Source organism: Mesoplodon densirostris, chromosome 2, assembly GCF_025265405.1.
Source record: "Mesoplodon densirostris isolate mMesDen1 chromosome 2, mMesDen1 primary haplotype, whole genome shotgun sequence".
Lineage (NCBI taxonomy): Eukaryota > Metazoa > Chordata > Mammalia > Artiodactyla > Ziphiidae > Mesoplodon > Mesoplodon densirostris.
Genome location: NC_082662.1, coordinates 26,812,177 through 26,871,878, shown reverse-complemented (window position 1 = coordinate 26,871,878; position 59,702 = coordinate 26,812,177). Strand labels below are relative to the sequence as shown.

General features: G+C 40.4%; 1 protein-coding gene across 3 annotated transcripts; it reads right to left on the bottom strand.

The window, feature by feature from the left end:
• Positions 1–7,097: 7,097 nt before the first annotated feature.
• ZBTB8A (zinc finger and BTB domain containing 8A) lies at positions 7,098–58,804 on the bottom strand. Of its 3 annotated transcripts, XM_060089403.1 has the most exons (6): positions 58,761–58,794; positions 58,401–58,501; positions 47,228–47,322; positions 15,847–16,667; positions 13,477–13,646; positions 7,098–8,594 (listed from the first exon to the last, which is right to left on the bottom strand). In XM_060089403.1, exons 4-6 carry the CDS (start codon positions 16,664–16,666, stop codon positions 8,262–8,264), a joined length of 1,323 nt encoding a protein of 440 aa, XP_059945386.1. In that variant the 5' UTR covers position 16,667; positions 47,228–47,322; positions 58,401–58,501; positions 58,761–58,794; the 3' UTR covers positions 7,098–8,261. The 3 variants fall into 3 exon arrangements, with proteins under 3 accessions (XP_059945386.1, XP_059945387.1, XP_059945385.1); XM_060089404.1 differs by lacking the exon at positions 58,401–58,501 and having other exon boundaries at positions 58,761–58,804; XM_060089402.1 differs by lacking the exon at positions 58,761–58,794 and having other exon boundaries at positions 58,401–58,666.
• Between the last annotated feature and the right edge of the window lie 898 nt (positions 58,805–59,702).

The window sequence follows — 59,702 nt, the reverse complement described above, 5'->3', positions numbered from 1 at the left end:
TTCAGGGGGTGTGTCACAATGAGAAGAAAGATGAATCAATTATAGGGTAACTTTGTTTCTGCCTTTATGTTCCCATGGCCTCTCCAAGTCTTCTCTCAGTACCATTGCAGCCCACCCACCACCACCCACCATCAAAGTTCACACCATACAACTCACCAGTTCCTGCCTTTGAATTCTTGTGCAGATTCTTTTTCTCTTTTTTTTTTACAATTGCATAAAGTTCCTTAAGTCAGCTAATGTGTGTAGTCAACTCCGCTGCGAAGTTGGAAGCACCTTAAGGAGCAAGGGAACTGGCTTCTGGTTATTATTTGTACCTTGTACCTTCCATCTTTTTTTTTTTTTTTTTTTTTTTTTTTTTGCTGTACGCGGGCCTCTCACTGTTGTGGCCTATCCCGTTGCGGAGCACAGGCTCTGGACGCGCAGGCTCAGCGGCCATGGCTCACAGGCCCAGCCGCTCTGCGGCATGTGGGATCTTCCCGGACCGGGGCACAAACCTGTGTCCCTTGCAGCAGCAGGCGGATTCTCAACCACTGCGCCACCAGGGACGCCCCCTTCCATCTTTTAATGGTCTGTTTCAGTGATGCTTCCAGTTCTTCCTGATTCCAAAGCCCCCTGGTGACATGCTCCTTAGGGAGAGATCTTTAATGTCGTGTTTTCATATCCAAATTCTGAGTTCCTTGTTTCTATCAACAGTGCCCTTATCCTTCCACAGCCCACACTGGAGTTTTCTTGAACTCCTCTTACACTTCCATCCCCTGTGCTCAACTATTTACTAGTTTTCCTTAGTTATACTGATCATTTCTCTTTTCCTTTCATTGTGTCTCCTAATTGGATGTTCTTTCCATTATTCAAGGTGTAGCTCAAAATCATCTTTTTTTTTTCTCCTTTTAAATATAGCATTGCTATTTTACATGTTGGCATTAAGGACCATTTTTGTTATCTGTATTTATTTATTTATTTATTTATTTCCCGTACGCGGGCCTCTCACTGTTGTGGCCTCTCCCGTTGCGGAGCACAGGCCCCGGATGCGCAGGCTCAGCGGCCATGGCTCACGGGCCCAGCCGCTCCGCGGCATATGGGATCCTCCCAGACCGGGGCACGAACCCGTATCCCCTGCATCGGCAGGCGGACTCTCAACCACTGCGCCACCAGGGAGGCCCATCTGTATTTATTTTTGAGTAAAAACGAAATTAATAAATGTGATACTCTTCCCCACCCCAATTTTTTGTCTGAATTCCATTTAGGAATCTGGGTGCTTGGTAGATATTGAGACATTGGTTGGGTGAATAAATGGATGTACTTCTGGCTGTTGGTACTTCTACCATACATCATCATTGGCCGTATTATGTATGTCTCTCCAGCTGGAATGTAAAATTCCCCCAGGACTTTATTTCATTTCTCTCCTTTGCATGTGACAAGGGTTCCCGAAGTCACTACAAATGCCTCATCTTCCAATATGTGGATGTTTATATGTACGTCTGTTACCTAAAGGTAGGAGTCAAGGCCTCTCCTTCCAGTTTCCTTCTTGAAACTTCCTAAATTTTCTGAACTTGGCCAAGTCTTTTCACCACTCTAAGCCTCAGTTTCTTCATCTGCCATAATACAGTAGTACCTACCTCATCTGGCTGTCGGGCTAAAACCTTTGTTGCTCAGTTTTTCTCTAGAAGAGTTACGACTCCCTGAAAAAGGAAGGAGGGGAGGGAGGCAAGACAGGTAAACTAAAAAACATCAGTGAAGTGCCCACAGAATCTGGAGAGCTAGGCTCTCATCCGGTACATCTCTTCCAGCAGCAGCGAGGCCAAGGGCGCGGTCCCCACTCTGTGTGATTGGGGCGGGGAGGAATGGGGGGTACGCCCAAGGCAGTGACCCTCTGTGACGCACGGACTGCACTATGGGAACCGAGAGTAGAGGTAAAGCACCTGGCGGTAGGGCGGCGGTTTCGGGCACCACTAGCAAACCCACTGCGTGGGCTGGACTCAATGACTTTGGGGTCAGTTCTCAAGCCTCAGTTTCCTCCTGTTTTAAGTGGGGAGGCATGTGTGCCTACCTCAGCGGCCTTGGATCGAGTAGGGAGCCGGCAAATAGGGGCTCTTTATCGGGTGCACATTGCACACAACACAGCGTTTTCTATTCATCTTGCCCCCCCCCCAGAATTTAGCTTTAGGGGTGTCTGGTATGTCGGGGCCCTCTACGGTGAACTGTGGGGTTCTCTACGGGGCTCTCGCTGCTGGACTCTGATAACTTTCCAGGAAAAGTAGTTGTGCGGGGAAACAGGACTGAAAAGGAAAAGAAAGGTTCCTACTCCTTAATCCCACTCACTGGTGCAGTCCTCCCTGAGAGTAAGATGAAGCCACGTGGTCATCGGCTTGAGCGCGAATAGATGTCGCTGCTGCTTAGGGGAAAACACAGGGCTTTCATTTTTTAACACGGCCCCCAAATACTGGAGCGTCTGGTGCAGGTGCCGTTTTCCACTGCTGTATTCCTTGTGGATTTTTTTCCTCCAGGGGAAAAAAAGTTTAAAATCAACTCAAATATGCAACAAAAGACACATTATCTTGTATTTCAGCGTTTAACCCTTTTTTTTTTTTTTTTTGCGTTACGCGGGCCTCTCACTGTTATGGCCTCTCCCGTTGCGGAGCACAGGCTCAGCGGCCATGGCTCACGGGCCCAGCCGCTCCGCGGCATGTGGGAGCCTCCCGGACCGGGGCATGAACCCGCGCGTCCCCTGCATTGGCAGGCGGACTCTCAACCACTGCGCCACTAGGGAAGCCCCTAACCTTTTTGAATTATGCAAGAAAGTGCCACTTCCTTATTGGATAATTTTTTCTTTTGGTAGGAGATTAAGCAATGGTGTCTGCATATACAACACTACTGAACAGATACACTTGTCATGTTTGAATTGCATACATAACCTGTTATGGGAATGAGGATGGTGCTTTATGCCAAAGTCGTTTCAAGTTATTTTCCAAAAAAAAAATTTTAATGGCAATACTTGAAGTAAAGCAAAGACATTTATTTTTCTTTCCAAATTAATCTGAAGGCTTCTTTAAATAAGACATCTTTCTTGGTTTCTCTGCTATGGCATTTAACTTGAATAAAAACTGATTTAATTCAGTTCATTGATGGAATACTAATGTGTAGCAATTAAGTTTCACAGTGCTTGGAGAGTGTTCTGGTTTCTTTTTCAAAAGCAAAGAAAACATTAAAGCTTGCAAAATTTCAGGATATAGTATTTCAGTCACATATTCCTAATATAGTTCTTTTATTACTCTGTGTGATTATTCCCAGACTGCAACCCATGATCAAATAAAAATGCAAATACATCTCAAAGTAAAAATGGGCTATTTTAATTTAGTGTCCATACTATTTGACCCTAATAAAAAGCTTAGATGAGGGGGCATACACAATATCTTAAAATTTCACAAAAATTAATATTTTCTTGGACTGGGCAACCATATTTTAATTTTTTTTCCTTAATGACAGGGTTGCAAACCAGTGGACTGGAAGGTGAAACAGTTCCACTACCCAACTTTAGCATCTATCTATCTGGGGAGAACAAAGGGAAACCTTGACTAGGGGACCTATTTTGCACATAAAAAACACTGGAAAGATTTAAAAAAAATGTATCCAGGCCCCATCTGCCAGAGATTCTGCTTTACTTAGGCATCTGTATTTTTAAAATTTCCACAAGTGGTTCTCAAGTGCAGCCTAGGTTGAGAACTACTATCTAGGTAAAAATGTTCCATTTTTTCCCTTATAGGCTGAATAAAATAATTTACTCAATAAAAGAATTAAGTAGTTGTAAATAATATCAACAAGGAATTAAAAGATTTTCCCAATGGGAAAATCAAGAAACTATATAATGGATCTGTGTATCTAGAAATCCAAAAGAGTGAAGTAAAGTATAATCAGTTCTTAGATATACTTTACAAGTTGTCTTTAATAATGTTTGCAAATGATCTAATCAAGCCCAAAGGTAAAGAGATGACTGGCATTACCCTGGTCACTGGTTTCCTATCTAAAGATGATGAAGTACCAGTGGCTTTTGCTGGTGTGAAGAAAATAAAAAGAGGCAGGGAAAAGTGTTTATCATGCTTTTAAGAAAACACATTTCAAAATATTTTGCATTTAAAAGTTAAGAGTCCCGGACTTCCCTGGTGGTCCAGTGGTTAAGAATCTGCCTTCCAATGCAGGGTACACGGGGTTGATGCCTGGTTGGGGAACTAAGATCCCACAGGCCATGGGGCAACTAAGCAACTACTGAGCTGGCATGCCACAACTAGAGAGCCCACGCACTGCAACTAGAGAGAAGCCCACACGCCACAACGAAGACCCAGTGCAGCCAAAAAAAAAAAAAGAGTCCCCTGACTTCTCCTGTGTGTGGCTTATTAACATATTTTACTTTTCACTGGCATTAACACAGGTACTTTAGGGAGAAGGCTGATAAGTTAGAAAATGAAGTTCATAGATTCTCTGTGGATTTCATTTTTCTGTTCTATTCATGGCTCAATTGGTATGAATAGTTGAGAAACTCTTGTATCAAAATAAAATATTAATTATACTTCACAATATATAAAATTGGCTAAATAATGCCACTTGTGTGACAACTTGAATTTTTATCATTGAAACTCTTGTAACCAAAGTCACATCCTTTACATAATATTTATTCTGTATAGGATTTATCCACATACAATGACGTCAGCTTTAAAACAATTGACTGTTATTTGTATAAACTCATCTTATAAAATAGAGTAATACACAACACACCTCAGTGATTTAAGCTGATATTCTAGGATTCAGAAAATCTGATCATTCTAATTCCTATTTTTTGCCACTGTTTCACTGGGTTGTCTTAGGCAGGTTGCTTTACTGTTCTGTGCCTCAATTTCTTTACCTTTCATGTGATAAATGTCCTATTTCATAGATATGTAAAGAATAACAAAAATTATTAAATACTTTGCAAATATAAAATGCTATATAAATGATAAATAGTAATACTGATCCACTCTAATACAAAATAACTTAGAACTTTCCATTTATAATCTAAAGTTTGGTCCTCCAGTACCTACTGTTATCACCCTTCCCAGTTAAACACATCTTATGCTGTACTGTTTTTAGTGATTTTTCCATAGTATTAATTTTAGGACTCCAAACATATATAACCAATATGAATGGAAATTTCAATATATCTTAGCATGACTCAGCAAAATAACTTTAACGAATTGAGTTCTGAGCTCATAAGTAACTGAAACACTAAACTTTTCATCCATTAAGCAGTAACTTGGCCACATAAAAGCAGTAACTGTGTTTGGTTTCATCACTCAGACACACAATATTGAAAAATTTGTTCTTAAAAAGGTCTTAAGATATATGATAACTATAGAAGGAACCTTGAAAAGATGTGATTTGCTGCTCTATGGTTACCAGCTTATAAGTGCAAGGAGTAACAGGAGTAATGAAGTGAGACTGTAATGCTCAAAGGGAATTCAAAAAGTGATCCAGCCCAAGGTTTTCAGTGCTGGACTCCTGAGCTCTGCAGAGTGTCTGGGGAAAGGTTTGCAGGGAGCTTAAACCAGAGCAGCTCTGTCCTTTAGAGTTTCCTTAAATGTTGAACTTCTCTATGAAACAATTCATTTGAAGAAGGGGTTTCTTGGGTAAAAAAAACTCTTTAAACCACTGGCCTAGTCAATTTTGCTTTCTCCAGACAGTAGGCACGACTCAGTGGTGCTTTATTTTGCAAAACTTCATCCTATCAACCGGATCTTGAGGACCATAGACTTAGAAGGGTGTTCAGAAGCTGATAAAACAGCATTCTTGTAAGAGCAAACTTTGGTCTAACCAACTTCCATTATTTTCCTAACATTAAAAAAAAAATCTTGGCATAAATAAAGCTTATATTAACAGATTATACCCCTATGTAATATTTTCCCACATTTAAGAGCCAAAGAATTCAGTTTTCTTAGAAACCATTAATAGACAATTTCACTCTAGAAAAGAATTGGTCTCTAAAGTCTTAGATAAATATGATATGATACTGGAGTTATTATTTACAACTTACAAACATGTCACGTATGTTCTTTTATGATACTAAAATGATAGAACAGATGCACTGTCTAGTTTGGTGAATTTGATAGCTGTTTTGTGGGGATTGCCTGATGCTTGTTATAAACAATTATGAGAAAGCATTATTTCTGATAAGGCTGTACAAGTGCTGGTGGCACTGTGTTCAGTGGACCTTGCTGACAATCATGCTGATGTTTGCATGCAGAATATAGTAGCATCAAAGAACATTTAGATCATAGACTAAAGTGCGTTAGAGTATACACATGCAAGCACAACTTCATTTCTATAAATAAACCTCAAGTCAGTCATTTTTCCTATTGGTTCTAATGATTAAAAATCAGATTACAATTTTGAAAGATGTTATCATCCTCTGGTGAGACTAAAGAATGACAAGTGTTCCCTCCCTCATTTGGAACAACGTAATTGTTAAGACTCCTGACCCAGGAATGGTCATGTTGGGAGACAATGAACTCAGTGCACACTATCTGGTCTTGAAGCAATTGGAAATTTACCATCAGGGGAATCTTGAAAAAAATCTCAGAATTAGGTACCATAAAACAAAGTGGTTATTCATCTATTTATAAAAAAAACTTAAAGAAATTAACCATTTTGGCCCACAAATTGGTATTAAGGGCAATCATTAATTAAAGAATAAGAGAAAATAACATAAAAAGTATCTTGAGGTATGTCATGGCAGTTAAAAATACAGTATAATACATGGAGCCTCTATCAAAATTAAAACAAGCTTAATTGGGATAACTTGCCAAGACCTTTATGAACAGTTCTTTACTTCTAGTATTTAGATTTTATCTTTACAACTAAAATAATGCATCTCCAATTTGACTGTAATTTTGGAATGTTTCATAATTTATATAGGGGAGGAGTTAAAACTTAATTTTGTATTCTAGTAGAAAAGTTTGTTTTGAAGAATTATATATAAATTATATAAACTGCTTAAAGAACTTAGGAGAATAATGTGTTCAAATAGTTTTAGATATAAAATTTATATATAAATAACATAAAAACATGTCAATAGGTACTATAGGGACATTACTTAGCACTACTTGAATAACTAGTTCAAGATATTATAAGTTGTTGAAGATGATTAAATTCCTCTTCTTTCATACTTTCTAATTCTCATAGGCTTCTTTTTATAATTGCAGATTGGTGAGGTTTGACTTCACTTCTTTACCATTTCAGGGGACTATCCAGGGAGAGACGGTTGAAAGAGGACTGTTTAAAATCAAAACCTGTCCAGTCACCAGTCCCACCACTTAAACCTTCTGACCTTAATTTCCTCATTTGTAAATCAGAGATAATACCATTTACCTTGCTGATTAGGTGGGGAGATGTGTGAAAGAGCACTTTATAAGTAATATAGTAGTATATAAATGGAGGAAATTAATCTTAAGAACTGGTAAGAACCTCCAGTTTTCTTTTCTTCTCTAGAGAGGAAGAGAGCTATATAGACAGATCCTCAAAAAACTACCTTGACAGTATTAGTTTCCTGCTTTAAGAAAATGATGTCTGTATATAATCTCTGGTCACCTTCTATTTTAGACTTTGTTCTTTTTAAACACTGACTACATAAGAGTAATTTTTAACTTAATGACAAAAGTTTCAAATATGAACGATTTCAAACAGTTTAGGTTTGTTTTCTGCCATAATTCTAAAACATTTAGGATACTGGAATAATGATAGGTTATTTTTGGTCTGAAGGTAATAGACTAATTAGTTTAGTCAGGTAGGGTGCCAGACCCTTAAATGTGCTCTTACCTGGTTCCCTGTGAAAATTAAATAGTGGTAGTTTATATGTTTTTGAAACACCTTGAAATTATCATATATACAGTTTGGTTGTGGTGAATTTATTTAAAATATTTTCTTTGAAAAAAGTTCACTAAGTAGATCTTCCAATATTAAAAAAAAAAGGTATCTCTGTAATAAAAGTAAGAGGATTAATTGTTCATCCATCATGCCAACTCAAGCTAGGTCTTTCTTCCCAGTGCAGCAACAGATTTTAGGGCAACAAAGTTCAGAATGGATACAATGGCCTGTTCAGAAAGCATGCAAATGATATCAGGTCATTACTTTCAAGTCAGTCTGATAATTTGTTAACCAGACTCTGACCATGGAAAGAGAGAGTTATGGGAAGTCAGTGTAAGTTGCAGACATGCCAGATCTGTTGGTTCACCTCCCAGCTACCTGATGTTGGGCTTTATCTCCTTTTCTTCTTCTTCTTCACTATCATCAACCTGTTGTATGACCAGATCAGCAGACCCATCCTCTACAATCTCCACATATGATCTATTCTCATCTTCGCCCAAGTGCCATCTGGAATCCTTATCTCCATCTGATGGGGACATAAGATGCTGTTCAGCTTCCAAATCAATGGGGAGGCTGTCTATGCCAACTTCAGCAAGGCACTCATTACAGAGTCTGTAGCGCCTCGTTCCTTCCTGTACCACTTGACCTGTTAGATCAGTCACATGGCGTTTGCATTTTCTGCAGATGAGTTTGCATGCCTGGTGAATCTGTAGAGATTTAAATAGTGATAAAAAAAGATTTTTCAAAAGCAGAACCGTTTGATATTCTAAGTACCAATTCATAAATTTAAAATGTTCAAAGCCAAGCATTAGTATTAAATTAACATCTAGTTATTAGAAAAAAATCACAGGTTTTGGTGATAAATTAATGTCACAGAAATATTAAATACCAGCTTTCTCTAAATAATGTCTTTTATGTTTTTATGATTAATATTACATACTTAATAATTTCACATATCCCTTAATCCAATATTTTTATGTCTGAGGTAACAAGGGACACATTCCCAGAATAATACAAAATAATTGCAAACACTTAATATCTGCCATATACTATTCTAAGGACTTTACATATCTTAATTCAGGGGAAAAAACTCATTTCATTTGAATACTAATATTTTGTTATTTCACTAGAGAAGGAAAAAATATTGTCCCAAATTTAAATTTATCAAAAAATATTTTTCAATATAAGGATTATTGCCACTTTTATTAATGAAAGATCTAATAGAAAGAAGACTGGACTAGGAATTGGAAAGCTTGGGTTCTAGTCCTGCTTTTGTCATTTACTAACCATGTTATCTTGAAGCAAGTAACTTAAAACATTATAAACCTGCTTCCAGGGTGACTGTCAAAATATTTAACAACTGATAAGGTATGGGCACCACCCAAACAGAATAGAAGCCTGACTATCAGAATGGACACTGGTTATAAACAACCACTATGGTGGTTCTGCTACATATCAGTCTATTACTATTCCTAACTGTTCCGTTATTACTAATAGGGATACAACTCAGGTTGTGTGGACCAAATGAGTTAATAATATGTGTGAAATGCTTTGGGAAGAAGTTGTAATTGATGAATAATTGTATATTATAGTTAGTAACTTTGTTCAATTAGCTGTCAGAGCAATAGATTATAGATTCTAATCTAAAAATTATTACATATAATTAACTATATATGCTGAATTAATGTTTATGGCATATTCATTTAGATAATGTCAGAATGGTATGAAAGTGGGCCACCAAACACAAATAGTCAAAAAACCCAAGAGAACTAAAGCAGTCTGGTAAAATATCTAAGAAAATGTATGGTACTACCACTCAGTACAGTTATTATCTTCTGCTTAACCACTGACATATTAATCAGTAAATGTTGAAAGTACATAATTTGAGTGTACCTTTATTTCTCCTGAGATAGAATCAGTATTATGGTTATCATATGTGGCATTGTTTTTATTACAAAGTTCTGACACAGATTCATGTTCATCCCCCTCCAAATCCAATACAATTATGAAGACAAAGAAATTAAGTGAAACACTGTAATGTTAAAACTGAAAATATCATCATGAACTCATTATTTTAAAAATATATACCTTCTAGCTCAGAAACAATCTAAAAAGGATGCCCTAATAACAATGAGCACCCTGGGTGTCCAAATTTTGGTTTCTAATTTCATTCCCCACTAAGAGGTACCAAAGCTCCTTTGAGAAATGGCTGATTCCAGTTTTGTGGCAGCGGAAGTACAAGATGAGCCTAGGGCTCTTTTGGAGCCAGAGAAAAAGGACACTGAAAATTTAATGGAGTTGTGACAGAAGGACACAAGAGCCAGCTTCAAGGGTCCCCACTGCACAAATTTGAAATTTTGAGTATCAAAAAAATAATAATTATTATGGATCCAAACACAATGAACCAATGAAAATTCATGAGAACATATGCTATTTAAAAAAACAAAGCCAGAAAAACCTCATATACCATTTGAGGCTACTATTAAATCACTCTTTACTTTGAAAATTGGTAGTTAAAGGGAAATAATTAAACATTTATCTTGCTTCTCCTGCAGGAACCCTATTTCAAAGTAACCAAATAGCCCCAGGTGATGAAGGAAAGCTTTATAGAATTCCAGCTAATAATATAGAAGGAAGGATAATATTAGTAAATCATTCCACAACTCCAAGTAAAATTAATAATTTGGACAGAGATTACCAATTGGTATTAATACTATTAAATGAATAGTTCATGGGGAAATGGATAGTCATAGAATACCAAAATAGTTACATAGAGATTCCTTTCTAATTACAATGCAATGGTGGGATCATAGTATCATCACCCTAATCCAGTGATCAATTGTAACAACATGAATGATGGGTCCACCAGATATGATGTGTCTCCTAATGTGACACAATATGAAACATACAATTTTGTCTTTTTTTTTTTTTTTTTTTGGTACGTGGGCCTCTCACTGCTGTGGCCTCTCCCGTTGCGGAGCACAGGCTCAGCGGCCATGGCTCACGGGCCCAGCCGCTCCGTGGCATGTGGGATCCTCCCGGACCGGGGCACGAACCCGCGTCCCCTGCACCGGCAGGCGGACTCCCAACCACTGCGCCACCAGGGAAACCCACAATTTTGTCTTTGTTGAAAGTATTTAACTTGAATCCATTAAGCCTTTAGATAAAACTTCTAGTTTTCAGAAAATGCAGGGGGGGATAGAAGAACAAGCTAAAAATGACACCATGTAGAAGCAAGCAGAGAAATCCAGAGGTAGGATATTTTGTAAAATAATTGGCTCAATATCTTCAGTAAGTCAATGTTATTTTTTAAAAGGTTGGGGGGTGGCAGGGGCGGGTAGGGAACTATGCTAGCTCAAAAACATATTTAAGGGATCTAACAATGAGATGAGTTCTGGATTGGCTTCTGGCTTGGATACACCAGCTATAAGTGGTATTTTAGGAAACTATAGGTAAATTTAAACTGTGTAACACATAAAATTTTATTGAGATGGAAAGGTAGAGATTATTCACTAAAGAAAGCAGGTTACAGGGACTTCCCTGGGGCGCAGTGGTTAAGAATCTGCCTGCTAATGCAGGGGACAGGGGTTCGAGCCCTGGTCCGGGAAGATCCCACATACCGCGGAGCAACTGAGCCCGTGTGCCACAGCTACTGATCCTGCACTCTAGAGCCCACGAGCCACAACTACTGAGCCCGTCTGCCACAACTACTGAAGCCCGCATGCCTAGAGCCCGTGCTCTGCAACAAGAGAAGCCACCGCAATGAGAAGCCTGCATACCGCAAGGAAGAGTAGCCCCTGCTTGCCGCAACAAGAGAAAGCCCACGTGCACCAACGAAGACCCAATGCAGCCAAAAATAAATGAATAAAATAAATAAATCTAAAAAAAAAAAAGCAGGTTACAAAATAGCATATACAGTATGATATCATTTTGGTTAAAAAAACAAATGCACATGATAAAGTGTTAAGAATGGTAATATCTGGGTGGTAAAAATATGGTATTTTTATTTTCTTATTATGTCTATTTTCTTAGTTTTTATAATGCATACTTATTGCTTTTGTAATAATAAAAGGTTATTTTAATTTTTAAAAATCTAGCTTCAGAGATTAATGAAGGCAGAGAGTTTGTTTTGCTCACTGCCGTATACCTAGCTCTTCGGAAAGGGTCTGGCACATAGTAGGTGCTCAATATATATCTGTTGGATGAATACCTAGAAAGCAATGCATCAAGTGACCAATACCCTTCCAAATTAAAAGGAGCTTGTATAAATGGAATAAAAGTATGGGTAATAGAACATCAATTTTGGAAAAAATTTTTGCTGCAAGACGAACAGCAGAATAATTCCAATGTCACTACCATATTTATTTTTATTTTTTTAAATTTATTTATTTATTTTTGGCTGTGTTGGCTTCTCGTTGCTGTGTGTGGGCTTTCTCTAGTTGTGGTGAGCAGGGGCTACTCTTCGTTGCGGTGCACAGGCTTTTCATTGTGGTGGCTTCTCTTGTTGCAGAGCACAGGCTCTAGGCCTGCGGGCTTCCGTAGTTGTGGCTTGTGGGCTCCAGAGCGCAGGCTCAGTGGTTGTGGCTTAGTTGCTCCGCGGCATGGCATGTGGGATCTTCCCAGACCAGGGCTCGAACCCGTGTCCCCTGCACTGGCAGGCGGATTCTTAACCACTGCGCCACCAGGAAAGTCCCGTCACTACCTTATTAAACCACCAGAGCACTGAACAGAAAATTCCCTGAGATTTTTCTGACTGCTGACAGTCCAGTCCCTGACGGAGAGTCGCTCTATTGCCCACCTCACTCCATTCCTTCAGGAGACCAGAGAAACTGGAGAGACACTAGAAAGAGGCTGTAGTGGAGAGAGGTCAGACAGCAGAAACTAGACTGACAACCTACCAGATAAGGATTCAAGAATCACTAGCAGATGCTGAACATCTGAAGTGGTGATTCTGACATAGACATTTAAAAAGTTTTAAACATTTTAAAAGTTTACATTGTCTTTGGCTCGAAAAAACCGGGATATAAAAATAATAGATTTTAAGTGAATTGAAATGGATATTCAAAAGAATATCTCTTACTTCAAGGTTTCAGAGGAGAAAAAAAACCCTATTTTAAAAAATATAGGGCTTCCCTGGTGGCGCAGTGGTTAAGAATCTGTCTGCCAATGCAAGGGACAAGGGTTCGAGCCCTGGCCTGGGAAGATCCCACATGCTGTGGAGCAACTAAGCCCGTGCATCACAACTACTAAGCCTGCGCTCTAGAGCCCGTGCTCCACAACAAGAGAAGCCATGACGATGAGAAGCGCGCAGTGCAAAGAAGAGTAGCCCCCACTTGCCACAACTAGAGGAAGCCCATGTGCAGCAACGAAAGACCCAACACAGCCAAAAATAAAAAAACAAATAAATAAATAAATTTTAAAAATATATAAAATTATGCATTATGTGCAAAGTAAAAACATTAAATTGGAAAAATTGTTTAATATTGCAGAGTTGTGTGAAAAGATTTTCCTCAGTGAACTAGATTATCCTAAAGCAGATAAATGCATGTATTTCCTAAAAAGTAAAATGATGAAAAATCATATACTTACTGTTCGAAAATGGCTACTTAGATGGTCTAGCCGGCTAAATCTTTTCCCACAAGCTTGACAGGGATAGGGCCTTTCTCCTGTGTGACAACGAAGGTGGCGCTTGAGGTCTGCCTTCCGCTTCACCACATGTGTGCAGTACGGGCACTTGAACCTCATCCTGGGCAGGTCATCTGTCAAGAGACAGTTTGATTAAGTCACTGGAAAGTTCATTATCACCATTCTGATAATATCAAGAATCCAAAAGGGTATGGAGAGTCCAATCTCGGAAAGGTAGGCAACAAGAAGGAAGAAATTTTATAAAGACTAGATTGTCAGTGTAATCCTAAGTATAGAACCCTACCTTCAGGATTTGATATATTTACAAAGTCTGGGTAGATTTAGACTGTCCCACTCATGTTTTTATTTAATGGCATAGAGCCACTAGATTTAAGTAAAGCAGTAGTACTAGATTTTAAAACTACAGACACAATCCAGGGTCTTTACGCTTTTAAGTAACTTGTTTCTTGTTTTATTTACATGGGTTTATCCCCCCGCTCTTACTTTACTTTAAAAAAAATTTTTTTAATCGTTCCACCTGGGCTGGATTCTGACTCGCAGGCATTCAGTCATAATTCCACAGATGGTAGCATCGCCCCACTGGCTCTGCAGCCAAGCACACACACTAGATGTCTGAACCCCCTTGCTCTTACTTTTCATACAGCTGTACTGCTTTTCTTTTAAAGGTAAAAAGTGTCAAGGATCTTTAATCGTTTGTTTTAAAACTCACACATATTCAAAATGTTAGTTGTGGTTGGAGGCATATCTTCTCAATTTAACAGCAGTTAAGTTCAGCTGTTCATTATTGAAGTTAGATTTAGATAACCTAGAGTTACAAAAGTGCAAAGCCCAAGAAAGGATAACTTTGTTGCTGTTTTAAAATGCAACAGAGATTTCCCATTTTTGCTCTGTTATTTCTGTCTGCCTTGGTCAATGGTAGAGCGCCTCAGCATTTTCAGAAAGCTTTATAATATGATACAGTTTCATGTATTTTCATGTTAGTATCCTACAGGAAAATGTGCTAGTAAAAATCAATCAGGTTGCCTATTATTTTTAAATATGTTATCTATAACCAAATTATTTTCTAAAATTTACATGACAACCAGGGAAATGTGAATATTGGTTGGCTTTTAGTGATATTAAGGACTTGTTAATTTTGTTTAGGTATGATAATAATGGTATTGTAGTTTTTTTTCTAAGACTATATTTTAGGGACACATTCTGAAATATTTACACATGAAAACATATGATGTTTGAGATTTGCTTAAAAATGGGAGTGGTCAGGGGCACAGGTACAGATGAAACAAGACTGGTCATGAGTGGGACTGGGTAACGGGTGCATGGCGTTTAATTAGACTACTCTACTTTTATATATACTTGGAATTTTTCTAATTAAAAAATTAAATATATCACCTAAATCTTTTTTTTCTTTTTTTTAACATCCTTATTGGAGTATAATTGTCATCTAAATCTTATACTCTGCAAGAGTTTAATTTTATCATAATTTTCCTTTAAATTCACATGTAAACTATTAAGCAAATTTGCTAACTGATTAATTGGTGGGGGGAACTGGATGATATACATTTCTAATCCCTGTTCTCTACTTTGAAACTATCAGCCTCCAATAATATCTCTGCATTTTACTACTATCATAAAAATGAGATGCCTCATGGTGGTGCAGAGATACAGTATCAATATTATATGTTGTATTAAGTTTTTAAAAATTATGTATTTATATCTTAATAAAATCAGATTTAGTTTAATTTCTTTTCGATACTGGGTCTGTGAACCTTTACCAATATGTATGGTTGCTCTATTTAACTTTTCTGTATAAAAATACTGCTCCTGAGTGAATACTCAGAAAAAAAAGTAAACTATTTAAAGTGAAAATATGATGTATAACTGAATATGATGTATAACTGTACAGCAAAGTGTGCTGTACACCTGAAACTAACACAACATTGTTAATCAACTATACTCCAATATAAAATTTAAAAAAATAAAGTGAAAATATGTGTCTTAAGGATTGAACCATTTTACAAAAGAGCTTTAAACATTTAACAGTAATCTAATTGCCCACAGATAAGCAGCTTTCGAAATTCATGGGTTTCTGACCCTCAGAACTCTATTGTTTTGACTTCATTAAATTTATCCAGTATTATAATTTTTAAAATTTGTGTTTTATGCATAGATTTCATTAGAGAAGTATGACTTTAAAAAAATCACTTGTTTCAACTGCCCATAACACCTAAAAGTAAGGGCATGTTGAGATAGGATTGATTTATATCAGAGTCTTGGAACCTGATTGAGGGGACTGATTCTCTTTCTGGGTACCTGGAAAACTTCTTGATGTGACATCAGATCCTTGACCATACTGATAGCCAACAGGAGGAGAGTCCATTTCCGCATCCATTTGTGCCTGTTCTTCAGATTGCGAAATGTGGCTGGAAGAATCAGATGTTCGTGCTTCTCGTTTGCTTGACTTATAATGAGCCATTTCAGAAGGCTGTGACAACCTCAAATGTTTGGATTTTTTAATGGAATCTTTCCTTTGTTCATGTTTGGCCAGAGGCTGTTGAGTATTCCTTTGGGAGGCTGGATGGTAATTATACTTACTCCAAGATTTCCCACTTATACCTGTTCCTTGATCTGGGCTTAGGTGAGAATGTGGAGAACTGCTTTCATCTTGCCAGCCGCCACTATAAAAAGAGGAGCGTTCTATACCATCAGAACTGGCATTTTTATCCGAAAGGCTGAAATAGCGATCCTTTTCTTTTTCACTAATGTCTAATGAAGATTTAATAAAGGTCTTACATACACTAATGACATCAGTCATTTGAAGGAAGCTAGCAGCGGACATCACTTCTATGACATTCTGACCTGTGAGAGAGAGCTTGCCGGAATAGACAAAGTCCAGGATAACTGTAAAAGTATCAGGGGAGAAAGCCTGAAATGTCGCTGTGGTTGGCTGACTTGTCTCCTTGGAGTTCTGGGAAAGAAGCATTTTAAAGTAGCCGCTACTAGCAAATAATACATTTCGATGGGCTTTAAAGACCTTTCCTTCAACCAGAATACTGCAGTCACAAAATACATCCTGCCTGCGCTGCTCATTCAGTTGTTGCAGGAGGTGAGACTGATGAGAGGAGATCTCCATTCTAAAGAGGAAAAGAAACAGTGATTACCAAAATCGGAGTAACACTGCTTCTCTGAGTCAAGTAAAATGACAGTCAGAAACCTCTGTCCTTTTTCCATTAAAAACACTTTCTCCTTAGAGAATATCGTCTCCAAGACACAGAAGATAATGGGTTTCAGGATATCATGTAAGACTCTACTCTTAGTTAGTTATTAGATTTTTAGACAATTATTTGTTCAGTCACCAAACCTGATTGAGCATCTTCTATAAATCAGGCCTTCTGCTATATATGGTGAACTAAACAGGCTTGATTCTTGCCTCCATGTAGTTTTTAATCTAGATGGGTACCAGCTTGAAACAAATACTCAAATGAAGTTATAAATGACAAGTTAAGTGCTAAGACAGAAGGAGCGTGCTCTTAGTATAATAAGGTGAACTAGTTTAGATTGGGATGGAGAGGGTTAGGGAATACCTCTCCAAGAAGTCACATTTAAGCTGAGACCTCAAAGGTGACTAGGAATTAGCCAGGTGAAGAATGAAGGGAGAAGATTTCTGATTCCAGCAAAATGGTGGTCTAGAAAGTGCTGAAACTTTGCTGTCACAAATCTCTAGAGATGCTGGCTAAAATATAGCCAAGGCTTTAAACTGTATGGCTGAGCTGCTGGGGCAGCAACGTGGGCTCCAGTTTTTATCAGTAACAGAAATTGGAACTCTCTAAGGATTCAACCGTAATGAAAAAGGACTAGTAAACTTTGCCCCGAAGTCCAGGGAAAAGGCAAAGAAAGTTTGTCTTTGCAGGGCCTTAGTTGGGAAGAAAAAAATCCCTAGGTGAGACATCAAACGCAAGGTTGTGCTTTGTGAGGTTCTGGAGTCCAAATTTATTTTACCTGCTTGGTGTGGGAAACCTCAACTGAAAAATTAACATGAGAATTAGTCCTGGGCTGGTGGTGTCTGTGGGGACACCTTGCAGAAGCAAATGCCAAACTGCTCAGGAGGGAAGCTCTCAGAGCTTCCAGGTGGGAAATAAGCTCTGCTTAAACTGAACTCAGTCATTCCCATCTCTGTACAGAGTGGATCATTTCCTATATTGTACCACCATGATGTCTAATATGGCCTATCTTAAAAACTCCCCTTGATTTCACATCTATTTCTGGCTACTACTCCATTTCTCTGCTCCCTTTACACAGAGTTCATTGAAAGAGATTTTTGTCTTGGTTTTTTCATTTGCTATCTTCACTTCTCCCATTCTAAATCAGGTTTCCATCCCCATCCATCAAAACCCATTTTTTGAAGATCATTAGTTGCATGTTGACAACCTGCATGTTGTCAAATCCAATGGTCACTTCTTTGTCCTCATTTTACAGACACAGTGGATCACTCTTTTCATCCTGAAACACTTGTTGCACTTACTTGGCTGCCAGGACACCACTCCTAAATGGTTCTTCTATTGCTCACTCCTCAGTCTCCCCTCCTGGCTCTTCCTTGTCTAATCTCTAAGTTTTTTGGGATTCAGGACATGCTACCCCCCAAGATGGCACCTTGGCATATTGAATATTGTGAACTGAAGGAGTCTGAGTAAACAGCAGAAGCAGGAAGGTCACTCTGACACCCCCTCCCTTTTCTGCTGCAACAGATCACAAAACCCTCAGGTGAGAGGTGTCCACCCTACACCCAGAGGAAAGGAGCCTCCTTATCTCAGAAGACAAAGGGACGCTGAGAAGACTCTGAACAAACAGGCTTTGCTGGGTGTGCCCCAGTTTTCTAACCTTACCTCTTACTCCTTTTTCTACCACATTCTTCCATGACTCTCCACTCTTCACCAAGCCTAGCATAAAAATACTCAGGTCTGTCTCTTCCGGCCTTCATTTCCTTATGAAGCCTTCTGTGTCATGTAAAATTTATATTGAGAAAATATGTATGCATTTCTCCTGCTATTCTGTTAGTTTGATTTTCAGACACAGGCCGGAACAAGGTCAAGGAAAATTTTTTCTCCCCTACAGCTGGAATGTCCCAGGCCTCAGGGCTCAGACCTCTCCTCTACTTACATCATTCCCTAGGTGAGCCCATCCAGTCTCATAGCTTTAAATACCATTTTACATATCTAGCCCCTGACCTCTTCCCTGAGCCTCAGACTCAAATTGTCTGTTTATCTGCATCTCCACTTAGATGTTTAATAGGCAGCCTGAGCTCAACAGAGCCCAAGCCACTCTTCATTCATCCTCATCTTAAACCTGCCTTTCCTACAGTCCCATCCGTCTCAGGAAATGGTAACTCCATTCCACTTATTTAGACCAAAAACATGAAGAGTCATCTTTGACTGTGTGTTGTCAGCTTTACCTTCAAAACAAATCCAAAATCCTACCACTTCTGTGCTACTGCTGTTACAACTTCACTCCATCACCTATTATCAACAGCCTCCTAATTAGTCTCCTTGCAACTTCAGTCTAGTCTGAATACAGCAGCCATGGTGATGCTTCTGAAACACGAGTGAAATCGTGTTACCCCTCTGCACAAAACCCTCCAAAGAAAGGTTCCCCACCCAACCCCAAAGTTCTTCTCATGACCTACACCATCTGCATCCTGCCCCTCCTGGTACCTCTCTGCCCGCATCTCTTCTGCTCTACCCCTCACACACTGCATTCCAGCTCCAAAGACCTCTGCCTGTGCCCAAACATTCAAGGCATGTTCCTGTCATGCAGCCTTGTACTTGCTATGCCTTCTGCTTGGAAATGCTTCCTCCAGATACACACATAGCTCACATTCTCACATTTTCTAGGTCTCTGCTCAAATGTCACCTTATCCTTTACCATTTCCTTTACCATTAGCCAGGTGAAGACTGAAGGGAGAAGATTCTTCTCCCTTTACCATTCTTTTAAAAATAATTAATTAATTAATTAATTAAAATAAATTAAATAAAGGCTTTCCTTTACCATTCTTTTTAAATTAATTAATTAGTTAATTTTTGGCTGCGTTGGGTCTTCGTTGCAGTGCGTGGGCTTTCTCTAGTTGAGGCAAGCGGGGGCTACTCTTCGTTGCAGTGTGCAGGCTTATTGCAGTGGCTTCTCTTGTTGTGGAGCACGGGCTCTAGAGCGCAGGCTCAGTAGTTGTGGTGCACGCGCTTAGTTGCTCTGTGGCATGTGGGATCTTCCCAGACCAGGGCTCAAACCCGTGTCCCCTGCATTGGCAGGTGGATTCTTAACCACTGCGCCACCAGGGAAGCCTCCTTTACCGTAAGCACCTCCTCCCACTCTCCATCCCCTTACTCATTTACTCTTTGTTTTCTCCTACTAGAATTTAAGGTCCAAGAGAGCAGAGTTTGCCTGTTTTGTTTACTTATATATTCCCAGCTCCTTGAACAGCACTTGAGCAAACAATAGCTGCTCAATCAATGCTGTTGAATGAATGAGTCAAAAATATTAAAAGACACAAGGAAATTGTTCTTTATAAAGAAGAATCAGCAGGCATAACAAGCAGGGAATTAGAACCCCAAGAATTTGAGAAAAATAGTACAAAAATCTAATAGGCTATTAAATAAGTATGTTTAAAATGATCAAAGATAAAAGGTGATGCAGACTAGCACATAGTTATGAGCACAGACACTAGAACCAGGTAGCTTGATTGGAATTCTTGCTCTATCACTTAACTAGCTGTGTGAACCTGGGCAATGTATTTAACCTTTGTATTGCTGTTTCCTTATCTGTAAAGTGGAACCAAAAATAGCACTTATTTCATAGGATTATTGTGAGGATTGAATGAGTTGATGTACATATACCACTCAAAACAGTGTTTGGCATGTAGTAGGTACCTCACAAATTTTAGCTATTCTCCTTTTATTATTATTATCCATAAGAAAAGGGAAAAAAAAGAAGAGGTAGGTTTGAAGAGGAATCAAATGAATTTAATATATGAAAAATATAAGTAATGAAATTAAAACACCTCATGCTGCAAGATGAGTGCCCCATCTGCAGTCTCATGTCCATATTCCTGGCAGGAAGAAGACAAAAAGACAAAAGGCAATTACCAGCCCAGTCTATCTTCTTCTTCATTTTTTTTTTTTTTTTTTTTTTTTGCCGTACGCGGGCCTCTCACTGTTGTGGCCTCTCCCGTTGCGGAGCACAGGCTCCGGACGCTCAGGCTCAGCAGCCATGGCTCACGGGCCCAGCCGCTCCGTGGCATGTGGGATCTTCCCAGACCGGGGCACGAACCCACATCCCCTGCATCGGCAGGCGGACTCTCAACCACTGTGCCACCAGGGAAGCCCTATCTTCTTTTTTATCAGGAAAAAAAAAAAAAGTTCTTCCAGCTGCCACATCCAGGGGACTGACACTTGCAACTCAATGGCCAGAATCATGTCACCTACTTTTTAGGTGTGCACTCCCACTAATGGTATATATCAATTTCTACTTCTCAATTTTTGCCAACACTTAATATTATCAGATTTTAAATTTTGCCAATCTTATGGATATGCAATGGTATGCTATTGCTTTTATTTGTATGGACTGAAGAACTTTTAATGTTTGTTGACCATGATTAAGTGAATTTCCTTGCTCATTACAATGTTGTCAAGTAACACTGAATAACAGCTAACCACAAAAACAATGTTATACAATAGCATTTATTTAGCTTAGTGCCTTTGGGTTGGATGGGGCAGCTTGTCTAAAGTGGCTGTGTTATTACATGGTCTTACATCTTCCTCCTGGGACTAGTAGGCCAGCCCGGACAATTTCCTCTCATGACAATGGCTGAAGTATAAAAGCCCAAGTGGAAATACATGAGGTTTCTTAAGGCTTAGGTTTGTAACAGCCACACTGTCACATATTCTAATAGACCAAAGCAAATCACATGGCCCAAAGGGGAGAAATATCCTCTGGTCTGTTAGTGAGAAGAACTACAAAGTCATACAACAAAGAGTGTGAATGTTGGTAGGCGGTGATGAACTGGGGCCAATAATGCTATCTACACAATATCCTTTCTATTTGTAAAACTGAATTATCTTTTTCTTATTGATTTACAGGTATCCTTTATATATCCAACATACTAATCCTTTATTAGTTATATGCCTTGCAGATATCTTCTCTCATCTGTGGTTTGTCTTTTTAACTCCATTAAAGGTAGCTTTCATTAAAAAGCAGCTTTCAGTTTTAATAGTCAATTTATCAATCAAAGTGTTTTCTCTATCTTGTTTAAGAAATCACTATTTCGGGCTTCCCTGGTGGCGCAGTGGTTGAGAGTCCGCCTGCCGATACAGGGGACACGGGTTCGTGCCCCGGTCTGGAAAGATCCCACATGCCGCGGAGCGGCTGGGCCCGTGAGCCATGGCTTCTGAGCCTGCGTATCCGGAGCCTGTGCTCCGCAACGGGAGAGGCCACGACAGTGAGAAGCCCGCGTACCGCAAAATTAAAAAAAAAAAAAAAAAAAAAAAAAGAAATCACTATTTCAAGGACATAAAGATATTTTTTAAAGTTCTGTTTTTCACTTTTAGGGCTTTAATCTACGATTGATTTTGATACGGTATTCTAATTTTTTTTTCATATAGATAATCAATCTTTCTGGCACTGCTTATTGAAAGCAAGTCCTTTCCCCACTAATCTGTAATGCTACCTCTGTTATTCATCTAGTTTCCATAAATTCATGGATCTATTTCTGAACTGTCTGTTCAGTTTAATTTGACTATCTCTCTGTACCAATACGTCACAGCTTTTTTGGTTTTTGTTTTTTTTTTGCGGTACGCGGGCCTCTCTCACTGTTGTGGCCTCTCCCGTTGCGGAGCACAGGCTCCAGACACGCAAGCTCAGCGGCCATGGCTCACGGGCCCAGCCGCTCCGCGGCATGTGGGATCTTCCCGGACCGGCGCACGAACCCGTGTCCCCTGCATTGGCAGGCGGACTCTCAACCACTGCGCCACCAGGGAAGCCCCACGTCACAGCTTTAATTACTAAATCTCTAAAATGAATCCCCCCACCTAGGTCTTCTTCAAATAACATTAAAAAAAACCAAAACTCTGGGGACTTCCCTGGTGGTCCAGTGGATAAGACTCCATGCTCCCAATTCAGGGGGCCCAGCTTCGATCTCTGGTCAGGGAACTAGATGCTGCATGCATGCCACAACTAAGAGTTCACATGCTGCAACTGAAGATCCCGCACACTGCAATGAAGAAAAGATCCTGTGTGCTTCAGCTAAGACCCGGTGCAGGCAAAATAAATAAATAAATATTTTAAAAAATTCTGATTGTCTCTTTGTTCTTCTATATAAAAATTAGGATAAGCTTATCAAGTTTCACTTAAAAAATATCCTATAGGGATTTTTTTTCTGGAATTGAATTTATAGATTATGGGAGAACTCACATCTTTATAATATTGAGTCTTATCATCCATGAATATGGTATAATTCGCCACTCAGTTAGGTGTTCTTTCATATTCTTCAGTTATGTTTCCTTATTTTCTTTAAGATCTTGCATGTTTTTTGTTAGATTTATTTCTGTTTCTTATAGGTTTTATTGCTATACTGAATGGGATAGCAGGCTTTGTCAGCTGAATGGAAATGCTGCTAAAATTTTACCATTAAGAATGATATTTAGGGACTTCCCTGGTGGCACAGTTGTTAAGAATCCACCTGCCAATGGAGGGGACACGGGTTCAATCCCTGGTCCAGGAAGATCCCACATGCTGCAGAGCGACTAAGCCCATGCGCCACAACTAATGAGCCTGTGTGCCACAACTACTGAAGCCCACATGCCTAGAGCCTGTGCTCCACAACAAGAGATGCTACCACAGTGAGAAGCCTGTGCACCACAACGAAGAGTAGCCCCCACTCACCGCAACTAGAGAAAGCCCGTGCGTAGCAACGAAGACCCAATGTGGCCAAAAATAAATAAATTAAAAAAATTAATTAATTTTTTAAACGATTTATTTATTTATTATTTATTTATTTTTGGCTTCGTCGGGTCTTCATTGCGGCACTTGGGACCTTCGTTGAGGCATGCGGGCTCTTCGTCGTGATGCGTGGGCTTCTCTCTAGTTGCCGCATACGGGCTTCTCCCTAGTTGTTGTGTGCGGGTTTTCTCTCTCTAGTTGTGTTGCGCGGGCTCCAGGGCACGTGGGCTCTGTAGTTTGCGGCACGCAGGTTCTCTCGTTGAGGCACGTGAGCTCAGTAGTTGTGACATGCAGGCTTAGTTGCCTTGTGGCATGTGGGATCTTAGTTCCCTGACCAGGGATGGAACCCCCGTCCCCTGCATTGTAAGGCAGATTCTTTGCCACTGGACCACCAGGGAAGTCCTGAAGCCGTAGCTATTTAAAAGCTGTTACTCTAATTGTTTCAGTGGACGCTTTTGTTTACCAGTCTGTCATGTAATTTCCCTTCTGTTTATTCATTTTTCTATTCCTACTACTCCCCCTACTCACTCAGTTCCTTTTTCTGGTAATAACTCTTCAACTTTTCTTAAGAGGATCACCGCTTCACTTCTTTGGTTCTTATGGTTTGGGAGATATTGACTCAACACATCACTCCAGAGGTCAACTTGTGACCTAGACCTGGCAAATCAGAGCACTGCATTCCCATGGCCAGTTACTGGTCTGGGGATGGACATGTCAAACAAGGCCAGAAAAAGAGGTTCAATCAAAGCAAATCTTAGCATTTTTTATTGGAGCAACCAGAAAAGAAGACCATTCTTATGAGGATGTGAGCCTGGAGCTATAGTAGATTTTCTGCCACCATGAGGAGAGAGCCTACATGAGAAAGGACCAACACTGAGGAAAGCAGAGCAAAGAAACAGAAAGGCCAGATCCTATCAACATCATTTTTCCCTAGACCAGAGGTGTTTGGGCTGTGCAGCATGGCATGTGGGATCTTAGTTCCCCAACCAGGAAGAACCTGCATCCCCTGCATTGGAAGTGTGGAGTCTTAACCACTGGACCGCCAGGGAAGTCCCGGTCATTCATTTCTATAAAGGGTCAGATAGGAAATATTTTAGGGTTTGTGGGTGTGAGAATGTGATGTATAATAAATATATATTTTGGAGTTTGTCCATGGTTCCTGGCTCACAGCTCCCCAAAACCCTTGGAATTTCCTAAGCAGTAAGAGCAATAGGAACATCTTTTGTTATAATATTTGGTCTCTTGTCCTCAGTTCCTGAAATCGCAGAGCCATAAAGGTGAAATGGACATCTTGTTATTATGAAAAGCCCCTTTCAACTATAACTGAGTTTATGTTAATAAGGTGACTTTCAGAAGTCCCCTAAAGATTGGAGGAGGTTGCCAGGGAAACCAATCAGTGGATTAGATTAAGTAGATCAGAGGGTTGGAACTTACAGTCTCACCTCATGACCTCTGGAGAGAGAGGCTGGAGGTTGAATCAATCACCAATGGCCAATGATTTAATCAATTGTGCCTATGTAATGAAGCCTCCATAAAAACCCAAAAAGACAGGGTTCTGAGCTTCCAGGTTGGTGAAAGAGAACTCATCCACTTGCCAGCCCTAAACTCCACAGGGACAGAAGCTCCTGGATTCAGCATCTTGCCCTATCCAGCTGTTGATTCATATCCTTTAATACACTTTGTAATGAACCAGTAGTCTAGTAAGTAAACTGGTTTCCTGCGTCCTGTAAGCCACTCCAGCAAATTAATCAAGGAGGGGGTCCTGGGAACCTTTATAACCAGTTGGTCAGACGCACAGGTGACAACCTGACTTGTGACTGGCATCTGAAATGGAGGCAGTCTTGTGGGATTGAGCTCTTAACCTATGCAATCTGATGCTATCTCCAGGTAGATAGTACCAGAATTGAGTTGAGTTAGTGTTGGGAGAATTGCTTGGTTTGGGGGAAAAACCCACACATCATAGTGGGCCATAGATCTCTCTCACAACTACTCAACTTCACCACTATATTGCTCAAGTCAGAGCACAAAAGCATCTAGACAATATGAGAAGGAATGGGCATGGTTGTGTTCCAATAAACCTTTATTTACAAAAACAGACACAGGCTCCTTTTGCTAACCCCAGCCCTAGACCCAGTCATGGCTTAGGCTATATCTATCCTTGGACTTTTCAGTTACTTGAGCCAATAAATGTCCTTTTCCTTAAGCCAATTGGAGTTGGCTTTCCTTTTAACTTGTAACCAAAGAATCCCAATTTATGTTATATCTGAAGATTCTGAATTCTTTGGTAACTTTCATCTAACTATTAGTGCAACTTTTGTATAAAATCCATTCTTAATCCAGAAAGGAATCAAAGTTGGCTTCACAGAGGAAAGATTAATTGATGTCCAAGTCATTGCCAGTTCTTTTTCAGACATAAAAGTGTTACATAAACACAAACTCTATTCTTAAAAGATTTAATAAAAAGTTAATTCCTTGGGGGGGGGGGAACAGATTTTCTTTTTCAGTTTAAGTTTCCATAAGAATTTGCTTTCCAGGCAATTTGTAGACATTTGAAGTGAGCATCAGTATTGTTAAGAGTTGCAAACTGCAGTCACTTTGTACAAATTTAAACAGGCTCCTTACTGAGAGTTGATAGGGAGTGGGGGGATGTTAACAGTGAAAATAAAGTGGAAAATTATCTTCTCCTGACTGCAGAGACTTGAGCACTGCCTTTGACAAGCAGAAGAAACAACAGAGGACCTCTGAAAAGGCTGAGAGCTGTGGGGAATGACTTCAGCAACGGACTGTGTCAAAGGGCAGTCACACAACTCTTCCCTAATGTGAAATACCCCAAGTTGGCAGCTGAATTCCTAGTGCTATATACTCTTGAAAATATAATTTCAAGATAGGATTGAGAGTGAGTTCCAGGGGCTTAATGAAAAGACTCCAATAAATAAAAGGGAAAAGGCAATTCACACACACACACACACACACACACACACACACACACACACACATCTAGGTAACACACATATGGCAGGGAGGAGAAAGAGAACAGTCAAGGATGACTCCAAGCTTTACGGCCTGAGTACTGGCAAAGGGACTTGCCATTTGTTGAAATGGGAAAGACTGGGAGAGAAACAGGTTGTAGGGGCTGGTATCTGGAGCTCAATTTTGGACATATTAAGTTTAACATGTCCTGTTATTTATCCAATAAGAAATAAAGAGTGGGCAGCTGGATATATGAGTAGTGTTAAGGAAATAGGTCCAGGCTGGGGATATAAAATTGGGAATCGTCAGCATATAGACGGTATTTACAGTCATGAGATTAGATGTGATTACGAAAGGAGGAGGCTACATAGAACAGAGACGAGTCTGTGGCACTCCAACATTTAGAGAACAGAGAGATGAAGAGGACCAAGAAAAGATACCTGAGAGGAAAGCCAGAAAGATAGGAAGAAACATCCTGGAGGTGAAGAAAGTGTTCCAGGGAAGAAGGGGTGATCAACTCTGTTAGTTTTGGTAAGATGAGAACTAAGAGTTGACCACTGGGATTTATCAGTGGTGTGTGTGTGTGTGTGTGTGTGTGTGTGTGTGTGTGTGTGTGTGTGTGTGTGTGTGTGTGTGTGTTAGGGTGGGTTTAAGGGAGAATGGAATGAGAGAAACAAGCACACACAACTCTTTTCAAAGAGTTTTGCTGTAAAGGGAAAGAGAATAAGGGAGGAAAGTGGGCTCAAGCCTGAAGAAGGATCTGAATATTTTAGAAAGAAAAAAAAATAACTGAAGAAATAAACTTCCAGATGAAGCAGGAAGGGATTGAGAACACATTAAAATGGTTACTATTAGAAAGGATTAGTGAGGGGTGGGAGAAGAGGGTACCCTCTTTGCAACAGGAAGAGAGAGTGAAAAAATGTACAGATATCTAAAGAGAAGGAGGTGACATGGGAGCTCATTACAGATGGCTTTGATCTCTAAAATATCACTATTTGTGAAAATGAGGAGGATGGGGGAAATGTGGTAGAATTACAGTAGTTAAATGTAAAAATGTAGAGCTGATTTTTAATCTACTCTGATTTATACTTTTCACTCAAATCACAAGATTAAAGTAGCACAACATAAGCTGAGCTTAAACCATAGTAGATACTCAATAAATATTCAGTGGATTTGTACTGGTGAAACTGTTTCATTGCTAGACTACAGCAATTGACAGGCAGGAGAAGTTGCCATTTTTCCTTAATCTACCCATCTATGGCTGAATACGTTTGTTTTTTGCTCTTGTCAGGAAGCAGGGCTTTCATAACTAAGGCAACAGATTTTGGTTTCCGTACTGATCATTTTTACCTATTGCTTACCTATTTAAGCCAAACAACTGTCCTTTTGTATTCTGCTCTGTTCTGATGGGTAGTGTCTGGGGCTGAGAGTCTGCAACTTCATGACCCAGGATCTTTCATCAGTTAACTTTCTGTAGGATATGCTAAATGGGTCATAATGGATATCAGAAGACCAGGGGAAGAGAGAAATTTCCAGCTTCTAGCTCTCACAGTGGCTGGTGTTTGTTGTAATAGTAGCAAGATGGGAGGATTCTGGACAGCAGCTCAGGCAGATGCAGAAGTTTTTTGGTGGTTCCAATTCTGATCGAGGTGGCAACTCTTCAGCAGATCTAACACTGTGTCTCCAAAGGTCCAGCAAGCAGTATATGCTTGTGGGCTCAGCTTTAAGGGCTGGTGAACTCTAAGCCCTTATGATTAGCAGCTCGTCACCTCTGAGTATCATTTCCTTCTTTCTTTTTGTTCCTCTAGACCCCATCCTCATTTGTGCTCTTCTAGGCCTTCCCACACCCTTGTACTGGGTTGGCCAAAAAGTTCATTTGGGTTTTTCCGTAACATGTTATGGAAAATAATTTCGTGTATTATATTATCTCTGTCTGGAATATCTAGAATGACTCCCATTTTCTGGATAGGACTATATAACCTTGGCGACAGAAAAGGTTCCAGGAAATAGACCCTCTAAGCTTGAACAGAGTGATGGCCTTACTGCCAATGGAAAATGGAGATGAAGTAGCATTATGATTACCTACCTACCTTATCACCTGTGTTTGCTTAGGATGAAGTCCTATTGAAGGCAACGCTTTGCGAGATGAAGTGTAACTGCTGCCTTTCCTCAGCTCATACATATGGTTCCAAAGTGAGTTCCCTACAACAAGTTGACTGAGGAAGAAAAAGTTAAGGCCGATTTACAGATGGTTTTGCACAATATGCCGGCATCAGCTGGAAGTGGACAGCTGAAACATCACAAATCCCATCAGGACTGTCCCTGAAAGTTTTTGGGAAGGAAAATCTCCCCAGTGAGCGTCTGGTTGCCCACTCTGCATAGAGAAAGAGATAGACACAGGTATAGATTTTACCCTGATTCATAGACAATAGCTAACAAGTTGGCCAAAGAGTTAAGGCTTTAGAAAGAACCAGACAGAAGAACTGGTGACCAAAAGGCATGTGGGGGGGAAGAGGCAGGTGGAAATACCTCTTGGAATGGCCACAGGGTAAGAGACGTTAGTGCCTCACGTGAATGCTTAATAAAGGGTACCCACTGCAGAAGAGGCTCTCAGAAATCAGGTAGACTAGATGACCTGTTGTGTGGATGTCAGGCAGCCTCTTTCCCTAGCCACCATGAAGCTTGCTGTATACTCCATCACCCAGAAGCAGCTTACCTGATAAAATGGTGGAATAACCAACTGAATATTCCATTATGGCCCCGTAAGAGAGATGATACCCTGAGAGATCAGGGTGCTATCCAAATGGATGTGGTATATAATTTTAGCCACTGACCAATATAGATGCTATTATTTCCATAACTAGAATACTCACTTCTAGAAATCAAGGGATGAAAGTGGCAGTGCCTCCTTTCACTTTTACCTCTAATAGCCCACTTACAGAATTCTTGCTTTCTGTCCCTGCAGAGGTCTTATCTCTCAAAATAGGAATGTTGCCACCAGGGAAACATTGCATGCTTCCACTAAATTTGATCATGACTGACCTAAAAGAAGAATGAACGTCACCCATTTTGGGGAAACGATGATGGTGTCCTTGTTTGTATGAAGGATAGTTGCATACTGGAAAGCAGACTCGTGTACTTGTTTAGAATTTTAAATATGGGAAGGGTGGTATATGTGGATGCCATGTAGCCAGAGAGGGTGGACTATATTGGTCATTTACCTGTTGTCTCTCAGTTCAACACCTGCCATGCTCTACTCTACTCTCTACTGATATAATTGGAATTCTGCAAATGACATTTCCCAGGCTTCCATCCTTGCAGCTGGCTTCCTGTTAGAGCCTATCAGTAGGAGTCGCCAACAGGAGATCAGTAAAAGGAAAAATGTTTCCTGCTTTGGGCGGTGAAAATGCAGCAATTTCTGGTGGCTGCTGGCTGTTGGCATAGCAGCAGCAGGAGCAGGTGATTCTGGACTCCAGTAGACTTTCCAGACTTTGGACTTTCCCTCTCTGATAGAAGTGGTACCTCTCTGGCAGATCCAGAACGACTGTGACAGCAACTCCAACTGCACAGCAGCCAGCACAGACTTGAGAGCTCCAGCTCAGGGGCACAGCAGCTTCTGATCTATGATTGGAATTCTTTTTTGTTGTTGTTTTTAAAGATTTATTTATTTATTTTGGCTGCTCCAGGTCTTAGTTGCGGTACGCAGACTTCTTAGTTGCGGCATGTGGACTCTTAGTTGCAGCATGCATGCGGGATCTAGTTCCCTGACCAGCGATCGAACCGGGGCCCCCTGCATTGGGAGCGTAGAGTCTCACCCACTGGACCACCAGGGAAGTCCCTATGATTGAAGTTCTTCTAGCTCCCCTGGCCCCTTTTTTTCCTTTTGCTATTCCAGCCCTTCTTAAACTTGTGGAAGCAATTTCATATATTAAATTTCTTCTCTTTGAAATACCCAGAGTGGTTTCTGTTTCCCTGAGGAGACCCTGACTGATAACATTTCTAGTCCCTAAAACAGATAAATCTAAAAAAAGGATCTATCCTGAGACTTGCCCTTCTGGACAAATGATATAATCTTCCCTCTCAGCTTCTCTCTTAACTTTTACTTCTTACAAACAACCATAGTCAATAGAAACTGCATTTATTTTGTTGTTGTTATTGTTGGTGCATTGTTTTTTGTCATTAACTTATTTAAGCAAAAATTTAAACACTCACCAAAGTAAAGCAGATAATATATAGAATACTTGTGTATTTATTACCCAGCTTTAACACTGATCGATTTTGCTAATTTTGTGTCTTGTATCTGCCTCCACTTTCCACCCAGAATATTTTAAAATAAAATCACAGGCATCAAATCATTTCACCCATAATATTTCCTGTGTACTTTTTACATGAGCCTCCTTCCATTTCTGTAATTACAGTTGGACCTCTGTTATCCTTTGCCTGCACAGGACCCCTTTCTCTTCCTCAGCATAGGAGTCTTCTTTTTCTCTTGGGAACTGCCTTCCAAAATTTGGTGATGCTGTTCATCCGTTTGCCTCCCTGACTCTATGGACATATGAACTAGACTCGTCAGTCTGAGTGTGTTATGGAAGCTAGAGAATAAAGGTCTCACTACACAAGGGCATGGGTCTTAAGGATCACATTAACCTAGAACTGCAAAAAGTTACCTTCAACAACTGGGAAAGCCCACATAAGAATTATGCTAACACAGAAGAAAACTAGATAAAACTGTTTCAGAGAGAGTCCTGATGATATTATTTTAATACCTGAATCCAGCTGTGCCTAAAACCAATGCTCCTTCTGGATTTTTAGTTATGTGAGCCAATAAATTTCCTTTTCTGCTTAAATTTAAGTTGGATTTCTATCATGTGTGACCAAGAGTCATTTATTACTAATTTGTAACACTCTCCAAGCCTGAAGCGATAGCCCATTCAAGAATACTCTATTTAGCAGGGAGAACATATTTCTATAAATGTGAATGTTAATAGAGTCAGTGCAATTAAGGTCATCATATCACTAAAGCATAGTTTCTGGTGTTGCTATTTTGCAGTTATTTTTTCCCTTCATACTCCCTGAAATCCCGGTATGCTTCCAGGCAAAGTTTCTTCCAACTTTGTTCATTCAGGTAGTTGTGAGTCATTTCTTCTCAGGCTACAGTAATTCCTATGATAGCTTTCATGATGTCAGAAGTCTTCCACCAATCTCTAATTAACAGCTGATCAGTTTTTTATAAGTGTTCCCTGGTTTGAACCACTGTAAAGTATCGATTTTAACATGTAAAGTAGTATTTTTGTTTAGTACTCTTTTTTTTTTTGCAGTATGTGGGCCTCTCACTGTTGTGGCCTCTCCCGTCGCGGAGCACAGGCTCCGGACGCACAGGCTCAGCGGCCATGGCTCACGGGCCCAGCCACTCCGCAGCATGTGGGATCCGCCCGGACTGGGGCATGAACCTGCATCCCCTGCATCGGCAGGCAGACTCTCAACCACTGCGCCACCAGGGAAGCCCTTGTTTAGTACTCTTATGGTAACTTTAGCTTTAACATTTGTGATAAGTTATTACGGGTCAAAATCATTCGGCAGAACATGAAATAATGACAGAAATTGAGACTGTGGCATAGAAACACAAATAGATTAGTGAGGCCTCTCAAACTCAGGAACACACCGTCTGCTAAATCAGCTCTCTTTAGTGCTAACTGTATTGACTGGCTGAGCGGTTATTTTTTAAATGCATTAACCACAATTCAGTACTGTTTCAAATTTATAAATATGAACATATACAGAGATGAAAAGCACTATAATAAATTAGTGCTCAAGGAGTTACGTCTATAATGAAATTTCTTTCATGTTTAAAATCTAGGTTCTAGCTAATAGTAGGCTTTGAAATCCCAAACTTCCCAGAAATTATTTCATAAAAAAGACTAAAGCAGTTGGCTAGAGATTGGGGCCTTCACATTCTCATTATAGGCCCAAAGATCCAGCTTTTGCTGAATCCTTATATGCCCAAGTCTCTGGAATAGAGACAAACCAGGGATACTATGCTAACAGAGGTAGAATATACTCAAGGTTATATCATACAATTGCCAAAACAGGACATCTGGAAATATTGCTAAAGAAGCATAAAATCAATACCCAATTTTTTACTATCATATCCTATCAGTTAAAATCTAATAATTCCTCTATTCTAATCTGAAGCACAGTAGTAGGTCATGACTTTACAATTTTTTGCTATTATAAATAATGCTGCAATAAGTACCTTTGCACACAGATCCTTGAGCACTTGTGAAATAATCTGATTCCTAGAAGTAGAGTTGCTTAGTGAGTACAGATTACCTTCCCAAAACACTATATCAATTTAAATGTTTACCAACATGAAATGACAGTGCCCTTTTCCCCCCAACACTTTCATTAACTCTGGATATTATCTCTTTAAAATGCTTCCCTTCTACCCTTAGGGAAAAATACCAGGGAAATATCAATACTATTATTTAACATTGTCCTGGAATTACGAGCCAATGAATTAGGCAATATAATTAAAATATGAATATTGGAAAAGATGAAATGGTTATTGTTATTGCAGATATTATATATCTTTAAATGCAAAAGTAAAATTAGAAAACTATTTTCTAAAGTAAAATTCTGGGCTTCCCTGGTGGTGCAGTGGTTAAGAATCCGCCTGCCAATACAGGGGACACAGGTTCAAGCCCTGGTCCGGGAAGATCCCACATGCCGCGGAGCAATTAAGCCCTTGCGCCACAACTACTGAGCCTGCGCTCTAGAGCCCGTGTGCCACAGCTACTGAGCCCATGAGCCATAGCTACTGAAGCACCCGCGCCAAGAGTTTGTGCTCTGCAACAAGAGAAGCCCCCACAATGAGAAGCCCGCGCACCGCAATGAAGAGTAGCCCCCGCTCTCCGCAACTAGAGAAAGCCCATGCACAGCAACGAAGACCCAATGCAGCCAAAAATAAATAAATAAATAAAAATTTAAAAATAAATAAATAAAATAAAGTAAAATTCTTGGGCTTTTGTCATATTGGAGTAACTGGTACTAGATTTGGCCTTCTGCTATAAACAATTAGAAAACTGGACAAAATACATGAAAAAATTGTCTTCGGACGATGAAAACAGGGCAAGTGAGACTGTGATCTCCAAGAAAAGGAATCAAATGAGGCAGCCTATTATCACTTTGGCTTTCTGGATTTTGATACAGGGAGGGGAAATCAAACTGGATTGAATAGACAGAGGTGGTGTTCAAGAAGGCTGAGGTGCCTGGCAGTTGTGGGGCAAAGTACCAGAGGAAGCAACTACACAGGCAAAGAGATCCATAAATCTGCACAGGAGTATTCTAGAGTCTGTGCTGAACACTAATCTACAAATGTGTAAGGTTAAACTACAAGAGTTCAGCTGAAAAACAACTGGGGAACTGTGAGCAGAAAAATCCCCAGAGCTCACACAGGGTTAAGAGACAATTAAGTTTTGACCAGTCAGGATAAAGATTCTTCGCTGAACGCCTAGGGCATTTACTAGAGACCCCAGAAGAGAAACACCTTAGTAGAAGGACTAACCTAACTCAACAGTAAAGATGACTCTAGAACTGCCCCAAAGTTCAAAAACAAGCTTCAAAATCATCAAGCTGATTCATCTGCAACTTAACTAACACATAAACCAAAATTCAAAAGTCTTTGAAGGAAAACAACAAAATTCAGATACTCAAAAACATATAATTACAATGTTCACCATTCCATCAAAAATCACTAGACATGTGAAAAAGCAAAAAAAGTCACCTTAAAATCAGAAGAAAAATTGGTCAATGGAAACGGATCCAGGAATGAAAGAGATGCTAGACTTAGTAAACAAGGATGTAAAAAAGAGTTAATATACTTAATAAAATTTTGTATTTGAAAATTTTAGGGCTTCCCTGGTGGTGCAGTGGTTGAGAGTCCGCCTGCCGATGCAGGGGACACGGGTTCATGCCCCAGTCTGGGAAGATCCCACATGCTGTGGAGTGGCTGGGCCCGCGAGCCATGGCTGCTGAGCCTGCGCGTCCGGAGCCTGTGCTCCGCAACGGGAGAGGCCACAACAGTGAGAGGCCCGCATACCGCAAAAAAAAAAAAAAAAAAATTATATTTAAGTTTAATTTAAAATTTGAAGAAAAATATGAATATATTGAAAGAAAGACAAGATATAAAAATAATCAAAAAATCTAGAAACAAATACAATATCTGAAATTAAAAATTCGGTAGATAGGCTTAGTGGCAGATATTATAAACTGCACAAGAATAATTCATGAATGTGAAGACATAGCAATGGAAATTATCCCAACTAAAATTTTTTAAAAGAACTGACAAAAAATAAACAGTCTTAGTGACATGTTAAACAATATCAAATTGGTCTAATATATTTGTAATTGATGTTCCAGAAAAGGTGGGGGCAGAAAAAATATTTGAAGCAAAGAGGAGAAACATAAATATACAGTTTTAAGGTCCTTACGCTATACATCAGAGGTTGACAAACCTTTTCTGTAAAAGGTCAGATAGTAAATATTTTAGGCTTTGCAGGCTAGTGGTCTTTGTTGCAACTACTCAACTCTGTCACTGTAGCATAAAAATATGCCATAAACAATATGTAAGTGAATGGCTGTGATTGTGTTCCAATAAAACTTTACTTACAAAAGCAGGGAGTAATCCACATTTGGCCTGAAGTCTGTAGTCTGCTAACCTGTGCTATACATGAAGTGGTACAATATGTGATAATAATAAGGGAAAATGCATATTGCAACTCTTGGAGCAACTGTTAAATATAAAACAAAGAGATTAAGCTAATAAGCCAACAGTGGGGATAAAATAGAATACTGAAAATTACTTAATATTCTTTTATTGAGGCAGGAAAAAAGGGGAAGAGGAACAACAGAGATGGTATAAATAGAAAACAAATAGCAAGACAGTACACTTAAATCCAACTATATTGATAATTATATCAATGAAAATATTCTGAACTGCATTTAAAAAGGAGATTGTCAGACTGGATAAAATATGATGACTCAAATATATGCTGTCTACAAGAAACACACTTTAAATCTAAAGATACAAATGTTAAAGTAAATAAAGGTAAAAAAGCATATGATTAATTGTAAGAGAGCTGGAACGGTTACATTAATATCAGACAAATCAGGCTCAAGATAATACCAGAGCTAAAAAGATATTTTATAATGATAAAAGGATTAATTCATTAAGAAAATATAACAATGATAAATGTGTACATACTTAATAACACATACTTAATAACTTTAAAATACATAAAGCAAAAACTAGCAGAAGTGAAAAAAGAAATACTGAAATTCATAATTATTATTGTATATTTCAACACTCCTCTCTCAGTAATTGGTAGAAGGAATAGATAGAAAAATCAATACGGATATAAAACACCTGATCAACACTATCAACCAATTTGGCCAAACTGACATTTATAGAACACTCTATACAACAGATTAATGGAATAGAATAGAGTCAGAAAAAGACATGCAAATATATTATCAATCAATTTTTTTAAGTAAGGCTCATTTCATCAATTTTTTTTACAAAGGCTAACACAGTAATTCAATGGGGGGAGTAATATTTTCAAACAAATGGTGCCAGAACAACTGTATATCCATTACAGGAAAAAAAAGGAACCTTGACCCTTACTTTACACCACATATTGATACAAGTTTTCACTCAAAATGGATCATAGAACTCAATGTAAAAGTTAAATTTCTAGAAGAAAACATAGGAGAAAAATCTTTAGGACCTTGGGATAGGCAAAGATTTCTTAGGACACAAAAAGCATGGACCGTAAAGAAAAATTTGACAAACTCTGCTCTTTGAAAGATACCATTAAGGAAATGAAAAGCCCAGCCATGAACTAGGATAAAATATTTGCAATACATATATCTGACAAAAGACTTGTATCTAGAATATATAAAGACTTCAAAAAACTCAATAATAGGACAAACAACTCATTGGCAAATGATTTGAACAGATATTTCACTAAAGATATACAAATTAGCACATGAAAAAATTTCAACATCATTAATCATTAGGGAAATACAAATTGTGGTTTTACACAATGAACAATGAAAGGTCATTACACACCCACTATAATGGCTAAAACTAAAAAGACTGACAGTACCAAGTGTTGACAAGGATGTGGAGAAAGTGGATCTCATACACTGCTGGTGGGAATGTAAAATGGTACAATCAATCACTTTGGAAAACTGTTTAGCAGTTCCAACAAAGTTAAACCTATTCTAGGACCCAAGAATTCCATTCCTAAGTATTTACCCAAGAGAAATGAAAACATGTCCACAAAGAGACTTGTATCAATACAAGAATCTTCATAGCAGCTTCATTCGTACTAGCCCTAATCTAGAAAGAAATGTCCATCAACTGGTGAATAGATAAATTGTGGTACATCCATACCATGGAATAGTAGTGAGCAACAGGAAGGAACAAACCTCTGATACACACAATGACATAAATGAATCTCAAAAGCATTAGCCTCAACAAAAGAAGCCAGACACAAAACAGTACAAACTGTGTGATTCCAGTCACATGAAATTCTAGAAACAGGCAAAATTAATCTAGAGTGACAAAAAGGAGATTGATAATTGCCAGGGGCTGAGAGTGAGACGGGCGTTTACTTCAAAAAGGCATGCGGAAAAAAAAAAGATAGGACGGAAGTTCTGGGTGATAGAAATGTTCTATATCTTATTTATGCTGATTGTTACACATGAATACATATCAAAACCCACTGAACTTGTACACTTAAAACCGGTACATCTTATTGTATGTAAATTATACCTTAATAAAGTCAATTTTTAAAAAATCCTTAATAACAAGAGAATTTGGGAAGATATTCCAGTTATAAAATACACAAAGTGAATACACAAAAAATGAGTAGCTAGTTATCAGATGCAATGGAAGGTTCTTCTTGCAAAATAGTGAAAATTAAATATTTTAACAAAAAATATGCAGAAACTTTATGAAGAATATGATAAAACTCTGTAATGAGGATCATAAAAGAACACTTGAATAAACAGACTACTGCCTGAGCTTCCTTTCTGTTCTCTGCTTTTACCAGAGGGATCTGCTAAAATGTTAAGTCAGGTCATATCATTCCTCTACTCAAAACTTCCAATGGTTTCCCTCTCAGAAAGAATGCCAAAATCTTTACCCTCGTCTAAAAGGGCTGCAAGATTTCCCTTCCTCCCTCTACCTGCCCCTAGCTCTAACCTCATTGGTTTTGATGTTTCCCAATGTGCCAATGCACTCCTGATGGCCCTTGTGTCGGGAACACTCTTCACCCAGATCTTCACATAACTTGTTCCCCAACTTTATACAAATCTTTGCTTCAGTATCACTATCAGAGGTTATCTTGACAAATCCATCTTTAGTGTGGGAAGTTTCAGTTGATCACTAGGGCTCAATAACTGTTGTCATAGAAACTATGTCATATGTGGCACAGTTTAGAAACCAGGGGAAAGGATTAAAAGGAAACATGATAGCTGTCTTCCAATATTGAAGGACAATTATGGGGAAGAGGAAGTAGAATTATTCTTTTAGCAGCTCCAGTAGACTAGTCCTCTGGACTGATCACTAGAACGTAAGTTCCAAAAGAGCTGACTGTTTTGTTCAGCTCAGCATCCCTCGAACAGAGCGTGTCTGGCACACAGATGCTCAGTCATATTTGTTGAATAAATGTTCAGTGTAGTTCTGAAAAGCAAAAAGGACGGATGGATAGGACTAAAGGGGGACAGATGTTAACTCAGTATAAAGAACAGTTTCTTAAAAATGAGAACTTGATGGGATTTTTTTGAACTCACGTGTCTTGATCTAGTGCCTTCATATTTATACGCAAGCAAACTAAGGTTTGGAAAGTTTTAAGTCAATGGTTATTATACTGCTTGTCTCAGTCCATTAGTGGGTTTTGAAATCAATTTAGTTAGGATTTTAAAGAACACAAAATAGAATTTAAAATAGTAGAGCTTATTGCAAATAGTAAGAATTCTTATATGAATTTTTTGTTTCAGATAGAGAGAGAGATTAATAAGCAGAATCCCAGGTATGTGTGTATTGGGTCAAGATGTAAAATGTAGTATTTCTTACTGCGGGTTCTGGTTAAAAAAAATTTCTTTTGAGAAATACTGGGTTAAGCTGCTCAACAACAGAATTTGCCCCCTTGCAAAGTAACGAGTTCTATTTGCAGTTGAGGTAGAGGCAGAATGTCATTGACTTAGGGTGAATACACTTGGGGAGAGGTGGGGCTAGATGACTTCAGGAATTTATATTTTTTTCTTTATATTTGTCTATATTTTCCAAAAGGATCATACATCCTTTTTAAAGAGATTTAAAGTAGTTTTAAATACACATATAAGAAACATATTTTACAATAGATATTAGAAATTTAAAATGGAGATGAGATGGTTTCTGTAGGTTGACATTTAGCACCATTTGTCCTGGAATCCAAGGCAAAAGCAAAAAACAGAGAAACACAAACAATTTATATAGTGCTCACATCATTTGCCCAGTAGAAATGAGCACTGTTCTGGCACTAAGTTTCAGGAGGAATTTGTATGTGAATTATTATGAGGACATAAAATTTCATTATAGAGAATATTTGGGCTAATACAATAAACTTCCTAATTGGTCTCCTTGCCTTTTATCTTTCTCCCTTCAATCCACCCTGAAGTATGTTATCTTTCCAGATTCTCCTGTTGAGAATTCTTTAGTGGCTCCTTCCTGCCTACTAGATAAAGTCCATATTTCTATGAATGGATTTAGTACCCTTTACGACCCAGCTTCTGCCAATCTCTGCACTCTCATCTCCTACCAGCTACCTCACCTCCCACTCTTAAGCTATATGTCATTCCCAGGCACGCTATACCTTTCATGCTGCCAAGCTTTTGTACATATTGTTCCTGTGCTACAATAAAACCACACTTCTCTGTTTGAGAAACTCTCACTCTTCATTCAGAGTCAGCTCAAACAGAGCATCCTTTGGGAAGCTTTCCTTGACTTCCCTGGGCTCATGTTTTTGTTTGTTTGTTTTTTGGCCATGCCACGTGGCATATGGGATCTTGGATCCCTGACCAGGAATCAAACCCGTGACTCCTGCATTGGAACCGTGGAGTCTTAACCATTGGACCACCAGGGAAGTCCCCTCTGGGCTCATGTTAATTGCTATTTCCTCCATGCCCCATTGTACTGTATACATGTACGCCATGGCAAGTGCTAGAATGCATTTTATTTGCCTATTCTGATGTATGTTTCCCTGCTACATTGTATTGAGTAATATCCATATGAGGAGAGACCATGTCTATGTGTATGCCCAACCTTAGTTTAATGTTTGGGATGTGGTAGACATTCAATAAATATCTTCACCAGTGTCTTTACTGAACTAACAAAAGTTCTTTTTATTTTTTAAATAAATAAATTTATTTATTTATTTATTTTTGGTTGCACTGGGTCCTTGTTGCTGTGTGTGGGCTTCCTCTACCTGCGATGAGCGGGGGCAACTCTTCGTTGCAGTGCGTGGGCTTCTCATTGCGGTGGCTTCTCTTGTTGCGGGGCACGAGCTCTAGGCACATGGGATTCAGTAGTTGTGGCAGGCGGGCTTAGTAGCTGTGGCTCGCAGGCTCTAGAGTGCAGGCTCAGTAGTTGTGGCACATGGGCTTAACTGCTCCGCAGCATGTGGGATCTTCCCGTACCAGGGCTCGAAGCCGTGTCCCCTGCAGTGGCATGTGGGTTCTTAACCACTGTGCCACGAGGGAAGTCCTGAACTAACAAAGGTTCTTTACGTGACTTTCTCTATATGTTGCCTCTAAAGTCAAGGACGACCTGGGACCTCCCTGGTGGTCTAGTGAGTAAGACTCGCGCTCCCAGTGCAGGGGGCCTGGGTTCGAGCCCTGGTCGGGAGCTAGATCCCGCATGCATGCCGCAACTAAGAAGTCTGCATGCCACCAACTAAGAAGTCCACATGCCGTAACCAAGAAGTCTGCGTGCCGCAACTAAAGATCCTGCATGCCCCAGTGAAGATCCCGTGTGCTGCAACTAAGACCCAGTGCGGCCTAAATAAATATTTAAAAACTAAAAATAAAATAAAGTCAAGGGCATACTATAATTAATTCAACAAAAACATTTCAAAGGCAAGCTAAGCTAATATGCTTTGAGTACACTGTCCTTTGGAATTTTACCTTGACATGGGGTTCAAGCTGATTAGCTATCACCTTTTTTTGTGTCCCCACTGTGTACTATACATAACTTTACTATGACACATATCACACTAATTTTTGTGTCTGTCTTTTCCAGTAAACTCTTTGAAGGCTGGTGGAGTCATACTCATCTTTTTTAATCCCCATTTTATGGCACAGAGTCTGGTATACAACCTATTAAAAGTTTGTTGGTGATAAAATATATCTATTTTAGCCCCAAACCCAGCATCTTAATAGAAGCATCCCAGTAAAGTCAGCAACAGAACAAGGATGCCCTCTATTACCACTACGTATTATTTAACACTGTTCTGGAGACATTAGCCAATGCAATTAGACTTGAGAAAGAAACTACAGAAAGGAACACTGGAAAGTAGGAGGTAAAATGACCATTGTTTGCAGATAAGATGATTGTATACCTGGAAAATGCAACAGAATCAACTGTAAAATTACCACAAACAAAAAGAGTATTCATTCAGGGCTTCCCTGGTGGCGCGGTGGTTGAGAATCCGCCTGCCAATGCAGGGGACATGGGTTCGAGCCCTGGTCCGGGAAGATCCCACATGCTGCGGAGCAACTAGGTCTGTCCGTGAGCCACAGCTACTGAGCCTGCGCTCTAGAGCCCATGAGCCACAACTACTGAGCCCACGTGCCACAACTGCTGAGCCCGTGAGCCACAACTGGTGAGGCCCACACGCCTAGAGCCCGTGCTCCACAACGGGAGAGGCCGCCACAATGTGAAGCCCACGCACTGCAACCAAGAGTGGCCCCTGCTCGCCGCAACTAGAGAAAGCCTGTGCGCAGCAATGAAGACCCAAAGCAAGCAAAAATAAATTAAAAAAAAAAAAGAGTATTCACAGGGGGAAGGAGGTTATGAAATTAAAGTCTCCTGTTTACAGTAGCATCAAAAATAAAAAATACCGGGCTTCCGGGCCTCCCTGGTGGCGCAAGTGGTTGAGAGTCCGCCTGCCGATGCAGGGGATACGGGTTCGTGCCCCGGTCTGGGAGGATCCCATATGCCGCGGAGCGGCTGGGCCCGTGGGCCATGGCCGCTGAGCCTGCGCGTCCGGAGCCTGTGCTCCGCAACGGGGGAGGCCACAACAGTGAGAGGCCCGCATACCGCAAAAAAAAAAAAAAAAAATAATAATAATAATACCGGGCTTCCCTGGTGGTGCAGTGGTTGAGAGTCCGCCTGCCGATGCAGGGGACGCGGCTTCGTGCCCCGATCCGGGAGGATCCCATATGCCACGGAGCGGCTGGGCCTGTGAGCCATGGCCGCTGAGCCTGTGCGTCCGGAGCCTGTGCTCCGCAACGGGAGAGGCCACAACAGTGAGAGGCCTGCGTACCGCAAAAAAAAAAAAAAAAAAAAAAAAAAAAAAAAACCTAGGAATAAATTTAACAGGAAATGCACAAGACTACTCATGAAAAAAACCAAGGGACACCAGAGAAGACTATGGAAAATCAAACCCTTCAAACAGGAAGATTCAACATATTAAGATGTTAGTTCTTCCTAAGTTATTTTATAATATAACATGATCATAATAAAAATACCAGCAGGCTATTTTAAGATCAATACAAGTTGATGCTAAAGATTTATTGAAAAATAAATATACCAAAGAGCAGGAATTAGCACCAACAGATATTCAATTATATTACATATTGATACTTCATCAATAATTAAAACTGTGATGCTGGTCATAAAGAGAAGGACAGGGGGACTTCCCTGGTGGCGCAGTGGTTAAGAATCCGCCTGCCAATGCAGGGGACATAGGTTCAAGCCCTGATCTGGGAAGATCCCACATGCCGTGGAGCAACTAAGCCTGTGTGCCACAACTACTGAGCCTGAGCTCTAGAGCCCTCAAGCCACAACTACTGAGCCCACATGCCACAACTACTGAAGGCTGCACGCCTAGAGCCCGTGCTCCACAACAAGAGAAGCCACGACAATGAGAAGCCCGCGCACCACAATGAAGACCCAACACAGCAAAAAATAAATAAATGAATAAATTTATTTAAAAAGAAAGAGAGAGAAGGACAGACCAGTGGAGTATACTAGGAAATCCAGAAATGTACCCCAGTATATGCAGAAATTTAATATATGATGAACAATAAAAAGATGAGCAACTTACTATGTGGCACTGGGACAATGTTTAGCCTTCTGGAAAAAGAAATTAAGCTGGATTTTCACCTCCCATCGCATATCAGGATAAATTACATATGGATCAAAGACTTAAGTGTGAAAATAAGGCCATAAAAGTGCTAAGAGAACATTTGGAAGATTTATAAACTCAAAGTGGGAAAGGCCTTTATAACCATGACTCAAAATATAAAAGCCATAAAAGAAAAGATTGATACACTTAATTACATAAAGATAAAACAAAATTCTGTATGGCAAAAAAAATCACAAAAAGGCAAAAGACAAATAACAACATGGCAAAAATGTCTATTAGAGATAGGGCAATCTCCATAATATACACCAAGCTTCTAAGAAATTGGCACAATAACCTAAGATAAAATAAGACAAAGGATAGTTCACAGAAAAAGAAATACAAATGTCCCTTATCATATGAAAGAATGTTCAACCTAAGCCATAAAAATATAAATGCAAATTAAAACTATACTCTTAACACAACATTGTAAAGCAATTATACTCCAGTAAATATGTGAAAAAAAATACAAATAAAACTACACTGGGCCTCCCTGGTGGCGCAAGTGGTTGAGAGTCCGCCTGCCGATGCAGGGGATGCGGGTTCGTGCCCCGGTCTGGGAGGATCCCATATGCCGTGGAGCGGCTGGGCCCGTGAGCCATGGCCGCTGAGCCTGCGCGTCCGGAGCCTGCGCATCCGGAGCCTGTGCTCCGCAACGGGGGAGGCCACAACAGTGAGAGGCCCGCATACCGCAAAAAAAAAAAAAAAAAAAAAAAAACTACACTGATGTTTCATTTTTCCTCTCTCAAATGAGCAAAAAAATCCAAACATTTGATAATATTGATAAGACTGTGGGAAAGCAGGCACTTTCAATCTTTACTGGCAGGAATATAAATTGGTATGACCCCATGGCAGGCAATTTGGCAACAGTTCTCAAAATTATGAATGCATATATTCTCTGACCAAGCAATTTCACTTCTGGGAATTTATCCTACTGGTACATGATCAAAGTGACACATGTACATAGTTATTCACTGCAGCACTGTTTGTAATAGCAAAAGACTAGAAAAATGTCCATCAGTAGGGGAGGACAGTCAGATGGAAAGATGGCTATGATACATACATGACACATATGATACATGATACACATAGTTGTTTTTTTTTTAAAAAAGGGAAGGAACAAGGACTTCCCTGGTGGTACAGTGGTAAAGAATCCGCCTTCCAATGCAGGGGATGTGGGTTCGATCCCTGGTCGGGGAACTAAAATCCCACATGCCAAGGGGCAACTAAGCCCGTGTGCCGCAACTACTGAGCTCGCACACCTCAACGAGAGAGCCGGCCTGCTGCAAACTACAGAGCCCACGCACTCCGGAGCCCATGCGCCACAACTAGAGAGAGAAAACCCGCATGCCACAACGAAGAGCCCACACCGCAACAAAAGATCCCGCACACCTCAACGAAGACCCCATGTGCCACAACTAAGACCCAACGCAGCCAAAAAAATAAATTTTAATAATAATAGGGCTTCCCTGGAGGTGCAGTGGTTGAGAGTCTGCCTGCCGATGCAGGGCACACGGGTTCGTGCCCCGGTCCAGGAAGATCCTACATGCCACGGAGTGGCTGGGCCCGTGAGCCATGGCTGCTAAGCCTGCGCACCCGGCGCCTGTGCTCCGCAACAGGAGGGGCCACAACAGTGACAGGCCCGCGTACCACAAAAAAAAAGAAAAAAAAACTATTTAAAATAAATAAATAAAAATAAATAAAAAAAATTTAAAAAGGGGGCTTCCCTGGTGGTGCAGTGGTTGAGAGTCCGCCTGCCGATGCAGGGGACACGGGTTTGTGCCCCGGTCCGGGAGGATCCCACATGCCGCGGAGCGGCTGGGCCCGTGAGCTATGGCCGCTGAGCCTGCGCGTCTGGAGCCTGTGCTCCGCAACGGGGAGAGGCCACAGCAGTGAGAGGCCCGCGTACCGCAAAAAAAAAAAAAAATAAATAAATAATAATAATAATAAAAAAAAATTTTAAAAAGCAAGCAACAGAGTATATGTGTGTGTGTGTGTATACACGCACAAAATACAAGGGAAAAAAGCAGAAACTCTGGAAGGATTAACAAGAAACCCAGGATGATGGTTGCCAGTTGGAGGCAAGGTGGGACCTGGGAGACAGAGGCAAAGATGGACGGAAGACTTTATATGGCATACTTTTTTAATATTTTGAGTTAAAAAATTTTAAATTATTTATTTATTTATTTTTGGCTACGTTGGGTCTTTGTTGCCGCATGCAGGCTTTCTTTAGTTGCAGCAAGTGGGGGCTACTCTTCGTTGTGGTGCACAGGCTTCTCATTGTGGTGGCTTCTCTTGTTTCAGAGCACAGGCTCTAGGCGCATGGGCTTCAGTAGTTGTGGCACGCGGGCTCAGTAGTTATGGCATGTGGGCTCAGTAGTTGTGGCTCATGGGCTCTAGAGCGCAGGCTCAGTAGTTGTGGCGCACGGGCTTAGTTGCTCTGCGACATGTGGGAATCTTCCCGGACCAGGGCTCAAACCCGTGTCCCCTGCATTGGCAGGCAGATTCTTAACCACTGCGCCACCAGGGAAGTCCCAATATTTTGAGTTTTGAATCCTATGAATATATACTCAAAAATAAAAATTTTAAAGTGTGTCAAACAAGTGGGTGAAATATTAACTATCAGTCTCATATTTAGCCAGATCTAGGTTGTAATTCAAGATTAAGGTATCTTGGGAGCTCTCAGAGTAATGATATTCTGTGTCTACTTAAGTATAGATTCATGTGCTACATGAACAAGTGACAAGATGACATTCCATTATGAAATGTTAAGAGGTTGTATTTCTTGGGAGAAAGAGAGAGAGAGAGAGAAAGAGACAGAGAGACAGAGACAGAGAGAACAAACCAAGCTATTGCCAGATGAACAAACAGCTACACTATTGCAATTGTCAATCTGCTTACTGGTCTGAACACAGTGATGATGACAGGAATGGGAAGGAAGGAAAAGATACAAATGTCTTGAATGGGAAATAAATCTATGGGTCTTGATGGCTGATTGAAAAATCCTGCTACATATTTTCAGAAAGCCCCACAGTAGTCCCCAGAGCTCTTATAATTCTTATTCGATTTGCCTAATTGCACCAAAGTGTACCACGATTTGTAATTGGCTGTGGAAGGCTAGAGAGACATAAAGAGAACACGGCGATTTTAAAAACATAGGCGTTTAGTAGTATCACTAACAGAAATTAGGAAGCCAGGAGGAAGAAAGCCAGGTTAGAGAAAAAGCAATGACTTAGGTTTTAAGTACATGGTGTTTGATGTGAGTGGGAAATCAGGTAGCCGTGGCCAGAGGGCCACTGGAAATGCTAGTCTCAAGTTTAAGAGGGGAAGTCAGACTTGAAGGTGGAGACGTGGGAGATATTTGCAAATAGAGATGAAGGGGCTCAGAGGAAATACGGGCTGAGGTGAGAACCAGGAGGACTGTACCGACCGTGGAGCAGAATGGGGAAGAGAAGCCAGAGTTACAGACAGAGAATTACAGGGAGAATCAGGAGAGCATGTGACATGTACACCAAGGGTGGGGAGCTTTAAGAAGCAGTGAAGGGGTAACATGGTGAGAAATGAAAGGGCCACAGCCACAATAATAGTAGCAATGTGCACTGTCTCCTGAATCCCCACACACAACAACCTATCAGGTAGATGGTACAGCTAGCCCCATTTTACAGAAAAGGGTATTAACCCAGGGAATCCCCTGGCAGTCCAATATTTAGGACTCCCTAGGACTCTGTGCTCTCACTGCTGAGGGCCAAAGTTCAATCCCTGGCTGGGGAACTAAAATCCCATAAGCCGCAGCAAGGCCAAAAAAAAAGGGGGGTGGGGTGGGCGGATATTAACCCAGACAGTGACTCCAAAGCTGCAGGATGTAACTGATGAGCTATACTCCTTGAACACTGTCTCGGGGAGAGCTGGGAGATCAGAGTTCTGACACTCGTTCTACCACTAAATTAGCGATATGTCCATGGACAAGTAACCTTCCCTTTCTAAGTTTCATTTCCTTCTCTGCAAATTGAGGGTATTGGTCTAGATAAACTCCAGCTCTTATGTAAAGTTGAATCTTTGATTAAAGCAGAATGGAAGAAATACATACACAAGATAGGCAATGATTAAAAATTTAGCCATAAGTGAACAGGGAGACCTGGCCAAGAAAATCAGAATGTTGAATGTTTTATACAGTGACTTTTCAAGCAATAAACCCATACTCTGATACATAAAATCTATAATTGCAAAACTCTACTTTATATCTATATATTTAAGTCAGGTATAACATCAAGAATTAAAATTTTTCATACCTGGAAATTTATAAATGCTGCTCTTGAAACCCTGCTAAGTTGATTGAATGGAGTAAAAAAAGGGAAGATTCCAAGTCTGTGTATGAAGGATTGTCCTGTAGAGACAGAAAAGAGCTATTTACAATGAACTTTTGTATAAGAGACAGAAACATCTGCTAAGGTACATAATAAATATTTATTCAAATAAATTATATGGCTGCATCTATCAGGTATCAGTTTTTAGCATATAAAAATAGATCATCTGGCACAGAATATTAGCTGATGGGAATCTTATCCACCTATCTATCTACCTATTTATAACCCAAACCTTAAAATTAAAATCTGTAAGAAAAGATTGCCAAAATTAAAATATATTATGGCAAACTGAAAGCAAACATACTTTTTAACTTTGAGAATAAAATAAACTTCTTAAGACAACAGCTATTCAAAGGCAGGCCAATAGATGAAATACCAAGACAGCAACATATGTTCTATTACTCTTTTCCTGCAAGTGGCATCAATATGATTTGCAAGAAAACCAAACAGAATAGCTTTAAAGATTCAACTTGAAAAGTTAAACATTTCTTTAAAACTCTATGGTTAAGAGGGAAGTGGGAGAAAAAGTCCTGCTACATATATTCAGAAAGCCCCACTGCAGTCACCCAGATCTACCATTCAATTTGCCAGATTGTACTACAGTGTACCACAATTTGCGAGAGGAGTTGCAACAACGTGTATTAAAAATGTTTCAGTTTCTACTATATTCCAAACCTGTTTCATTGCCAAAAATAAAGAATCTGTTCAACTATTTTGCTCAATGACCATGAAGTTTTGTTAATGTGGTGACTGTTAAAGCTTTATGTCCATAGGCAGTGGAAAAATGAATTTAATGCTTTTTAAATCAATGAATTAAGCTAAGAATTCCCGCCAAAATAATTCTAAATTAATGAAATCACTTTTTAAAATAATATGTTTTTTTCTGATTATAAAAGTATTACATACTTACAGAAAATTTTAAAAATACAGGGAGGTATAAAGAAGAAAACAAAATGAAGTAACTTTTAAATGAGCGTCCTGAAAACACCACCAGAGAAAAGAGAACTGCTCAAATATACTTTAGTTAATAAAACAAATGCATCAGCTATCCACTCATGAGAAGGTCTAAATTCTGGCAGCTTAAACCATTCAAAACACTGCTATTTAAAACACTGACCTAGAAGTTTACCAAAAAAATTTTTTGAACAGCAACCAAAAGAGAAAATAGCCAAGATGATCTGAGTATTCCATAAAGTGTAATGTGATTTCCTCTTATGATTGGCAAAGTTTATTTAAGAAGAAACAAGTCCCACAGTCTTTATAGGTGGGAAGAATGGGAGATTTTTACATTTTGTTTTTTAAATAAAGGGACAAAAAACAAACTGAGAGCAAAAGGTGATGGAGTTGGGAAGCAGCAAACCTCTGACGGTGGTTTATCAACACTTTTTATGTGTTTACATTTAAAGTACAGCAAAGAATAGAATTGGCTATGAAAAGGATTTTAAGAAATACCCATAATTAAAACAGCAGGATCTAATTTAGGGGTAAACTAGGATTCTGTACTTGGAGGAACAAAACAAATAACTTTTTTTTTATCATCTTTATTGGAGTATAATTGCTTTACAATGGTGTGTTAGTTTCTGCTTTATAAAAAACAAATAACTTTTGAGAACAACTCCTCCCGACCCTAAAAGCTCATCTACCCCAGTAAGTGAGGAGGGCACTTAGTAAAGGGTATTCACTTTGATAGCTTTAATGTCACTATTTCAACAATGCTACTTAAGAGCACTAACTAACACTGTCCAGTGTACTGGGTCTGTACAGTGGCAAGCAAAATTAATTCTGAGGCTTTTTAAGAGAACTGACTTCTGAACACAGTCTGTACCCAAAACAGTTTATACATACTTGATGAAATGTCAGTTTTAGTGATAACCGAGTTCTACCCTGGCAGAAATTAGTTAAGAGTAGATTTGTCTATTAACCCCCAGCATCCTTTCTAACTTCCTTGTGGAAAATTAAAAAGACCATTTCCCGGACTCCTTTACAGTTACGTTTCCCCATGTGAAATGGGGCCCATCCATCAGATGTTCTTCTGTGAGATTTGGAAGGCAGAAATGAGGTGGGAGCCATCTTTCTGCTGTTCTGGCTGTTAATGCTGGCAAGCACATTTATGGAAACATTGGGTTTTTCTACAGCATTCCAGTGTCCAGAGCCTCATGGCTGTCAAGAGACAAGTTTGGTGGAGACAGCCATGACTAGTTGGTGGGTGTTGAGGGGCAGTTTCAGAATAGCAATTTCTTGACCCTTGAATTGCAGTGAGCAATGTCATCTGGAACTCAGAAGTGCCAGTGGTGGCCTCCCGATTCCTTCCCCTGGAGGCCCTGTTTGGCAGTCTGGTCCTGGGAATAATTTCTGAAGGCCCAGCCCAGAGCCCACTCCTCTCAGCCCTTCCAATGATTCTGCAAACGAATTAAAATGCTAGAGCGGTTGCTCTTTCCTGCAACTAGGCCCAGATGACATATTAGCACATCAGTTGCCTCAAAATGTAAGCAGAAGGGTGATTAGTCTGTGAGCAGCAGTACTGGGCAGTGTGCTTGCCGGTACAGGCTCTGGAATCAGACTGCCTAGGTGCAAATTCTGGCTCTGCCACACATTAACCTCCCTGTGCCTTAGTTTCTGCATCTGTAAAATGGGACTAGTAATAATACCTATACCTTCTAGAGTTATGCGACACAGTAAATGAAAAGATAATCTAAGTAAAGTGCTTACAGCAGTGGCTGTCTTATAAAAAGCCCCTGAGAGATGTTAGCTATTATTAGAGTAATAATAGTAACCACTATTATTAATTATGCAGGCCACTTTAAAACACTACTTTAACTGAGTAGGAAATGTAAACATTTTAGAATTTTATTACCACACATTTTCTTGTAGCCTAAAGAATGCTTACTTATACAAAAGTGGACCCAGAAAAAATGTGACTGGTTCCCATATTCGTATACTCAGAGAGAGTGATCATTTCAAAACCACAGTGTACCTGAGGATAGCAAACCCCTAACTAGTCAATTAATTAGTTACTCTAGTTATTGTAGACCTCACCCTAAGGAAGAGTTATTCTTTGTTTCCAACTGAAGTATAGTTGATTTACAATGCTGTGTTAGTTTCTGCTGTACAGCAAAGTGATTCAGTTATACATACACATATATTCATTCTTTTTTAGATTCTTTTCTCATATAGGTTATCACACAATATTGAGTAGAGTTCCCTGTGCTATACACTAGGTCCTTGTTGGTTATCTACCTTATATATAGTAGTGTGTGTGTGTTTATCCCAAGCTTCTGATTTATCCCTCCCCCCCTCCACATTGCCCCTTTGGTAACCATAAGTTTGTTTTGGATATCTTTAAGTCTGTTTCTGTTTTGTAAATAAGTTCATTTGTTTCTTTTTTAAAAAAATTAGATTCCACATATGAGTGATATCATATATTTGTCTTTGTCTGTCTGACCTTCTTCACTTACTATGATAATCTATGTCCATCCATGCAGCTGCAAATGGCATTATTTCATTCTTTTTTATGGCTGAGTAATATTCCATTGTATATATGTACCACATCTTCTTTATCCATTCCTCTGTCGATGGACATTTAGGTTGCTTCCATGTCTTGGTTACTTTAATTAGTGCTGCAATGAACACTGGGGTGCATGTATCCTTTTGGATCATGTTTTTCTCTGGGAGTGGGACTGCTGGATCATATGGTAGTTCTATTTTTAGTTTTTTAAGGAACCTCCATACTGTTCTCCATAGTAGTTGTACCAATTTACATTCTCACCAACAGTGTGGAAGAGTTATTCTTTAGAAACAGTTTTTGTCATTTTCCCATTTCAAATGTTACCTCATTAATTATGCTCTATGAACCAGGGTGTTTGTTAGGTTTTTTTTCAGCTTCATTTAGATATAACTGACAAATAAAATTGTAAGATATTTAAAGTATACATTGTGGTATACATATATATTGTGAAAGGATTCCTCCCATCTAGTTAATTAATACATCCACCACCTTAGATATTTATCTTTTTTTGTTGTTGTTGTTTGGTGAGAACATTTAAGTTCTACTCCCTCAGCAAATTTCAATTATACAATACAGTGTTATCAACTATAGTCACCATGTTATACATTAGATTCTCAGACCTTGTTCATCTTAGAGCTGAAAGTTTGTACCTTTTTACCAACCTCACCCTACTCCCCCTACCCTCCAGTCCCTGACAACTACTCTCCTACTCTCTGCTTCTATGAATTGGACTTTCATTTTTCAGATTTCACATATAAGTGATAACATGCAGTATCTGTGTTTCTCTGTCTGGCTTAATTCACTTAGCATAATAAACCCTCCAGGTCCATCCATATTGTCACAAATGACAGGATTTCTTTTTTCTCATGGCTGAATATTATTCCAGTATATATATAATCATATTATATATATATATAATAATATATATATCACATCTTATTCATCCATTAACAGACAGTTAGGTTGTTATGTTATTCAAAACTTAGGTTGTTTTTAAAATGTTATCACAGAGGAGGTTTCATAAGAATGAGATGTGTATAAGATTTGCAATCTCTAAAGTTTCAAGTTTTAATGTTTAGGCTTAGAACACTATTCTAATTTACATATTAAGGTCTTAGATGAAATGATGGCCTGGTTTGGTTTGCAGAAGTGTCTTCTGATGATAAAAAATATATTGTAGATTTTGGAATAAAGTTTCCCCCAAATATTCTGAAATTGTAAGAACCTTGTGTTGCTCCTTATCCAACAATGCCAGTGAGATAGAGGGACCTGAAGCCTAAACAAAGGTGTTTGTTATACCCTCGACGGTTCAGATGCTGCTGAGAGTCCAGGACTCAAAGCAGTGCAGATTTACTGAAGGGTTAGAAAAACAATTGAAAGAAAGCAACTTCATCCTTGATTCAGTAGTTAGGTTTACACTGTTCTGAACTTCATACCGCTGTACGTATTTTCTCTTCCTTGCTCCGGACGCGTAGGCTCAGTGGCCATGGCTCACGGGCCCAGCCGCTCCGCGGCATGTGGGATCTTCCCAGACCGGGGCACAAACCCGTGTCTCCTGCATAGGCAGGCGGACTCTCAATCACTGTGCCACCAGGGAAGCCCCTCTTCCTTTTTTTAAAGAAAAAATCTTTTAATTCTATTTTCATGAGGTCAGATATTCAAACTGAAATGTGAAATGTATTCATTCAGTATCTATTTATTGACCTATTTATTGAGCATCTGCTCTATGCCAGGCTATCCCTGGCCCTGGGAATACAAAGATGATGACATGTCAAAGATCAGTGCTCTAGAACAACTCAATGTCTATCAGCAGAGAGAGAGAGTCAGAGAAAGAGAGAGAAAGAAAATACTCCTAGTAGAAGTAAACTATAAAACCAAGGAAGCAAATGACTTTGCCTGGGAGTGTCCACAAAAGTTTCCAAAAGGCAGAACCGTCGAGTCTTGAAGGATGAGTAAAAGTTCATACATGAAAAAGAGGACAAAGGGCATTCTCAACAGAAGCACCAAGGGCAAAGGCACAGACAGGTATTAAACAGCACGACCTCTTCAAAAAAAGTGTGCTATGACTAGAGACTCAGGTTCTGTGGAGGGACAGTGGAAGATGAACGGAGAACAGTATGTAGGTGCCAGATCCTGAAGCCCCTCCATTTTTGTAGGTTTGGGGCACTTTTGAAGGATTTTAAAAAGAGTGACATGGTTATAGGTCCACCAATGACTAGCTATGTGACTTAGTCAAGTTGCTTAATTCTAAGCATCAGTTTCCTTTTTGTAAAGTGGGGATATTGACTGTTAAGAGGCTCTAAGGAAGTCTGTTAAGAGGATTACATAAGATAATAGTCAAGATAAATAAGATTAACAGCAATAAGAAATAAATTAAGACAAACAGCAATAAGCACATGAAAATATGTTTAGCATCAGTAGTCATTAGGGAAATGCAAGTAAAAATCATAATGAGATACGACTTCCCACCCGCTAGGATGACTACAACACACACACACACACACACACACACACACACACACACACGAAAATAACAAGTGTTGGTCACGATGTCGAGAAATCAGAACCTTCATGTACTGCTGGTTGGAATGTAAAATGGTACACCCATTTTGGAAAACAGTCTGGCAGTTCCTAAATGATTAAACACAGAGTTACCAAAGGACTCTGCAATTCTACTCCTAGGTATATGTCCAAGAGAAATGAAAATATGTCTCCATTGAAACTTGTATACAAATGTTTATAGTAGCATTATTAATAATAGTGAAAGAGTGGAAACAACCCAAATGTCCATCAACATTTGGGAAAATGGATAAACAAAATGTGGTAGATCTATACAATGGAATGTTATTCAGCCATAAAAAGGAAAGAAGAACTGATTACCTGCTACAACATGGATGAACCTTAAAAACCTCAAGCTAAGTGAAAGAAGCAAGTCGCTAAAGACCATATATTTTACGATTTCATTTATATGAAATATCCAGAATCGGCAGATGAGACAGACAGAGAGTAGGTTAGTAGTTGTCGGGGGTTAGGGAGATGCAGGAATGGGGAGTGACTATTAATGGATATGGGGTTTCTTTATGCAGTGGTGAAAATGTTCTGTAATTAGAGGGTAGTGATGGTTGCACAACTTTGTGAATACACTAAAAAACACTGAATTGTACACTTTCAAAGGATGAATTTTATGGTATATAAGTTATATCTTAATAAAACTAAATAGCTAATATTTGAATGTTTACTAGGCACAGTACTAAGCATTTTACACTCATTATCTTATTTCAGTCCTCACAACAGCCTCATGAGGTAACTGCTGCTGTGATTCACATTGTATAGATCAAGAACTGGAGGCACAGAGAAATGAAAAGAAAATCTTCTCCAAGACTGCGCAATGAGCAGCTGAACAGAGATTGGAATTCAGGCTGACTGAACCCAAACCAGCACTCGTAAGTCTCACACTTTTCTTCTGACCATAATGTATGCAAAATGCCTAGCACAATACCTAGCATGCAGTTAGGTCTCAATAAATATAAGGTATTATTGTTATGATGATCCAATTTGTATACCCAGAAGAAAACCGGAGACAGCATGGAAGAAGAGAAACAGTGGGAGAGGCAGGGCCAGCGAGATCATTTTAAAGGCTTGATGCAGTTGTCAAAGCAAGAAATGGAGAGGAACTAAATTAAGGCAGAGGACAGTGAATAACAGAAGTGATAACAGGAACCTTTGCAAGAAAATAGGAATTGTCCTATAAATTGGGATCAGTTACGACTTCATAATACTACAAAGCATTAACGTAACCTGCATTCATAATTGTACTCTTGAGTCACCAGGAAAGGTTTAAGTTATTCTCAAAATATGTGATTAAGGGGCTTCCCAGGTGGCGCAGTGGTTGAGAGTCCGCCTGCCGATGCAGGGGACATGGGTTCGTGCCCCGGTCCGGGAAGATCCCACATGCCGCGGAGCATCTGGGCCCATGAACCATGGCCACTGAGCCTGCGCATCTGGAGCCTGTGCCCCGCAACGGGAGACACCACAACAGTGAGAGGCCCACGCACCACAAACAAACAAACAAACAAGAAATGTGATTAAGTCATGGAAATGGGTAATATGTTTCAAATTTTCTTTTCAGTAGATTGACCTTATAAGTTGAAACAGCTAGTTGTACTAGTTCATGTAGACAGTCCAAATTCAATTTGAAACACTTAAAATATCTATAAGAGTTTAATATCTATAATAGTTCTAAGAATATTAAAGAATTAATGATTCCCATCAAGTTCAAAGATCTTTAAAGGTGGGTGAAAAAGACAATACATATTTTAGAAGCCATTAAGTGCAAAGGTCTTTGGAACAGAAGGAAAAGACATGAATTTCCACAAGCAGACACGAAAGATTTAGGTAACGAGTGTAACTCCAATTAAGGTTGTGGGATAGAAGACCATCTTTATAAAGGCACATAGTTTTTTGTGTTTTTTTTTTAAAGGAATTTTGCCTTTTTAAAAAATTTTATTTATTTATTTATGGCTGTGTTGTGTCTTCGTTTCTGTGTGAGGGCTTTCTCTAGTTGCGGCAAGTGGGGACCACTCCTTATCGCGGTGCGCGGGCCTCTCACAATCGCGGCCTCTCTTGTTGCGGAGCACAGGCTCCAGACATGCAGGCTCAGTAATTGTGGCTCATGGGGCTAGTCCGCAGCATGTGGGATCTTCCCAGATCACGGCTCGAACCTGTGTCCCCTGCATTGGCAGGCAGATTCTCAACCACTGCACCACCCGGGAAGCCCAAGGCACATAGTTTTAAACTAAGAATTTAGTGTTTCCCATCAGGGTCACCAACACAAATCTCATTAGCCTTCTTAGCATAAATCTCTGGGCCATAAGGAACTTCAGCAAACTGGCATGGTAACTGTATGGATAAATATCTTTTAACACTGGAGAGATTCAGAATTAAGTATAAAAGTGTTTAAGAAAATCAAAACCATATTTGGGAAAGTCTCAATGAGAAGGTGGTATTTAAAGACCAGGGCTTCCCTGGCGGCACAGTGGTTGAGAGTCTGCCTGCCGATGCAGGGGACACAGGTTCGTGCCCCGATCCAGGAAGATCCCACATGCCGCGGAGCGGCTGGGCCCGTGAGCCATGGCCGCTGAGCCTGCATGTCCGGAGCCTGCGTGTCCGGAGCCTGTGCTCCGCAACGGGAGAGGCCACAACAGTGAGAGGCCCGCATACCACAAAAATAATAATAATAATAATAATAAATAAAAATAAAGACCAAAGGAGGTGAGAGAGAGTCATTTGGGCACCTGGAGGAAGGGTGTTCCAGGCAGATGGGACAGCAAGTGCAAAGGCTCTGAGGTGAAGCAGGCAAGGAGGATTGTAGGAACAGAAAGGAGGGCTGGGGAGAGCAATGAGAGATGGAGTCAGAAAGGAAGGACAGATTGTGAGGCAGGTAGGACATCATGGGACCAGTTCCTGTAGGACTCTGTAGACTACTTAGGGCCCTTTGGCTTTTGGTCTGAGTAAGATGGGGAGCCACTGAAGATGGGGAGCCACTGACCAATTCTGAGCAAAGAAGTGACAAAAACTTCCCTCAAGGGGATCAAAAAGCTTGCACCAAATCCTTTAAATATTATAAACATATAGTTAGGTCGAGCCTAAGGTTGAGCCTCTTAGATGTAAATTCCATTTATCTAGAAAATAAGATTTAAATGATATAGGATGAATCAAGTATTACCCTATTTTACAAACTTTGGGGCTCAAATCATCAACAGCAGAGCTGGTGATTTCAAGGCCATGAGATAAACTCTGGCAGAGGGCCGTCTTTCATGGGGTTGGAAATTTACATGACTTGGAAGAAGCCTAGGTCCTCATGATGCCTCTTTCTGACATTTTACAGCCAAACCCAAACATGCCCATTTATTTGGCCAAGGGTGGCGGGTTAGATTCTCACTTCCCATTTACTGCTTGTGTGGCCAGAGGGACTCCCAGGAATAAAGATATCTGATCCCCGGTTATCAGTGAAGGGCTCTTCTTGTTCCAGGGGTCTCACAAACCCAACCATACCTGAGGCTTGGGGAAGATTACAGAAGTTTGAGCCTTGGTTCTTCTGCTGAGGATTTGAGACTTGTTTCTGATAAAGATCAGTTAAGGTCTTTAGAGCACGGTAGCGATATGACTTGCTTACTGGAAGACTCTGGAGGTGACTTTAGGAGGAAATAAAGAGCAAGAACAGGAGGCAAGGGCGCTGGAAGGCTGCCACTGGTCACCTGGCTTAATGCTTAAATGCTTAATGCGTTTCCTCACCTAGAAAGTGGAAAAAGCATCAGCCTGACTGGGTGGTTGTTTTATGTGAAATAATTCATACAGGCGAAAGCACTCCATTTACTAAAGTTCTGCAAATATAAACGTTTATTAAGAACAGAAGTAATACTGACGTGTGTAGTTTAAAAGCCCAATAGGTGAGAATCTACCGCTTCCAAGCACGTCTTGGACTAAACCTAACAAGATGTTATATGTCTACTATATCTCAATTTAAAAGGGAAAAAAGAAAAAGGGGAGGGGTAAAAACACGCCTTTGAACGATACAGAGCCTGGCTACTGACATAATCAATAATAAATAAGCGCATTTGAAGGGGAAGGGGCCAAACCGCTATTAACTTACAAAAGATGCCGTCTGCATAGGTAGGAGGTGCGTCTGTGTGGGTCCGTCATAAAACAATAATTATAGCACAATATTTGTTAGGTATAGTAAGTCTGCCTTGGGTTCTAAGCTCGGATCTGTCGCATCACGATATAAAACCAAAGGATGAAGGATGTACGGAGAAACTCGGACCACTGCCCAGGAAGCCACTTTCCCGAGGAAGCGCCCGGGGCCGAAGGGGTGAAGCCCCAGACCTCGGCCGCCCCATCCCGCGGGCCATCCATCACTCGCCGCGCAGCCCGAGCCCGGCCGGCCGCCGACCCTCCGGGAGTCCGCGGCGCCCGACGGCTCCAGACACGCCCGGCACCGGCCCCGCGCCGCCTTCCAGCCGCCGCCGCCAGGAGGCTCCGCGCACCTTCCCGCCTTTCCCCGCGCCGCGGCCGAGCCGGGCCGGGCGGCCGGGCGGGCGCGGCGCTCGGCGGGGTCGGCCGGGCGGGCGCGGGCGGCGACGGCGCGGCCATTGTCCCGCTGCCCCTCCCGGGCGCGCAGGCGGGCAGGGCCGGGCGGCTGGGCAGGCGGGGCGGCCGCGCAGTCCGGGAACCGGTGCGCCCCGCCGCCGCCCGCCTCTCCTCGCCGGCCGCCGTCCCGAGGCCGGGTCCTTTGCGCCGGCCGGCCGCGCCTCCTTTGTGACCGTCTCCAGACCCTCGGAGCCGGCGCACCGCCTCCACTGCGCCCGGGGCTGCAAATGGCGCCCGCTCGCCTCTGCGCCTCCTGCCGCTCTCCCGGCCCGGGGACGTCTGGGGGGCGCCGCACCCGGGCCGCATCCCGCCGCTGCCGCCGCCCGGGGCCAGAGCCCGCGGCGCCTTAACCCGCGCCCCCGCCCGCAGCAAGGCTCACGGGCCCGTCCCGGGCTGCCCCGACGCCCCGCCCGCCCTCCGCCCGCGCCGCGCGCAGCCACTTACCGCGGGCCGAGGCGCACCGGCGGGTCGCGTGCGCGGGCCGGGGTAAGATTCCCGGTTCTCGGCAGGGGAAATACCCCCTTTCGAAGCCGTTCCTTTGCGCCCTAAAACAAGTAGCCCCAACGTGAGAGAAACAAAAGGTATTTGCTGACGTGGGCGTTGGACAGAAACGCCCGAGGGCTGGGGACACAATTAAAGGGGCAACGCACAGATTTCAGGCACCAACCAGCAGCTTCGCCCACTCCCCTGCCCTTGCCTACACCCCCCTGCACCCTCCAGAGGCACTGGGGTGCCCGGATCCCCTAGCAGTTGACTACAGAGTCATTATTTAGTCAGGAGCTTAAATTTTAAATTGTACTTTACGTTGGGAAAGGCGCCTCCGGAGGGCAGAAGGGCTGGATTTCTAGGATCTGGGGAATTTGGTTTAGGAAAGAGGGAGGGACTTAGGCGTGCCCACAATTACTGTGTAAGTACATGTGACATTATTGTACTTAAGTTTAGCAACGTCAAATGGAAGAGATCTGCACAGAATTTTTCCCTTTATTGAAGCACTCGTTTTAGTCGGGGATAACCTTTTCTAAATCTCTACAGGTCACAAGCATGTTCTTTGAAGAGGATAACCCAAGAAGCTGAGATAAGAGAAAATAACTCTTGGTTAAGTTCAGAGAAAATATAAAACTAGTAAGAATAGCAGGTTTTGTGTTTTCAAATACAAAACTTCATTGTATATCAAGCCTTTCTTCTGACATTTATGTGCCTAATATTTAGAGTTCTGACGTCAGGTTATATATTTGCTAAATCTTAAGTCACTGAATTTTCATTGTTACTACGGAAACAATTCTATAAACTAAATTAGTTTTCTAGTTCCTTATGTTGGGGTCAGGTACTGAAAAGTACTGTGATACAGTAAAACTGAAAAAAAGACTCAAATTTTCAAAACATTTAGTTTTTGATGGATTTCTCTCTTATGTCATACTCAATTATACTGGACAAAGTTTATTACTTTGGTTTGATCATAATTAGCTATGCGTTTTGAGGATCATACTCTCTACTAGAAGGATACAAAATATTCACAACTATCTCTTAATGTCACTTCTGTATTACTCTTGAGTTGTTTTCCTATTTAGTTGCATGTCCTCACATTCTGAACAGGTAATTGAAAACGTGTTTGAAAGCCACTTGGTATCAGGAGTGTTGGATGTACTCAAACTCTTTTGCTAGCATCCGCATTGAGAATTCTCCCAGAAAGACCTGGGCATTGTTATAGCAAAAGTGGTTTTTTTGTTTTGTTTTGTTTTTTTAGCC

Excerpts from the sequence above, each read along its gene's own strand:
- ZBTB8A (XM_060089404.1), bottom strand. The coding sequence starts at position 16,666 with ATGGAGATCTCCTCTCATCAGTCTCACCTCCTGCAACAACTGAATGAG. Across the intron at positions 13,647-15,846 it reads CACATCAAGAAGTTTTCCAG|ATGACCTGCCCAGGATGAGG; the intron begins GTACCCAGAAAG and ends GTCTCTTGACAG. Across the intron at positions 8,595-13,476 it reads TAAGTAGCCATTTTCGAACA|ATTCACCAGGCATGCAAACT; the intron begins GTAAGTATATGA and ends AAATCTCTACAG.